Source organism: Aythya marila (assembly GCF_965140915.1).
Source record: "Aythya marila genome assembly, chromosome: 1".
NCBI classification, from domain to species: domain Eukaryota; kingdom Metazoa; phylum Chordata; class Aves; order Anseriformes; family Anatidae; genus Aythya; species Aythya marila.
In genome coordinates this window covers 63,058,152-63,120,495 of record NC_139042.1, presented here as the reverse complement: position 1 = coordinate 63,120,495, position 62,344 = coordinate 63,058,152, and the positions used below count along the sequence as shown (strand labels likewise).

Here is a 62,344-nt window from a genome sequence, read left to right as displayed (position 1 = left end):
CCACCTCAAATTAATCACACCTGGCACAGGGATAGACTTGTAAGTATAACCCAGCTCAGGAAAGAGGCAACCAGGTAATGAAGGGAGCAGGAGCAAGTCGGTGCCCTCGCTGCAGAGGGGTTTCAAGGAGAGACCAACCACACCGAGGGGCCCCAGGGAATTTACACATGGGAAGGGGAACACAGGATACAGCCTCTGCCAACTCTGCTCGTCGTGGGGCAGCTTCAAAACCACAGGTGGGCTGTTTGCACTGACATCAAGCATGCATCTGCATGTGGGTGAATTGCTTCCCTGCCTTTCAGCCTCCCAGTAAACTCACAGACATACGAGGTGTGCTGGGCTAGTTCAGTCCAGCTCAGTTTCATTATATCGATGAGATCGGATTTGTTCTTTTGCAAATAGACAGTGCTCAGGTGTCCCTGGCACCCTGCCCTTCCAGAATCAATTGCTGAGTGCTTACAGAGAGCCACTTAAGGAGAAGGATATCTAGTAAAGAGTGAAAAATGTAAGTCAGCTTTCTTTCCCTCTTGCCATGGATTTGCTTCTCTAACAGTCTGTATATATCCTCATAGAGAGGAGGACAGCATTTCTCCTCCACACAGTCCACGTCCCATCGTCACATTAAATAGAAGTGATGGCGTACTGGCTAGTTTCCTAACCTCAAAGCGTGTATGCTGATTTGTCTCACAATATCTCATCAATGTCCTGGAGAAACTGTGGAGTCCACTGAAGGAAATTATGACGGACTGCAGTCACAGAAGGCAGAAGCTAAGTTTTCTGCCACAACCCACCCAAGAGGCAATGCAGCAGCCAGCAATACCTCTCCAGGTACTGTGCTGCTTGCAGGGGGAGGCTTCTCCCAGCAGGAAACAAGGCTTTAGACTTCCTTATTATGAAAGGACATCTGATAGCCCCGATCAGCCTACCAGACAATCTATCATTTATTTATTGGGCTCTAATGGAATTGTATAGCTGCCTGCCCCTCCTGGACGCGTCCTGCTTTGTAAGTCACTCTGTAAGTGACTGACAGGCACCCATAGGATTGTGTTGGACAGATACATTGATTTTACAGGGAGGAGACGTTTCTTAAGTTGAATTCTGTGCCCTCCTCCCCATATCCAGAAAGACAGAACTGGAAGAGACGCAGAGATGCATCAGGACGTGTCAGGATGCATCTCTGCATCAGCAGTCAGGATGATCAAAGGTACCAGGTGGCCTTTGCAACAGGAACCACTAAAGATTTGAAAGATTTGAAGAAGAGCTGAGTGGGGTGGCATGAGGGGGGTCTGAAAAAACATCAGTGTCTCAGCCAGTCATCCATGGCTGTCTCTTCTAGTCAAAGACTAGAAAACGGGGTAGCAAACGAGCCTGGCAGGCAGCAGGTTTAAAAGAAAGACAAATCCCCGTGCACGTAACATGCGGGTAGTCTGTAGGCTGCCTTGCCAGAGACCTGTCGTGCTAAAAGTTCACCTGGGCTCAGAAAGCATGCAGAGCTGTTGAAAAGAGTCAGCTCCACTGGCACAGATGGTGGTCTTGACCCTCTGTCCCCTCACTCTCAAAGGGATTAAGGCCATGACAGCCCCTCAAGCAGTTGATGTGACTGAGATGAAAACCCCCAAACTGGCAATTTCAGCACAATGTGTGACTTGAAGGCAGCTGCCATGTCCAGAAACAAGGTCAGGTGCCCTTCCAGAAGCATCCCACAGCCAGCAGCAGGCTCTCAGCAAGGTGGGCAAAGCTGGAGAGGGGCAAACAGCGGTGATGTGAGAAGACACTGGCCAAGCACAGGTACCTCAAAGCATCTGGAAAAGCAAAGGACAGAGTAAAGGAAGCAGATAGAAAAGAAGAGAGAAAGCACGAGTAACCGTAGGCTTAAAAAAAAGAAAAAAAAAAAAAAAAGTGTCCATATTAAGATCTTTCTGTGCTTTAGTGATTGAAGCAAAGAGAAATTTTGATTGAATTCTATGAATTTCTGTGTATATATGGTTACATGCAGAACAAGCCTTAATGTCTTTTCTAAATTGAAAGGAACTCCTCAGACGATTCTCTGGCTTCCTAATTGGAAAGTATCTTGTTGCCTGTTGTAGATATTTGTCATTACATCCTCTCTTACCGTGCTTGTTTCCCTCTGGTTCTGTCGTGCATCATCCCGCTAATTCTTTTTGCAGATAAGCACTATTACATGTTATTACCAAGCTGTATTTCCAGTGTGAAGTCAAACTTTGCTGGAAATAATCTCACAGCGGTGGATTGCAAAGAGATGTACAAAGGGCAGGAGGAGAAATATGAATTGTTAAACTCAAATGGAAAAAAAAAAAAAAGGCACAATCTGCATATATGCAAGTGATTTTGAGCAGCAGAACAAAGCCCCTTGTGCTGTTGAAATCAGTAACCTAGATGATTTTTCCTACTCACTTTCCTTGATACAGAAATAGCATCCAGTACAGGTTGTGAGAAGTTATCACCCTATCTTTAACATCTGATTCACTACCACGATACAGCCTGAGATCTTCATCACAGACTTGTACCTGCAGGATAGTTTTGTTCATCCTGGGTATGTCCTGGAATATAAAGCACAACTACCCGTGTAAACAGAAAAAGGCTGTAAAAATGTTAGGACTGTTTGCTCAGTCTCACTCACTGAGCAAATAAATAAGCTCTTACGATTTCACTGAGAGCACTGAGACCATCATTCTGAACCTGATAGATAAATTTATGATTCGTTTTTGCAGCCAGTTGAAAATCTGTCCATGGAGAAAAGTAATAATACAAGATAAGATCTGTTTCTGGACACGTTTAGGGCTGGGAAAAGCCTGTCTAGAATTATCAGACACGGTCAAGTCCTAAATATGTTTTTGGCAAGTCTTGTGAATGCCCTCTGCCTCCAAGTCTCCATCTGTAAACACCTCACCAGGGTCTGGCCTTCCTGTAGGGAATATTTTGGGGTCCTGTGTGAGTGGATCTCTGTTGCAGTGTGAGTATGGAGGAGGGCTGTTGCTCACAGTGAGATGTTACATGACCCTGTGATGAACCAGGTCTTGTCTTCTGTTATAATTTCCCCCCCCATAGCAGCAGTGCTCTGAGGACTATCGTTATTCAGGCATCTCTCAGTGATTAATGGGGAGGTGAGAACCTTCTCGAATACTGCCCAAATCATCTGGCAGTGCACGGACTCCTAAATACCAAACCACACAACACCAGCCTCTGAAGGGACTTGCTGAACCTACTGCATACTTCTTACGAATAACATAAAAACACATAAAATAGCATCAAAAACTCTACTTATTCAAAGGGTGTCTTGATTTGTTGCTCCTTTGATATGAGAAACTGACTGAAACGTGACTGGCAGCTGAGATGCGGGACGTGCCACAGGCTTGCCCTGGCTCCCTTTGTTCAAGACCCTTTGCAGGAAGAGCCCTACCCAGCAGGGAGAACATTTTTATCGAGATCTGCACCACGAGCCTCACACGGGGTCCTTCAAGTCATTGGGGTAACCCGAAGGCTCAGTCAGATCTGTTGTTTTCTTTCTGTCTTCGCTCGATGGTCCATGCATACAATTCGACTTTCTGGTGGCGCTGTGTGAGTCAGACAAAAACCATCTTTGCCATTGATCACGCTACGTCTGCTGATCTTAACTCATATTTCTAGGAAGGAACAAGTCTATTAACAGAGGAGAGAACTAAGAAACAAAATTGGGATATGTTTCAAGAGCCAGGCCGGGTATTCACAAGCATCTCCACAGCTTCCGCAGATAGCAGTAATCAATTCTGAACATCGGGACTTCATAATGGTCCCTCGGGACCTGAAGCTTCATTATTGATTACTGCTGCTGATCCCAGGTAGTCGCATCGATACCAAGACACAGTGCTGCTCACATTCTGAAGCACAGCAATATCCCGAGATGTTCTCGTCTCACAGGAGGACAACAGCTAAACATAAAAGTGCCATAAATGCTCCTAGCCCGTTTTGATGAAGCACTCAGCTTTAGAATGATTTTTTCTGCCTGTCTTCCCTTGAAATGTTGATTCAGCCAGTGTTTGTATTCATGGTATCCCCATTAAAATTGCTTATTGTCTCAGAAAGCACCATTTTCTGTCTTGTAGACCAGCAGCCCAAAGCAGAATGGTTTCCTCTGCAGCCATGTACCTCTTAATGCTAAATAAAAGATCATACCAGAAGACAGTGTAGCTCAGACCAATGGTTTAATAGGTCCACAATGAGGCACACAGATCATTTGATGAAAAAAACTGCTTGTGCTCAGCTCTTGTCCTCAGATATTTCTCCCCTCCTCTTTTCTTGAGGATCCCTCCTTAGCACTTACAGTCATGCTATCAGGAAAATCCTCTTCATCTTTTCCCAGTTACCAGCATTTACTGGAACAAGAGGAATATTTCTGCCTCTGTTTTTCTGACTGTGCTGTTTTTGCCATTTCCTCACTGATTTAGGCACCGTTTTAAAATGCCTTAGCCTCTCAGCAGGCACTTTGCAGGAGATGTGCAGAGGGAGACCTATGGTGCCTTCCAGAGCCATGCCACTGTGTGCTGCTAAGCCCAGAGGACCCCTGGGGGCCATTTCCCCTTCACTTCATCCTCTTGGGTCAGCCCCACAGGGATGCTGCAGGGAGTGCTTGTGCCTTGGTGCTGCTGTGGGTATGGGTGAAGAGCAGCAAAACAGTCCCTCCAGCATCCCTCCAGCAGCAAGGGGCAGTGAGAGCTGTCTTCAGAAACAACCTGGCCTGAGTTTGGGGTCCCTTGTAGCACATCATGCTTTTCAATAGCTCAGAAGGCTTTGTTTGACACAGTCAAGTATCTCTTTATGCAGTGACTGACTGGAGCCACGCCAATTAAAAGAGCGCCAGTCTGCTGTAACAAGGCCAGGGGGACAGCCGAGCAGCCCCAGAGGGACAGGCAGCAGAGAAGGATGTCTGTACGCTAAAGCGAGCTCATTAGCCACCGAACAGACACTCTGGTTATACTGGAAGGTTATTCCACGTCTTTCCACCTGGCTTCATTTCCCTGTTTTAGCCCGAAAAAATGAAAAGAAAAAGAAAAAGAAAAAGAAAAAGAAAAAGAAAAAGAAAAAGAAAAAGGAAAAGAAAAAGAAAAAGAAAAAGAAAAAGGAAAAGGAAAAGAAAAAGAAAAAGGAAAAGAAAAAGAAAAAAAAAAGAGAGAAGAAGAAAAAAAAAGCTAGCCTTTTTAATATAAAGGAAGATATACGTACATACAATTGTGTAAATATATAAATAATACATGGATATATCTATATATACACACCTATATGTTTCATTCTCTCTGTATAAATTATAATAATATATATTGGCACCAGTATTATAATAATAACATTGGCACCAGTAGGGGAAGTAAGGCCTCTGGGGTTTTATGCTGTTAACAAATACAGTATTACAAAGAATGGCAGCAAAAGAGGAATCAGCCACTGATTTATTTATTATTATCACTTTTGGTCACAATGAGCCAAAGAAATCCCTGATAAACTTGCTGGGGACCAGCCTCCTTCCCAGGGGCCCAAAGAAAGGTGAATACACCACCTTGGTTTAAAAACACAAAAAGGAAGGAGCTAGGGAAATACATTAATGCCACTTCAGTGCAGAAGAAGGGGCTACAAAAAGGATTACACAATCAGTTTATTAGGATTACACAATCAATTTATTATATCAGTTTATCAGTTTAAACTGGGAGAGTATTCATGATCCAAGGAATCTCCTCCTCAAAATACACTGTGCATTTAGCGAGGAACAGGTACCTCATTACCTTCACAACATCACTGGCAATGTGCTACTCGTGTTAGTGATAGATTTACCAAATAGCAAAAAATAATACAGATTTCATTGTGGCAATGTACAAGGTACTAAGCCATGAGGCAAATACTTGAATGGCTAAAATTCAGTGGGAAGAAGGGCTCTGAGAAGCAGCAGCGGTATGGGGAACTTGCTGAACAGTGAGTGCACATGAATTTTCAATTTGATAGGGCTGTAAAAAATATGTCCTAAGTCATTTTGAGTGGCTTGTGCTAAGACATCACATTACCAGGCACTGTTCCTCTCTTTGGGCCCGAAACAAATTTAAGTCAGTGGGGGCACTTTCATTGATTTTAGTGGTTTTGTGGTTGCTGATGCCACATCTTGAACAGCATTCAATTTTGGGTGCCTGATTGCCCTCAAGATGCTGACAAGCTGAGAGGAGTTCAAAGGAAAATGGCAATAACAGAGGAGACTTGGTTTCGGAAGCAAGATTGATGAGTTATTAAATTATTAATAGCATCGCTGAGCAATATCTCTACAGTCTTTGAAGCAGGGAATGATGAAGGAAGAAGACAGAAGTGAGGGGAAGCGACGTTCCCAGTAGGAGATTTGTTTCAGACAAACAGTCCACAATGTCCGCATGAAGCTGAAGTGGGAAGAGGTGCACATGGGGCCAGGAGGTCCCCTCCGACATGGAGACCAAGGCTCCGGGACACGGCGAGCAGATTCTGGCTGGAGGGAGAAGCCTGTGGGCAGCTGAGGCTGGCATTACTGCAGGGTGAAATGTAAGGAAGAGAAAATATGGTTAAAGTGGGGTGGGGATAGGGCTGGAGAGCAGGATTTGGGAGGGTGGGAGAGTGGGACATATGGGAGAGGGCAAAGGGTTTCTGTTCTGGACCTGCTGCATACACATGCACCTGGGGTTGAGACAAACTTTATGTCTTTAGGTTTTAAAGCTATTTGATAGAAAAATCCTGAAGTGAGGCACCAAACTGGATTGTTTTGCAGTAGCCCATCAGAATATAAACTGATTTTCCTATAGCTCCAGAACTTTTTTTGTGCCTGCTCCTCAGACCTAACCACACAAGAAGGTAAAAAGCAGAAGCATTAAAAACAAACAAACAACAACAAAAATCCAGCCTCCTGTGGATGTAGGAAGATGTGCCCAGCTTTGAACCCTGCACCTCACAGTGGTGGCCAGAGAGAGACTGGGGTGGGAAGGGACCGGGCCATGGGGATCTATGATATAGATATGTGAAAGGAGAAAGATTACCAGCTGTTCGTGTCTAGTAACGAACCACTAGTAATGAAAAATCCCTGTTAATAATAAGCATCACTCAGTGCTACCCAAAATGTGTGAGACAGGGAGCCCACATGCTTTTAAACTTGTTTTTTTTTAACAGAGGTGTCCACACGAAGAAGTAGGCTGTGACCTCCCGGGCGGCCTGCAAGGCCACTTGACTGCTTCACACCTCACAAATAATAATAATAATAATAATAAAAATGTGAAGAGAGAGAGAAAAATAATAAACTAAATGGTTTATTTCAACAAGTGCAAGCAGAAAAAATAAACGTTTGTGTCTCTTTTCGCCGCCGAGGACTCCGTGCGCTGCGCGGTGCTGCCACCCGCCGTGCGGCCGAGGCCCTGCAGCCGGCTCGGAGCAGGCCGCGACTGGGTCCTGTGGGGCACCCGGCGCTGGCTTCGTGTGGAGAAAAAATAAATAAAATAAATAAAATAAAATAAATTCAGTGTTCCCTTCGCGAAAACATCCTCCTGCTGCCAGCCCGGCAGCAGCCCCTCAGAGGGGGGGCCACACAGAGTGAATTGGGATGCAGCGAGACGCTGCAGTGGCCTGAGGGGAGCAAAGTGCCACAGGCTGTGATTGTGCAGATAGAGAAATCCTTTTGGCAAAAATCGATGAGGCCAGGACTGCTGGATATGTTTCATGAGATGCTTCATGTTTCCAAGGACCTCATTACCCTCCATCATTCACAGAACACCACGAGCAGTTAGTTATATGTTGCCTCCACAACACCAGGCATCGGCACTCGTTCACTGTCAGTCTGAAAGGAACATCACTGGGGTTTGCTGGATTTATTTTTGCAAGGTTTCACAGCCGTAATTTCCTTCAGTTTTGCAGGAGGTCGAGTGGGAGTGGAGGGAGCTGGCTGGGCTAATGATGGGTCAGGTCAGCAGCCCTTGGACAAACAGGAGCAGACCAGAAAAGCAGAGGCCAGCCAAGATCCTTCTGAAATACCACAGTGAGCAGTGGGTTAGCCCTGAAGAGAGGCTGCTTTGCCTCTCTCTTTTCCTTTTTTTTTCCACAGCTTTGGTCATGCTGCTATTGTAAGACCAGCATTGCACTTGCCCCTAAACCGACTTGCTCTTATCGCTCGCCCTAAAGCTAGAAACAGTAGGAACATCACAGCTCCAAGATATTTTCGCTGGTTTCTTCCCCTGAATTCCTCAGACTGCAACTTTGATGTCTTTAGTCTCAAATGCAGAACGACTGTTCTCCCCAAATCTTAAAAATGCCAACAAGTTTTCTCTTGTCAAGCTGCAAAACACAAGAGAGCAGCAAATAGAAGGGATAGTTAGTGAAACACACAATGCAGTGGAAAAGAGAGAAGAAAAAGAGAGAAGAAAGACTCTGAAATAAAATTCAGCCCTGGAGATAAAAAACATCCCTCCACACGCAGAGGAAGGGAGCCCAGCGGATGCCTTCCTCCAGGCCCTGCTGCACTACGACAGATTTCCCTTTTGGCATGCTGTTATCAGGACTGAGTGATGTTAATGTTTTACTAACATTGACACTTAGCTCCCGTTTGGTGCCATGCAGACCTACAGCAGTGCAAGCAGGCATGGCTTGCTGTGAGCTCTGCATACGGCAGGCTCAGCCACTACTGTACAAGGTGTGCCATCATCCATTTCTGCTGAGGAGAACATCCCAGAGGGATAGCATCTCAGGCTGGATCTAACATTTAAGGCATGAAAGAGAGGTTCAAGCTTATTAGTCGAGCTTAATGACTGTACAAACCCTCTCTGTACATACAGATTCAGCTATCACTGATCACAGCAGCACTGTTCTCCTGAGCATGTTCTCCATTACTCTTTTGGAAAGTCTGGGCCTCCCCGAGACCAGATTCTGCTTTGCTCACACTGAGGTCAAGCAGGAGAAGAGAAATGCACTCAGCATCCCCAGCACCACCTGGGCTGGGCAGAAGAGCCTGAAGCAACCCCCAAAACCAGTGCAAGCACTGCTGCCCACCCAGGAGGGGGAATTGGGGCCGTGGTCTCACCCCCAGTCCTGTGCCACACTCTTGTGCGACCTTCCCCCTGCCGCTTGGCCGTCCTTCAGCCCAGCAGCCAGCCCAAGGTCAGAGATGCAGACATTAAATACCAGCTGGGGAAAGCAAACACCAGTCCCCGTGCAAGCAGCCCCGAGTACATTAAACACCTCGCTGCTCTCCGGATGGAGCGCGCATGCCCACCCCCTGGCCATGGCTCTGCAACCAAAGGACAAAAGGCTGTAGGATTTTGGCAGAGCAAACAGAGCAGAGCTGGCAGCAAGATGAGGGCATCTGGGCAGTGCACTGGACGCTGATGGGTAGCTCTGCGTGTTTGGTCCTCCCAAATTAGTGGCTGTGAGCCCTTCAGAGAGCCTTTGGAATAACCCTTTCGACAGGCAGTGCTCATTCCCATTCACATGCACAAAATTTCCATGAAAATGCCACAGCTGCACATTGGCTGTGCCCATGGCTCGGCTGTGCCACACAGGTGGCACGTCACGAGATCTCTGCCTTCACCTCTGTGTGCACTGATGTTTCCTGACCCTGATCTCCAGTAAATTGCTTACCCCGGGTTGCTTTTACCTCCACCCACAGGCATCAGTGCCCTATGCTCACAGCCTTCCTTCTCCAGTTTTATATCCACTAAGCATGGCAGGAGATGAGAAGAGGGAGGTTCCTGTGGCCTCCTTTGCAATTCGGTGATTTTTGCAATTAATTAAGGTAAAACCCAGCAGTCATATCTCAGAAAAAAAAAAAAAAAAAAAAAAAAAAAACCTTGGAGGAAAATCTGTTGCTAGAAATCTTTTCACTCCAAACTTTTCCTCCAGCCTTGCAGAGGAGACACCCAAGTTCTAAGTCTGCAGAGTGCTGGGAAGTCCCCAGGTTCCCCTGGCACATTTCTAAACCCACTCAAGCGAGAAGGTGTGACCCTGGCTGAGCCTCCCCTTGTCACCATCTCTGCCCGGCCACTCTCCATCCCGTGGGGACACCGCACTGGGAGCTCTGCTGCCATCACGTTGATGGTGTCCTTGGCTCTGCCTTTGCCCACCAGGCTGGTCGCCTCACAAGCTCGTCTCACTTAGTCGGGCCCTGTCACCCCCTTGCCTTCCTCGTGCTTGCAAATGGTGTCCTGGAGGATGTCTGGACTTTATATTTATTTTCTAGCCACTTCACTTCTTACTTTAATTGTGCTTAGAGATCAGGCGAGATTGCACCAGCAAGGCTTTCCATTAAGAAACTCCCAGCGATTTCTTCAATAAAATGCAAGTTTCTCCACTCTTATCTGCTGCTGCATCCCTCTCCAAATATTGGCATCCTTCATTTTCACTAACAACTATCTGATATTTCCACTGATGATTTCAAATACTGAAGAGAGAAGCCCTCTCTCTGTGACCACCCACTGCCATCTGGCTTTCACCCTTTGTTTTCCTTCTGTTTATTAATGTAAACGTGCTTTGTAATTTCTTGCTTTTAATGTGAGTATGTATTTAATTTATGCACAAGTTAAAATGAGGTGTCTAGTTCATTACAAAATAAGAATATAATTCAATGACTCTGATTTTACTTACGCTGTTGTATTAATGTGGTTAATGCATTTATGTAATTTGCATTTTGGGTGCTTCCAGTCAGAGCAGATTTCCACCTATAATAATTTTCCCACTTATCCTTACCTATTCTGTAGATGCTGCTGTTAAAACTTTGCACATTTTCATTTTCAATTTTCAATGAACTTTTCTAACTCCAGCTTTGAAATAAGGAGCTTTAACCCAAGTCACCCACTTAGGTCACTGTGTGTCCGACCATGCGGCTCACGGTTCCCTGTGGCATCCCAAGGCTCTGCCTCCCTGAATACCGTTGAGTGTTGCACTGCTGAAGCATCACCTTTCTGCAAGCAGCGTCAAAATTTACTTTTCCTTCTTTTTCTTCCTAAAATTAACTCCACATCTAGTGACTCCCCTCCGTAGGATTCACCAGGATGGCTACTGCTCCACACAGAAAGGCTGAGGTCATGCTGAAGACCCACTGTTTTCCTGCCTGCTTTACCTCCAGGTCCTTCACGTCTTTGTTATCCTTTCCAAAACTGCTTCGTAGGAGCCTTGACAATCCTTTTAACCTCTGCATAAGTGCTTGATTTCCTTTTTTTTTTCAGGCCACTGCCCAATCTCCTTGTCTTATTTTAACATTTGTCCTAAATATCGGTCAGCTCGTGGTGTGATGACTAAATGCACCTTTTTGCTCATCGTCCTCCCATTTCTATGGGAAATACAAGCTGGACAAATGTCTGGGGCACTACTCCAGGCAGGCCAATACTCTGATTTAAAAGGGAGGAAGTCCTGCCCCTGCTGAATTAAAGGGCAATCAGAATTGGAGTCAGCATCATCAGAGATCGCATAGAAAGTGTTATCTTCAATTCCCCAGCTCTGAAATGTGGCAAATACTATGGGAAACAGTCAGTTTTGGCCCAAGTCACCCCACTGCAACCCCGTATCTCTGAGCAGAGTGTTATGGGTTGTAGTGGGAGAGTTGCATACAGTATTTGCAGGTCAATTAAAAAAAAAAAAAAAAGGGAAAAAAAAGTAGTAAAACCAGAGAGAAATAATTTCTCCTTCGCTTTATCTGCTTAGATAACCGTTATCACACCGAGTAAATCTCGAGCCCTAAAGGCACTCTGCAAAATGCGTAATTCTGCCGATCTACGGAGGTGGCCAAGAGAAAGTAGAAGGGCATTTGATAGGAGCCAACTTTCCTGCGGCAGCCTGGCCACCCAGTCGTTATCAGCACTGCTTATAAAGAACTGTATCTGCTGCGGGTTAATAGCCGTGGGCAGGGGCTTTCACTGGTCTAGGAAGTAATCTCATTGACCTTCAGCAGAGCAGAAGGTATAAAAACCGAAGTAGTTCCCTTGGGCAACTGTTTGGGCACCCCTTGTGTTTCTCAGCTTCGGAGGAGGACGTGTTTGGGGGAAATTCGGTGACAAAATGGCAACTTTAAACGAAAAGAAGACCTGCAGCGAACGGATGGAGAATTTCCGTCGTTTTGTCTGGAATCCCGAAACGAAGCTGTTCATGGGAAGGACCTTGATTAACTGGGGTACGTTCCCACGCACAGGGGTCTCCTCTTCCTTCGGTACCCTTAGAAACCTTGCAGGGGGAGGGAGCGTTGTCCTGATAAATGGGATATAATGTGCTGATGGATAAATTTTTTTCCTAATCGTTGCAAACATCAGTTCTCATATATGCTTGGGCTGGCTGGTGCTAACGCCATGGCAGCAGCTTCTTCTCCAAGCCTAGCTGGGGAACTGTGAGAAAATGTTTTTTGTCCAGTTCTCTGGAAATGCATTTTGTTATTCTGAATTTCCCTTCTAAATTGTTGTCTGTTTAGCAAATCTCCTCTGCTATCATAGTGGGCTAATGCATATTTCAGCTGAGTCTCCCTCTCCACAGCCAAACTTGTGTCCGCAACAACGATGTGTTTTATGAGCTATGTTTTGAGAAGTGCAGCTCTGAACACTTCAAAGAGGGTCCCTGCTCTTCCCACAGACCCTAAGGGTAGCTGCAAGCTCCCAGAAGGTTTTTATTTTTTTATTTTTTTTTTTTCTGGTGGGAAACTTGTGAGTGCAGCTTATGGGCCATTCTTGAGAACAAAAATCAGACCAAAATGTGAACCTTTCCTATTTGTGTCTACATTACACACACAGATACGGAAACAGAGCATTATCCTAAGTCTTATGCTGTAACGAAATGGCAAGACGCTGCGTTTTGCTGAAGGTGGTTTCGGATGACAGAGACGATACAGGTCTCAAATCAGCACACCTGAAATACTGCACTCCCTGATCCAAAGAGCACAAGCAGCAGCTTGTCTTTGTTGATGAAATACGTCGGCTTTTTCGCTTAGTCTGTGCATTATAAGGGGCTGAATGCTCTACAGGGAGAATTTCACCTCCTTTTTCCCCCAGTGTGGATCAGCCTCTACTACCTGGCCTTCTACGTGGTGATGACCGGGCTGTTCGCGCTGTCCATATACTCCTTAATGAGAACGGTGAACCCGTACGAGCCGGATTATCAAGACCAGCTGAAGTCCCCAGGTACAGCCGCTGCCCAAACCATCCCTGCAAAACTTAGCCTCATCCTGAAAACACTTTACCAACTTAAAGCCCCAAGCACTGGGAGGGTCTGGGGGTGTCCTGAGAGATAGGGAGGCCAGGCACGAAGGCTGTTGTCAATTTAAGCAAACTAACAGGTGCCCGGCACCTCTGCTGCTTTGCCTTCCCTTATGAAGGTGTAACGTTACGCCCGGACGTGTATGGGGACAGAGGACTACAGATCTACTACAACACATCGGAAAACAAAACCTGGGAGCGACTGGTGACGACCCTTCAAACCTTTCTGACAGGTATAAGAAGTGGTGAGGTTTCCTGCCTCACGTTGAAGAAACGTGCTGTCACGTCTCCCTTATCACACCCCAGTGCCTGTATCTCCCTCACCACATCCCTTCTCCCTGTAGAAGCTGCAGCCTGATTTTGGGCTGTGTAACTTCTTCAGGGAGGAATGTTTCTTTCTTCTTTCACGAATCTAGCCTATAGCCCTGCTGCTCAGCATCTGAACATCAACTGCACAGGTGACAAGTACTTCATCCAGGACACCTTTGATGGGCCAAATAACACAAAGCTGTCCTGCAAATTTACATCAGATATGCTTCAGAACTGCTCTGGCATCGCAGATCCTACTTTTGGATTTCCAGAAGGCAAACCCTGCTTTATTATAAAAATGAACAGGGTAAGTACAGCCTCGGACTGCAGAGAAGAAACAATTGAGAGTCACCAGGTCTCATGATTCTCCGCTGGGGAGCTGCTCTATAGCCTGCTGCCCCAGTGGTTCTCTCCTGCAATACACAGATCCTGTGGCTTCAGTTAAAATGTGAAGATGGAGCCATAAATAAAGTGATTTCAGAGATGTGCTTCTTGCACACCTTATTTCTCCAACCTGCAAGGAAAATCTTTTTCCCCAAGGAAAGTTTTTGCTTGCTGCATGCCAGCCAGGGCAGGAGAAATACATGTTTGCAGTGCTCAAGGGACTTTACTTCCTTTTGCTCATGCTGCCACAGGGCACGACCCTACTATTTTGACAGGATCAAATGAACTCGAGAGTTTCTGCTCAAGCCAAGGCTTCCTAGCAAGAGAGATAATGACAGGCACAGCTTCTTTGTAATTTTCACCCAACTACCTGCTTTAAGGGACACCCGACTGCCTGGGTTTTGGAAAGAGCAACCCTTGCATGCAGGGGATGAGCTGGACTTGCCAGGAGGTGCAGCACTACACAACCTGGGTGTGTTAAAGCACTGATCAGCCCGGGATGCACTGTCCTGACTCTTAAATATCAACCCAACAAGTTTTTTCCATGCTGGGTACCTCAAATGAGCCGATCAGTTTGTCAGTGCCTTGTGCAGAAACACATTAAGCAGCACCTGAAGCTCAGTTAACCATTTGTTCACTTTTCCCTCTCAAAACAAATTCCAAGATGACCAAATGTGTGCTTTCTGTTTCAGATTATCAAGTTTTACCCCGGTAACGGCACTGCACCGAGAGTGGACTGCACATACGTGGTAAGTGCGTAAGGCCTGGGCTCAAAGGTTTCGAGCACTGCAGGTCTGAGGGCAAGCTGTGACAGAAAGGTCACCCTGCACCTCTGGAAATCGGGTCATTCTGGCAAAGCGCAGCAGGAATGTTCTTAGTGCTGGGCAATTTCTGGCACCAGCAGGCATCCTAAGAACATAAAAAAAAAAGAAAAAAAAATGTTTTCTTTTAAACCACCTAAAATTGTTTTTCCATGCTGCAGGAAAAACACAGAAACGTTTGCTATTTGGTTTCCTCTCCCAGTAGTGAAGCTTATGAATCAGAGCAACTCCTGCAGGCTTTCTGCAAATTTCAGCAGATCCTAATTCATTGAGTTCCCAACTGCTACAAAAGACCACTTGGCTGTTTCTCTTGGCAATAGTAACAGCAGGAGATTTCCACTTTTATTTGAAAAATAAAATTGGCACTAAACAGACTGCTGAACTCGCGCTTTAATACACACTCTGCAGCGTTTAACAGCAATAAAACATTTGCACAGGGCTGGCCAACAAATCCCCTCTCTTGCTTTCACAGGGCGATGAGTCTCGCCCGCTGGAGGTGGACTACTACCCAGTGAACGGCACCTTCAACCTGCACTACTTCCCTTACTACGGAAAAAAGGCACAGGTGGGTGCTCATTTACGTCAGCTTGGGTTTTCTTCATCTGTGAATACGATGAAATGCCCGTCTGATCGTTTCTGTGATCTTACGTGAACTGGAGAGAAGGTTAATTTCAAGAGTTTATTTTGAAACCATAAAATTAAAGTACCCATTGTTTTGTTTTGTTTTGTTTTTTCTCCTAGCCTACTTACAGCAATCCTCTGGTAGCTGTGAAATTTCTCAACCTTACAAGGAACGTAGAACTCAAAATAGTGTGCAAAATCATTGGAGCTGGGATTACCTTTGACAATGTTCATGATCCCTACGAAGGAAAAGTGGAATTTAAATTGAAAATAGAAGACTAAGCAGCAGCAGCAGAGACACTTCTGAAAGACATCTGTAAAGAGTGACTTACCTGTTACTGCATTCACTCGTATTTATTTTCTATGATTTCCAGATAAATTGACTCAAATTGCAGTGAAAATGGACATTTTCTACTGAAAGGCAACCCGTGTAACTAAAAATCAAGATACCACTCTCCGTGTGCGAAGGAGATAGGGATCACCCTGCATGTACATAGCTTGCTTGTGCCTCCGTGCAAATACTTGTGCAAAACAAGTTTCCTCTAAACCCAGCAGGTGTGTCCTCAAAGAAAATAAGCACAGGATCAAAATACCATTTTCATTTACTTTTCAAACCGTAATAAATAATTGATGTAAATACTAAATATTGTAGAAATAATTAGGATAGCTAGAAAAAAAGTTTGAAATAGCACAATGTAATACAGTTCTCAATCTGTCTTGTACAAGGTGTTTAAATTATAAAGGGGTAAGTAGCAAAATTATCTGTATCCCCATACATTTTTATTTTTTTGTACTAGTCAGCTAAGCCAGATTTTTTTTTAGTTGACAAATCAATGGCTGCAAAAGAAGTGAACTTGAAACCGGCCTCCAGGCTACAGCTTCTATTGTACCTACCACTTGTCATTTTTGTCCAACAATAAAAACGCTCGGTAAGACTGTAACACCCGGTTACGTCCAGGAGAACTGTGTTCATTTAGCTGTTAGGGGCTGTTGGTTTTGTTTGCTTCCCCTCTCCAACCCTCCCAGTAGAATAGCTTTATAGGGCTTGCTGGGTTACCTGGAATAATCTGGAAAAATGAAAATGTTAAAATTAAATCTTTAAATGAATCTAAAACTTTAGAGGTCTAGCCCTAACAAACAATACAAAGACACAGGGCTGCTGTGTCTGTAGAGTATATTTATCTTAGATGAAGCCCAGGTTGCTTCAGCCGAAGAACAAACATTACACAGAAAAGAAATCCGACAGAAGAAATCCTTCATTGCCTGGGCATGTTAGAAAGATGGGAAAGGAAAAACCTCACCATTACAACAGTGACATTCTGACACCCAGCTTGCAGAAAGAATCCGGTTGAAGGGGAGTATTTGAACTTCAAAACCAGAAGGGTATTTGAGCCTATTCTTAAAAAAAAAAAAAAAAAAAAAAAAAAGCATTCTGCATTTCAGAAACAATAAGAAAATGCATCCTCATATAGGATTTTTTTCCCCTGTCCTTCTATATTTCAATTTTTACTGGGTCTTTGCCTCTCTTTCAAGAAACTGAATGAAAACCAATTTTGTATCCTTGCTGGAACACAGGTCTCCTCCTCCTGCACATCTTTCCAAAATAATACAGAGAACCATGAAGCAATAAAATATTTTTGATAACCAAAATAGTAATTCGTGCTCAAAAGTAATTCGAGGTTGTCTGCAAGCAGAATGTTTAAATATTATTGTAAATATATCACAGAGAACTGTCCCCCTGCTGTCTCTAACACGGGCAGGTTCTCTGCTTGACCGTATTTGATTCAGCTTCTACAACCTGCACGCTGGAATCAGGCGATGCAGTATTAGAAGCTCACATTTTAGTGCACTACAGCACAGCACACGAAGAGGCTGAACGGATTTCCCACCTACCAGTATCTGTACAGCCACAGCTTCAAAATTACAACCTACAACCTTACAGAAAGGCCTTTGATGGGACAAACGTAAGGAGAAGACAAGCCTGTCCCCGTGTTGAACTGAAGGTGATGCATTCTGCAGTCAGAAACTCTGTACGCAGGTCCTCCAGGTCCGGTTCTTTAAGAACAATGATTTTCACCCTGAAGTTGGATTTAACTTACAGTCGTCTGAGAGGATTCTTTCTTTACTGGAATTACAGGAAATAACAACGCAGAGCAAGGTTTGTTGCTAGTGTAGTTGAAGTGGACATCTGTGAATTGATCTGGGTATAATTAATATGAGCTTGCCTAGAACCCAAATCTAAGCATACTTAAACAGCAGAACCGAGAGCATGCAGGTATTTTGTAATACTGCAATAGCACAGCCCAACAGAACGCGCAAGCATTTCATGTAGCAAGCAATGTAGCCATCAAAGCAGCAAAGAAAAACTTGTACAGTTGTGCTTTGGAGACATCCAAGCGACAGAATTGATGAGACCAAAATGAGGACAGGAAGGAAAAAGGGCCGGACGTCCTGCCCCAGGCACAGGAGGGTGACCGGCAAAACCAGAAGCATGTTGAGGAACAGGGAGGAGCTGAAACTCTGCTTTCTGCCGGTGGGGTAAGCACCAGCAGGGAGCGGGGAAAGATGCAGACAGGCAGACAGACTGTCCACCTGGTTCTGGGTGCTCTGGGGAAGGAGCTCCCTGATCACCTTAAGGACTAGAGAGAACTCAGCACCAGCTGTACAGTAGCAGCTGCTGCACAGCCACAGCTAACACAGCATCCAGTTGTAATAGGCTGAAAGCTTTATGGAAGTAGCAGTTGTGATTAATTATAAGCAAGAACTAGCCATTAGCACAATGTGTATTGCTATTGAATGAATTCAGTCATTTTGAAGTTTAAAACTAGCCCCATTTATCAGTCTTTTAAGTGTTCCCACTGCAAGTCTCTAATTCCTTGAAATACATACATGTGCACACAGAAGTACATATATAGATATAATATACCTGCATCCAGCTACAGCATTAGAGATACTTGATGATCGATACTTGTAACCAATACAAACGTGGAAAAAAAACCTGTCAGGCTACACGACTCTTTGATTAGACACTGAAGCAGTGGATTTCAGAACTAAATACATATTTTAAAAATATATATAAATTCCTGAGTTTAACTGGATGTTGATCAACAAGAGACCCTGGGAGCAAAGGCAGTTAGTTTGTGCTTGTGGCACAGAGAGAGGGGCAGGCAGTGGTGACAGAGAGGATGGCTGTCAGTGATGGGCTGCCAGTTGCAGCTGTGCAACAGAGATGGGATCCGTTGGGGGAAAAGACATAGGGAAGATAGCACCATTGGCATAAACACCAGTCTCTGTTCTTTATTCTCTACCACACAGAAAGGTTTGGGTTGGAAGGGACCTTAAAACCCATCCAGTTCCACCCCCCTGCCATGGGCAGGGACACCTCCCACCAGCCCAGGCTGCCCAAAGCCCCATCCAGCCTGGCCTTGAGCACCTCCAGGGATGGGGCACGCCTGACAAGGGATTTCTGGGCATTGTCTTTATCACAGCAAATATGTAATCAACAATCTTGATTTTCTCTGGCTAATGTTTTACTCATTGGTGTTGGCACACTTTCTCCAACCTGTAGCAAGAGGCAGGCATGGCCAGGTGAGCACCACAGTAATGCCAGGTGAGCTACTGGTAAAAAAAAAAAAAAAAAAAAAAAAAAAAAAGCTGTTAGAAGTAGGAAAAGCCTGCGCATATCTATTGCCCTCCTCCAGCTTCACCTGCATTTCTGCTTGGAAGCCTCATCGTAAGGCAGGTGGTCTTCACTTCCACCTGCTCAGCTAACTACCTTTCTTATCATAGGAGCTTGGTAACTTCTGATGGTTTCTGAAGATCAGCCAAGCTTCCATTCATCTTTTGCTGAGTCTTCGGTATGCAGGCAAGCCAGATGAGCCATTTGTAGGACTGCTCACAAGACTGCTATGTGTGATTTTGTGATTTTCTAACTTCTTTTTTTTTTTTTTAACACTCTTTTTTTTTCCTAACACTCTCAATATGGTAACTCAGGCTGGAAGGGACTAGAGCACTCCCGATGTGCAATCCCTACTCAGCTGTAAGGTCAGAGTCTAGCTTGCTTCATGCTTCTATCCTGTCCCACCTTTGAAAACCCTAAGGGTGGGAGTCAGCACTCTCTCCAGGCAACTTTACTTACTCACCCAACATCCCTGTACAGTACTGCCTTCCTCTTTTCATGTAAATCTTGAATCATACCTCAGAGACTTAGAATATAAGGAAAAACTGGAATAATCCTCTTGGACTATCAAAAGGTGCTTGACAACTATCGTTGGGCTCTGCAGATAAAAATCGCCATTCACTGCCAAAAAGAATTTGAAGCAGCTGACCCACCTGCTACAAGAACATGGCTTCTAGCATCAGCACTGCAAGGAATGACACATCTTTAGTTAGAAGCAAAACATTCAATTAGCCTTCCCCTAAAAAGAATTTTCCAGGTCTGGAAAATTAAGTAATTTTCTTGGTTCGCTTATATTACTATAGGGTTTGATACAATTACAAAGTGTTCACTGCGTTATCAACTGATCCAACATCCTTTACCAACATCCTTTTTACCACAGAACATGTGTCAGGGCATAATCCCTCAGAGAGAAAAAACATAACATTCCTCATATTTAGCCCATGGTTTAAGCACATGGAGGAGCCCCTACCACAGACCCTAACTTGTTACTCTAATTTGTCTTTGCAGCAGCTCCCTTTGCGGAAGCATTTAAGCCTGACTCTGGCAGTGGCCTGAGAGAGCAACATTTCAGTAACCTGTGCTTTGAAGTGAGAGCAGAGAGTGATGTACCAAAAAGATATATGGAAAATATATGAAGACTTGCTTTGAGAACACGGGACTATACAACAGAAAGCGAGGACAGAGGAATACGGGATGAAGAGTTAAGACAGCAAGCGTGGGGTTTTAAATAGAACAGCTGGATTAGAGTATGGCCTGACATTCTGAGGAGCAACGGGATTGAAGTAAGGAGACATGAAAGAAGAGAGTACACAGTGTATGATAGTGCTCTTTGCATCGTAAGATATCAAGACCTACAAGGACAAATTGCTAAACTACAGCAAAAAGGCAGGAAGCCCTATGTAGCGCAGAAGCAGTATCCTGAGACAGTTAATTCTAGGTCTTGTGGCGAGAGGAAGTGAAATGTTCTAAAATTACCCTAAAATTAGAAAAACCACAGAGCTTGTTAAAAATGCCCATGCGCGTTTTATTAATAAAAACTAACAGTGCCAAGGTTAAACAAGTCAAACAATTATAGTCTCTTTATATTCCATAAAATATTACAGAAAAGTTTATTTGTGTTTCAATAAAAAGACTACTGTCTTAGAATAGGCAGCTGACAGTATTTGTGCAGTTAATTGTTTGTGAATAGATTTAAAAAGACTACCACCTGCCCTGAAATTCCTTTTATAAAAATGAACTATTAAAAATGATTGACAAATTTTGAGTTAAAAAACTTAAAACATTCTCTATATTTAATTTCAACTTTATAATAGATTACAGGAAGATGCTTATGAAACAAATACAAACATTTGTTTCAGTACATGTCTTTATATGATAGACTTATAAGTATGTAAACAACTATATAATAAAAAGTTTCCAAAGTCTGCCTGTAAGAAATCAGGCAAATTTTACCATAAGCAATAAATCATTCCAAACCTTCAAGACATTTTATATAGCTGCACCAACTGGCAGTAAACATTTGCCAAAAACTCTGTAATTCATGTCCCAACATACAGTGACAAGTATATAAACTTGATGGAATCATAATGTTAGATATAATTTAAGGGAAAATAAGTTCACAACAACATTTCTGGAATTTAACATGTAAAAAAGTAGGACGTATCTTTCTTGTTTGGTTCTTTGGACACTGCATGGTTAACAAAAAAAAACACTACTACATTAGCTCACTATCCCTCAAAAAGTGGTATAATCAAAATACACTCCAAATAAATTGCCATTCAGTGTATTCATTTTCCACAGAAGGATAGCATTTTATTTCTCAATGATGTGTCTACAATTTCTTTAGCAAACTTAGCAAGAACATTTGGGGCAAAATCCATTTTCCTTCAAGTAAAAAAAAAATAAAAACAAAAATAAACCAAAACCCCCTAAAACGAGTAAATAAAGGCTCTGCATTAACACACTGGTATCAAAAACACACATCCACACCACATTTAAAAATATCCTACATAAAACAATCCTTGTTTGCTTATCAGAGGTGCAATTTCTAAACTCAGAACTGCTTACCAACATTTTTCTTGAGGGACGGGGCAAAGTAATTTGAGACTTCTCTCCCTAGAACAATTTATTCCTGAAGCTTGCTGAATTTTAACAAAAAATAGTCTACAAGCAAAGGGCATCAGTCGTCATCATCGTTTTCATTAAAATCATCGTCGTCGTCATCGTCATCCCCTACGTAAGAAACTGGTGTTTCAACTCTGGAGCCACTGTACTGAGATCCATTGGAACTCGTAGCCAACATCCCATCTCCACCATTGGAAAAGTCACTGGAAAAAGAAAAAAAACAGTTGGCATTGCTTAACAATTTTTTCCAGTTTGCTGTGCTTTTAACCATTATCACATATCTGCTCCATTCCTGTAACAGATCTGCCACCTCTACTTTGTAAATTGTCTTTAACATAGGTCTTAGTTGCTTCTCAAAAGCTCTAACAGTAATTTAGTAACATTTGATTCTAACAGTTTAAGTAATTTTGAAATGTTTCTTACTATGTTTGTTATATTAAACTCCATGGAACAATGAAATCCTTTCACAAGTGCTTTACAAGCATGTTTTTCAGATTTCATTCAAGGCATATTTACTTTTAAGAGTAAGCAGCTATCTAAGGCCCAAAACATTTTTATGTAGCGCCAGACAGTTGCATCACAAGTGAATCGTGTCATCCAGAAGCACTAATCTTGATTTGGAAAGTAAAGAATTCATAGTTTCTCCTGGTTAATTCCTTGTTGTTATATGGCCAACTACCATGCTGTATTATTAAACTGTGTATTTTTATCCTCACTGTGCTTTTCTAGTTTTAAGAAAAACTCTTTAGCATCTTCAATTTTTATCCCCTGTAAGAGTACTATAAGTTTGCCTCTTAGAATAGTAAGTACATTTAGAACATTCACCTTCTTACTTAAATACATTATTTTCCCCCCATAATACACACACATTGTAGATATGGTCTGATATTTCTTGGTCCTAGAGAAATTAACTGTATTCAGAAGAATTTTATTTCTAATAGTCAGTACATTTCTGCCTCCATCATTAGTTGCTATTTTGCTACTCTTTTTATTACCAAGTTTCACATTCTTAGTTAAGATCAGTGAAAAATCCTTTTACTGAAAATCACTGAAATGGCATTTCTAACTTGACAGATACTCATAATTTTTTCAAAAACACATTTTAGTGATTTTTAATCCAGTTAACACGTATAATCAGCCATGCAGTCTTCTTGTGTTGAACTAACTCAAAGGTTTGGACATCTATCTTTACACAAATTCAAAGTAGTTTCAGTAAAATTATATTCCTGTTCTTTAATCTTGAATAAATTAATCCTGTGCTTTGTTTTGAATTATTTGATCTGAAATTGGTGGCAAACTAGCTAACCGTAATTAACCAAGCACATCCCACCTCCTCTCTTTCCACTACTGGCAGAATAACAAGCACCCCAGTTTTTGAAGTACTTCTCTGAAGAAGACAGTACCTTCTCTCTTCTGCTTTTCTAAACATATTTTGTCACAATTCTCACTGAGCTTCATTTCCCTAACATAGAACAGGAGTGTTGGGCTATGTTCCCCTCACGCTCTTTTGGGCAGCTGTATAAGCTGCCCTCCCCATTGCTGGTAGTCCTGTGCATCCCTTAGCTTAACTGTTTCCATTTTTTCCCAACTTTCCAGAACACAAAGAAAAAAATAAGATCATACACAAAATGTTGCATTTTTTCCCAAATATGTTTAAATGGCTAATACAATTACACTTTCAAAGTACGCTAGATACTGTATCTTTATAGAAGGGCCTTCTTCCAACTTTGAGGGAAGACAAACAGGTGAGAAAAAGCTGCCAGAAGATCACACCTTCAGAGAAACAGAATAAACCCTTATACTGATGGGATATTTTTAGATAAAGATTTAAGAGTTTTGCCTTTTAATACAAATGCCTTAAGGAATATCCCCCAAACTAGGCCTTCCTTAAGAAGTTCAATACAGCAATTTCCCAAATAATTGATGAGGCAGAGACATTGACAATGGCTCTGACACTTAAGTCAGTGTTATAGAAAAAGCCTACATAATCTAGAATTTACTCTTTTCTTCTCATGGCACATGCTCACACAAAGTTAAACAAAGCCACGGGCTTATTGTTCTACCAGCATCTGATGCTGTTTAAAGTCCAAAGACCAGGATTCCATTTTACACTAGACACCAATGACCAAGGGAGAATCTTGACCAGATAATGTCTTTAGACAAGTATCTGTTTTCTTGTCACAAATCAGAACTAAACAAAAAACACCTTCAAGATTAACAGCAGCCCGATCGATTTGTTTTCCAATACCTTGAGGAAGATTTCTTTAATGACACTGGGAAGAAGCACCTCTAGTCAAGTTAAAGCCGTGTCTGAGAATAAACTCAAACACATATCCACACCACATTTAATCAAAATACAACCAATTTCACAAAGCATTTCATCTGAAATTAATTTTATTTCATGCTTACTGGTTTTCAAAACGAATTGATAATTCCAACTCACCTGGCTGAAAATCTTGTGCCATTTGATGCAGAACCTGATGAAGATGTGACATATACACTGCTGATTGATCCCTGAGCCATTTCTGTAAAAACAAACAAGTATTATTGCAACAATATTTCAACTCTTCCTATTCAGTGAAAATGCTTAATCTTTTTAGAGCCCAGAAAATAAGTCTTACAACCAAGCAACATATTAATGCTCTACACCCAAAATTTCGTAATTAAAATAAGTGACTGCAAAATTTCAAAATAAATTATACATTTTATGTTGAAGTGAGCAACACAAAAGTCTTCAGTGTCCTTATATAGTAAAAATAATAAAACATCGTAAAATGAAGCCATGACCACGTTTTCATTTAATACCTTTTCCCTTTTCAGACAAATCAACTATAAGTAATATCTTCATAAAAAAAATTACACACTGAAAAGATCTACTGGCATGGGACAATGCAGAATGCAGTTCTCTGAACAGCAACAGCCTCTTCTCTAAGAATCTCTATGTTATTTGTTCCCTAACATACACTAAAAAGCACACATTTGAAAACTTATAAATCTACACTACAAACCAGTAGAGATTATTTAAGATCAGTTAATTTCATGGTTTTTCCTTGATTTCCACGTTAAGAAGGAAAACAAATGAACTCTTGGAGTAACTAACCTGTCACATATGGTTCCAAAGCTTTGGGAACCAAACTCCTTGCAATTTTTAGGTCCTCTGCTGAACAGCTTCCAGATTCTAGCCCACAGGCCATCCCCATTCGTTTTAGTACTTCTATATCATCATGAATTTCGAAAGTATTGTCAAAATTAAATAGATACTCAAACCTGAAGGGGAAAAACATCTCGGTTAACTTCATCTTTCCAATCACTTAAACTTAACTAAAATTAAACCTAAAAATGCATGTGTAATTTTAACAGATACAGGTATTAAAAGTTTTAGTTAAATACTTAAACTATTTTGCACATTTGATCAATAGTTCTCTAATCCCATTCCTCTCTTTTTGCTGGCAAAAGCCATCTACAGTGTCATCTTTTTTTCTGTTTTAACCTTTTCTTGTAAGCTAATAGTGCAAGCAGAAATGACTGCTACTTTCCGCTTTTACTTAGGAGATGAAAAGCCTAGGTTTTTGAACCAAAACCAGAGAACAGCAGTTTTAAAAGCAAAATCCATTTTCAAGTCTGCTGGCTGTATTTCATCATGTTAATGGCAAGTTTACACTACTCGGTAAAGTATTACCTAAAAATTCAGCAGAGCTGACTTACTACACACTTTCAAAATCTTTAGACAGTTCATGCATCTTAAGTTACTATATCTGAACACAATTATTCCATTTAATAAAAAGCTTTACGCAGCTCTGTTTCTATTCAACGTTATGCATAACTCAAAATTGCAAAGTTCTCAATCTACAAAAGGTACAAGTATGTTTATTTATACTTCAGTTTTAACAATTGCAAATGAACTCTTTAACATAGATGTAAAACTCAAAGATGTACCAAAATCTAGAAAGAAAAACTTCTTTTACTCACTTGTCATTTGAAATACTGCAGTCAATCACTGTTTTCTTGCTGGTGTTCACAATGATGAATGGCAAATGGATGACAGAATTGGAAGGTGGCGGCCGATTTGCCTGTTGTTCTGCCTGACGATTTCGCTGAACGAGGTTCTTGAAGGCAATTTGCTACAAAAAGCAACAGTGATATGGGAATGAATTAAACCTTCAACATTTGGTTAACCTACAAATCCCTCAATGAATACCAGCAACGGTTGAAACATGTAAATGCAGAAATGAACAGAGAAAGTTCATCACATTCCTGAATTTTAAGATGTAACAAGAAACAAAAACTAGAGTATTAAAAATGCAAAATGATAAAAATTAATTGAGGAAAAAAACATATCTAAGAACTACAACAGGACAGATCCTTGAGCAGATTATTGACAGAGAGAAGAGATGGCAGTGACTGGAAAAAGCAGGACTCATACAGCATCTTACTTCCACTCTGCTTAGTATTTCCTGCTAGCTACCGTACTCTACAATAATAGTTGTATGATTAATACTGTATTTTTGCTGAAATGGTATGCTAAAAAAAGGCTAAAGTTTGGGATGTGAACATCTGACATTAGGTTTCTGAATCGTTTAACTAAGATCAGTGACTTTACTCATTTCTTATCAAAAATTTTTCAGAATGTAAAGTTCATGTTTTAAAGATTTGCAAACTTAAGAACTAAAATCACTCAACTATTAAAACTCAAGTTATATTAAAATCTTACAGAAAGTCACCAAATGAAGCACTTTTATGGTTGTGGAATCAAATGACATGAACAGGAATTAAAAACAAAATCCAAAGCAAACAGAGGCTGATAGATATCGGAGTTGTAGAGATTGCTGTTCCACAGCTGTCTTTTCTTTCTGCAAGCTCTTCCTGAGATTCTCACCCTTACTGTATATGTGATGGAATTACTGAAGGATACTCTGGTAAGCCACCAGCACAGTGACTTAGGGGATAAACTGCTGCTTCCTACAATCTACTAGGTGAAATCTAGAAAGGAGTTCAGTTACAATTCAGCAAGTGTTCCAGAACAACTAAGCCACCTATACGACAGGGGCAGCAAAGTTCAAGAAAGGCAAGACACAGGCTTCTTAGATGTCTCCCATCCCTCACTGGGATAAAACAGGAATACACGTGTAAGTTACCTTGCCCTAGAGACAAGAGTACCTTGACTGTACCTGTAGAATGAGTTCTTGTAGTTGAGACTGTTTTTGCTTTATTCTTTCAAGTCTTCTCTGTTTCTCCACCTTAAGACAGAAAGAGGATGGTTAGTTTGTTGGTTTAAAACAGCATTTTCTTCTCTTAAATTGCTTAAATATCAGAGAACTGAAGGCATTAAGTATGTCAGTCATTAAGTTTCTGCTGATGATTCAGAGATGCACCAAATCTCACATCAGTACTACTGATGGAAACTGTAATAAAGCAGAATTAACACATCGAGGAATAAAGTAGAATATATCAGTGAGTGTAAAAATTCCTTTGCAAACACAAGTTACGCCTCAAAGAGTTATCCAGATTCTCTGAAGGAGGCAAAGAGCACGTGGACCAGGTGGATCCACTTGATAACCTCTACTGTTATTGGACGTACTGGAGAAGAGATATTAAAAAAATGAAGCTGTTATAGAATCAAAGGTTATGTCCCCACAGAATTAAACACATACTAGATAATAGAGAAGACGGGACAATACAGTACCAAATAAACAGCTTTCCCAGTGGAGGAAGTCACGAACAGATTCTCATGAAAACTTCTTTTACAGACTATTACTCAAATTATAAAGGATCAGAATAAGGGGATGAACAGCAAGGTGACAGAATTTGCTGACAATGTTGGGCTATCTAGTATAGTAAAAAGAAGAGCGCTCATCACAAAGTACATAGGAAATGCCTTTGTAGCACTGCGTGATTAAACCATCAAAATTAATGCTGGTAAATATAATGTGGTTGTAGTGGGTTTACGTGGCAAGGTTTTGGTAGCAGGGAGCCATAGGGGTGGTTTCTGTGAGAAAGATCTAGAAGCTACCCCATGTTTGGGAAGGGCCCCATTGTTTTCCAGATCTGAGCCAATAAGTGATGTTGTTTTGCGCCTCTGTGAGAGCATATTTAAGACAGGGAAAAAAACCGCTGCGCCAGACAGCAGCCGGGAGTGAGAGAACAGCCTTGCAGGTGCCAAGGTCAGTGTAGAGGGAGGGGGAGAGGTGCTCCAGGCACCAGAGCAGAAGTCCCCTGCGGCCTGTGGTGAGGACCATGGTGAAGCAGGATGTCCCCCTGCAGCCCATGGAGTACCACGGTGGAGCAGGGTTCCACGCTGCAGCCCGTGGAGGAGACCACGGTGGAGCAGGTGGCCCTGCACCGACGGAGGCTGCCGCCTGTGGAAGACCCCTGCCGGAGCAGATTCCGGGCCGGACCTGTAGCCCGTGGAGAGGAGCCCACGCAGGAGCAGGTGACCTGGCAGGAGCTGCTGCCCGTAGGGGAGCCAGGTTGGAGCAGTTTTCTCCTGAGGGATGGACCCCGTGGTACGGACCCATATCTGGAGCAGTTCTGGAAGAGCTGCTGCCTGTGGGAAGCCCACGCCGGATCAGTTCATCAAGGACTGCATCCCGTGGGTGGGACCCCACAGCACAGGGGACGAGAGTGACCAAGAAGGAGCGGCAGAGAAGTGCTGTAGACTGACCATAACCCCCATTCCCCCGTTCCCCTGCGCCGCTCGGGGGGAGGAGGTGGAAGAGGGTGGATGGGGGGGAAGGTGCTTTTGTTTTTTTTTCTTCCTTTGTTTTCTCACTTCTCTCGCTTGTTAGTTGTAGGCAATAAATCTTACTATCTCCTTATGCCGAGTCTGTTTTGCCCGTTACAATAATTATTGCGTGATTTTCTCATCCTTATCTCAACCCTTGAGCCCTTTTCACATATTTTCTCCCCATTCCTCTTTGAGGAGGGGGAGTGAGAGAGTGGCTGTGGTGGAGCTCGGCTGCCCACTCAAGCGGAACCACGACAGTGGTATATGTGAGAAACCATAATCCTATTCATGCAAATTTTAGAAAAAGTGACGAGCTCTGAATTACGAATTGCCACTCAGTAAAGTTATCTTCAACTACAATATCTACAAAAATATCAGCTCAGTACATAGCCAGAAATTTTAATTACTTGACAAGGAAGAGAGAACATAACACAAGCTATCACTACATCAGCGTACAAACCCTGAAGTTTTGTATCGTGGTTTCTGTAGGTCTTGGGTTCCTATTTCAAAAAGGCCACATAAAAGAACGACCATGATAACTGATAGTATAGAATAGATTCCATACCATGAAATAATGAATAAGTTAAGACTTTTTAGGAAGGAGAACGAAATAAGGTGGGAGGGTGAGGAAGATAACTATAAACCAGGAGTAGCATGGAGAAAATGAATGACTGGGTCACCATCACTTCCAATCAAAAAAAACAACAAATACACACCAGAGGATATCAACTAAATAGAGTATGCTTTAAAAAACAAACAAAAAGGTATTTCATAAGAAACTCCTAACGGAGCTGAAAATCTCACTGCCATAAAAGATTCAATGTTAAAGGCAAACTTTGTACAGAATTGAAGACTATTAAATAGAAGGATATATACACACCTGTCTCGGGTTCTCCCTGAGCCACCAGTTACAGAAGAAAGCATCATTAATTGCTTTCTCTAATCGTATACTCCTTCCTAGCTTACTGCTATTGTCCAGCAACACACTAGGACAGACAGACCGCTTATCCGAAGACAAATTTTTGTTCCTATGCCCTTAAAATATGCACTTAAGAACAAAATGACTGGAGTTAAACAATTCACATGAAGAATGCAGTTGTAATTTTTTCATCAAAAGTGGGCACAAGTGTACACCGTTGAAAAAACTGCAAAGGCATGATGTTAATGAAAAAAAGACTAAGTCCAATGTTTTTAATTAATCTAATCTAAGCATTAGAAATAACTGCCTCCTTCCCAAAAAATAAAGAGGCTTACCACAAATGACCTGAGATATTTTCCTATCACATACGTGTAAACTACACTACTCTCTATATTAATTCAAGATACAGACATTATTAACTGACCCCCACAACCCTTTTTGCATTATCAGGATGTATTTTACCATTTCTGATACTCTTTTTTACACAGAAAATACAAGTTTAAGAAGACAATACTACATGCGTAATGGGGAATCCCCCAAGCTCACTTGTTCCCTTATGAACTATTTTAATTTTTAAACAGTTTAAGGGTGAGGCTAAGCATTTTCAACTGGAATAGTCAAAAAAAGTTTATTATGCTTGACAATTTCACAATATTAGCCTCCCTAAGCTTGTTAAAGAAAAACAACAAAACTTATAAAAACTTTCCAGATACTGTCATTAACAATTTAAATGTCGACAGACCTTGCAGAAAAACTGGAGCTAGAACATTCATGAAGTAATAATGGGGGAAGGGAAGAATCTTGCAAATTCCTTGAGCAAGCTCAACGCATTATAATTTTTGCCATTTCCAAAAATACATTACACTTGTGGCTCAATTATTCCATGGTTAACAGAACCCCTTTCTCCTCTTGTGACTTGCAATTAACAAGTTCTCACTTGGATATCAGAAATTAGCATTCTACGTATCTTAAATGCACGAAATTTCACTGAACATTTTAAGTTGCTTCTTCTGTCAGTACTAATATTATCCCACCCTTCTTTAGAACATTATCAGTCATGGCATTAAATTCAGTAGAACAAGCCATGCATCTTTTTTTTGTTGCTCCAACACTACCGGCAATGCCACACTTTATGAGACAGATTCAAAAACATCAGCTTGAAAATCCTCCCAGACAACTGATTTCCTATTCAGCACACAGAACAGACATCTTCAAACCACTTCACCCTAGTTTTTAAATGCCCTGATTGTCACTCTCTCACCCTAATAATTTTAATTTAAGATAAGTATCTTACTTAAATCAAACTCAGATTGATTAGGTCTGTTATATTTTCTTCACCTAGACAGCAATTACATTGGCAACTGAAAAAACAGTTATAACTATCAAACAAAAATGTTCACAGAATTAGGCCTTTTAGATAGGTTCCAAAATATTTTTCTCAACTTGTCTGCTTCTGTGCTGCCTTTAAGTTCTACTGAGGGGAACTTCACACTAAGAACAAATACAAAAACCTCATTCTCTTCTGACAAAGTAAACTGACCTCTGTAAACCTCAGTAAGTTTATTATCCTGCAAGCGCAGGACTCAGGATACTTATAAATGAAAAGGAAAAATTCTGCCAGAACTTAGGAATACCTCTGAGTATTAAACATTTTGCTTCTCTCCCAAGGCTCGTACAAAAAAATTTTGACATGTTTATGTAAAACAACTATCAGAAACAAAAATGACCTACAGCAACAAAGAAGGAATGCTGAGTGCATATACTGACTGATAAGTAACACTGCAGATTTATTATTTGTGTGGCATCGGGAGAAAACAATTTGCCTCAGCTTTGACCACCACTACTGCAGTGGAGATGTACATTTTGATTAACTTCCAATCGGAACCACTTCACATGTATTTTAAGTGTTGTGTGGCAGAGTTGCTCCTGACATAGAACTGCTTCAAAAAACTATTCAAGCAGTCTGGTTAGATGTGTGTTCTGTAAATACAAGTGTGGGGGGGAAAAAAGTATCAAAAGAGATCCAACTATTCTATCTTGCTATCTCAGAAGATCACATGCAAGATAAAAACATATTCAAGTAAACTTTTATGCAAACACAAAGCCATTGTGAATTTCCTATATAAATACCTCTAAATTCTGACATTCCTGAGCCGAGTTAGTAGGTAGACCGATCCATTTGATTTCCTTCTTCTCCTTAGAGATAATGTTCATGGCCATAAGGACATTTAAGGCATCATAGACACGTCGTCTAATATTCTTCTGGTCATAAGCCTGCTGTAGACATAGTGCATTAATCAAAAACATACCTGTGACAAAAATATTTGAAAATAAAATGTATTACAGTAAATGGGTAAACTTGGGTAGTATCTGAACTGTTTCATTTAGCAGGAGGAAAAGAAATGCAAATCTAAAGAAATTTATCTTCCCCCATTCAGTTCACATATACTCGTCCCCCCCATTTACTTACTGATTCATTTGGTGAAATGTGATTATCAGTGGTACTGAACTCTGCAACCAACTCGTCTGCCACCTCATTATATGAAGTCGTTCCTTTTCTTTGTACCTTCTCACAAACCTTCATAGAGAAATGACGTAAACCTTTGCCATTCTTCTCTCCTTTTTTGTTCCGCTTCCTAAATATACACATAATATGTAATTTGAGAAGATTTGAACTTTGGAATACTTAACATTGCTTTTTCAAATACAGGCACGCTACAGTAAAAAGCAAGTCTTCCCTTTCGTTACACTCCTCACCCCTTTCCAACATTTTTTTTTTCCTGATATTCTTCTCCCCTCTCCCCTGATAAAACTTACAGTAACAATTCTACCATCTTTATGCTGAGACACAATACAGATTTATCTTTTTGGCAACTCTGCTAGCTCCAGTAGCAGATACGTTAACGACAGGGACGTTACTTAAAGAAGTCAGTAAGGAAAACCTTACAATCTTCAAGACGGGGGAAAGGCTAAAATGAGAAGTGAATTAGAACAGGTAATTTATTTTTCTCTTTTTTTTTTTTTTTTTAGATAGCCCATCTAGTTTTGCAACAAAAGCCTATGTTGGTTGAATATTGTTCCAAGTCTGATACTGACTGAACAGATACACTTGTTGAACTCACTTCACCGGTTGAGCACCTCTCCTATGAAGAGACGCTCAGAGAGTTGGGATTGTTCAGCCTGGAGAAGAGAAGGCTCCAGGGAGACCTTAGAGCAGCCTTCCAGTATCTAACGGGGGCTACAGGAAAGCTGGGGAGGGACACTTTGTCAGGGAGTGTAGTGAGAGGACCAGGAGGCTTTAAACTAAAAGAGGGTAGGTCTAGATTAACCATTAAGAAGAAAATCTTTACCATGAGGGTGGTGAGGCCCTGGCACAGGTTGCCCAGAGAAGCTGTGGCTGCCCCATCCCTAGAGGTGCTCAAGGCCAGGTTGGATGGGGCTGTGGGCAACCTGGGCTGGTGGGAGGTGTCCCTGCCTATGGCGGGGGGTTGGAACCAAATGGACTTTAGGGTCCCTTCCAACCCAACCCACTCTATGATTCTATGAAGCTGTTACAAAAGCTTCAAAGTTACTATAGATAAAGTGTAATGATTTTTTCTGCATGTCTTTCACATAAAAAGTTCTGTGTAACTTTTAGAGAAATCTAAGTATCAACAGAATTAGTTTCAAAAATAGAACCTCTCATTTTCTCAAATGCATCATAATTCCAAAGTAGAAAATCTATGTGTAACAGGACACTGACGATAATTTGTCTTAAAACAACTACAGTTAATGAGAGACCCTTAAAATCAAACTTGCACAACAAAAGACATAACAACACCACATTAATTGTATGTACAATTTATCTGCAGTAAAGACTTCATTCTGATTTAGAACAATTCTTCAGGATATACTTTTTCCATCTGAAGTATACTGTCTTGTCTTAGAAATAACCCAGCAAAATAGAAATGCCAAATTAAAATGTGAATCAAATCAGGTGAATTCTTGTGTCCTTTTAGGAGCTGAATTCTCTAAATCCAAGTAACATGAGAAAATCTGTCAGTGTTTACAGAAAATATCCTACTCATTTGTATGACAAATGAGCAGATATTCATTCCTGTATGACTATGCCTATTTTTTTTTTTAACATAGCATACTTTAATGTTGAAGTGCTCTTAGTTGAAAGGTAAGTAGACTGTCCTTCTCAGACAGCTCACCTGAAGAGCGCATACACTATCACAGCAAACATTTAGAACAAAAGTTTCAAGCTATTTATTAATCCTTTGCAACTTTCATTTATAGCTCACCCAGCAGACCACGGCGAAGAATCTGCAGTCTGGTTCTGTGATACAAAATGTGTATTAGGTGTATGTGGGCTTCCTACCAGGATAGTATTTGGCGCTGAAGGTCTCTGAGGTGTACTGATAACCTACAGCAAAGATAAAATCATTTGGAAAGTAAGCATAAGTATTCCAAGGTATTCAGATGCTGCAATATTCAAGTGATGTATTATCCAAGCATGAATAATACTTTGTTTCTACCCACTTCTGTTAGATGTTTTCAACTTATACACATTAGCATAAAAATTTTCAGACTACATGTTACACAGTTAGAGCACTCCCTAAGTAATAATCATTTATGTTTCATCCTTCCTAAGCAAGCTTTTCATGCTAACTTTCTCACTTACTGCAGATTTTGGTTTTAGACAAGAGCATTCCATTTTCCTTTAGCTACAGCCTGCCTCACCAGCAAAATCTAAAGTTTACTCCCCAAGCTAGTTTCAAAAAATTTAGCCTTTGCAAGAATAAAGTAGAAAAACTTCAAAGTTGAAACAAAACCATCCAGTTAAAATGTTTCCAATCCTTACAGAAAGCCAACCTCTCTCCCCTACTATTCATAACCAAAACTGCTCATTGTTGAAAACAGAATGAGGGTGGGGGATACAGAACAGGCACTGGGTGTATGTGAACCAGTTCACTTTCTCCCTGGGGGAAAAAATAAATAAATAAAAACACCATCAATTTTGCTACTGGCAGTTCTCTGCCAACTACAGACCAAAAACTTTAGCTGTTTTAACCTCCTGTTTTAGGCCATTTCTGACAATGTTTTTAAGAGGAGTTGGAATGAACATCCCCAGGCATATTTGAGATATCTGATCCCACTGCTTTGTCTTTTGCCCTTAGATGACCACAATTCCTGTAGCCACCCCCCAGCAATTCTGCCCACAACCTTTTCACTTTCACTGATCTCATGAAAAAAGAAGCATCTGGTTCACCAACATCTCAGAATGCCTTGAGGACAGCCAGTGTGCTGCTCAGGTAACACAGACAACAGAGAAGAGAGGAAAGCTCTCAGCCAGTTTTTATTCTTGAGGATACAGTTAGAGAGAACTGGTAGAAACGACAACATTTTTCTTGCAGAGGCTAAAATTAGAGGGTCCCACCCTACTCCCTTGCTTCCCATTTCCACAAACAAGCCCACCATCACCTTGGTGCCTAACACATAACACAGTGCATAAAGATGGGAAGCCAAACCCATACAGAGGGAGGGAGGGGAGCTATAAAACTCGGAGAAAAACAAACCATTTGGCAACAGCAAACACTGGAAATCTACTGTGCTCAGTAGTGTCGTTAAACATTCAGCAGTACAAAGAAGTAAATGGATGGAGATAAACCCACACTCCTTTCTAGAATGGAGAAGTGAAGTCTGTTTAGTAAATTCAAAACCCGCTCAGCATTCCCAATCTAACTCACAGAAGTCTGCAAACTAGCCAGAATCATACGCTTTCAGGTTATACATTTAAAAAGTTCAACTTTTACGCAGAGTATTTAAGCTTATATGTTATGCAAATGATACATATCTCAGAGAGAAACTTAGAAATACAAGATCTTTCCTTAAAAAATTCTAATAATTTCTCTCATGTGTTGAAAAGTCTTCATATAGCAAACAACCACACGTTAAAACTCTATACTGTTTTTCTGTAGAATGGAAATAAACCTTACAGATAAAAAGGAACTTCAACATGGCAGGGATGTTTGTTTTTTAATAGCCATTTTAAATCTAATTACTCTTGCAGTTATAAACAGGTGATTTTCATGTTTTTCTGAAAGATGCATCCCTACAACCTCTTAAAGAGGAGGACTGCCACATAGGATTTTGGATTAAAAATGTACAAATTCTAAGCCTATCATCTACCAGTAACTGCATTACATTGTTTCCAAACACATCCAATTTCTTTCAGTATTTGAAGGACACAAATGGCGGAGATACTCCAGAACTTCAGAGATAACTGGTGAGCCTCTCTACTTTGTAAGCAAGTGAAGGAAAACTCCTTAACAAAGCAGCTGCCTATACCAAACATCTTATCAAATCTGAAGCAGCAAGTATTGATATTACAGAACACCCTACAGCCTAGAGTTTCAGATTCTGCTAAAGAACTACTTGGTGCTATTGGCTCCTTAAAAGGAACATTGATGTCCCTAACTTTCACACATGAGCTCATAAACAGGAAAGACTGAATGAAAAAAATACTGAGTTAGGCAGTACTGAGTCACTAGGAACATCCTAAAACAAAAGCTTATGGGTGCAATTATAAAAGACAGTTTTTTAAGGAAAATAGGGAGAGGAGAGGCAAAGAATGCAGAAGTGAAAAAAGAAATGTCTGCTGTTCTCTAAAGTTTCCTGATTTACAGGGAGAACGAGATTGCAATCCAGCTCCTTAAGAACCACTAAGATCAAGACCATGGAAAAGAACAGCGAACAGCAAGAGTCTACACAAACCACTTCACTGTACTCAACACTGTCCCCATGTACGTTTTCCTGCTAAGAAGAAATCAGACTGCCTGAACAAAGAACACAGGCTCAGAAAATTAAGTACTTCAGCATTAGAAAACTGGTTTTGCCAGTCAAGGGTTAGAAAGTTGAACAGGGTCACAAGCCAACTCAGTAACTCTGATCCTCAAGAACATTTGGCTCATTGACAGAAAATTCTTGCTGTCCTTCTAAATCATAAAGCCAGAAGAAATTTATCCGGGGTTTCTCTCTTTTTATAAATACATAAAATAAAAAACTCCACCTCTTCTTTCATGACATATAACCAAGCATTTAATTTTGTATTGGTAATAATAGCCCATAAAAATATGCTGTGATATGGGACCTTATTTCATCAAGATTTATTTTTGTCTTACTCTGAATATTTGAGCAAAGCGATAAAGAACTTATTACTGAGAATGTGAATTTCACATAGCTATCATACTACCAAAGACTATGATATTAAGACTGGTTCTTTCAGAATCAAAATTTTTAATAATCTTACCATGCAAAATTAGTCGTCATAATACAGATGAGCATTTGTCAATTTAAATATGTGATTTGTATGTGTAAATATACACACACAGATATCAAAACAGATTTGCATGCATTTATTTACTCATCGTTCAAAGTTTAAGAAGGCGTCAGATAATTTGTCATTTAATTATTAAACCATGGCCCTGGTACTTTGAGAAAAGTTTTTTGTTGTTGTTGTTGTTTTTTTAAAGTTACCTTTCACTTTCAACATTAAAATCTACTATGTACACAGCCTAGCAATGAAACCTGGAAGAGATAACCCACATGTCATTACAACCTATGATCTATACAAAAACCATTCTTCCTCTTACTGCTGGTTAGTGAAATTAATGCCTAGCAACTCTATTTCCTTGTTTGGAGTATTTATTTACAAACTGTCTCCTACTAAAGAGGCAGCATCAGTTAAACTCATTTTAATGCACTCTAGCTTTCAAGTAATTGCTGGAGGGAGTTGGTTCACCACCACCACTGGTAGTTCAGCACAAATGATCTGCAATTATACTGATACTTCGCTACTCAAGTATCTTCAGTCTGTCTCAGATGGGCCTCCTCACATTTTGTGAAGCTCAAGGAGTTGAACATGGTTCACGTTGCACTGCTGCAATTCAATTAAGAACACTGGTGGATGTAGAGGTTTGGTTTGGTTGTCGTGTCAACCTCCCCACCCCCAGGCTCTCTTCGAATTGACAGCCGTACCAGAGCAGCTATCTGAGCATGGTCACAGTTTCAAAGTATAGTCAATAAGCAATTATACAGATAGAGCAATTATACAGATAGACTGCTTATTACAGAGAGAGTGGACTTTCCACAACATCTGTGCAGTTAAACTGGAACAGTTATAGGCAACCACAGTTATAAAACATTCCCTAGAGCTCAGAGTTGGTCAAGGGAGATGGAAAACCGCTCTTGTATTACCAAATGTAAGAAATTAAATTCTAGATGTTTATACCTTGCAGTAGCTTTCCAGAAGATGAACTGAGACCAACTCTCAGTTGATCTTAATTTTGATCAATATAGAAATGACTTCTCATAACCTATGTATTATCTACTGCATTATTAGGTTCTCTGAGTCCTCTAATTTCACATACCTCACACTCAGAGCAGAAGCAAGCACTGAAGCAGAAGGATATCTAAAATCATCATTAGCATTAAAAAATGTAGTACCGCTTTCAATTTTGTTCCATCTGACTTCAATCTCAGTAAAAACGTGCTAATGGAATTAAATTTACATGTCTCTATGACAGAATCTGGAAGAGCCACTGATTAGAAGTGGCAACATTAATGAATGATAAGGCCACCTGAATATTCAGGTATGTTGATTTGACAGTCATCTTTGCATTTCTTTCTGCACATTTGTTCTAATGTATTAAGTCCATTAAAATTAGAAACATTTAGACAATCTGCACATGACAAGTGATGCCAAATATCAATCTACAACTCAGATTTACAGTATGTGTAATCAATAAGAAAAAACAATGCAAAGTCTCCTTACCACTTGTTGTGTAATGTTGACATTAGACTGTCCAAATGTTTTTGGCAGGAGCTGCTTTCCGAGTGTATTTACTGTAGAGGGATGTACAGCCAATAGAGAAACAACTCCTAAAAACAAATACAAGTACAAATCTTCAGGTCAGCCACATTGTATTATTTTAGCAACTGCAGTTTCAGAGATACTACCAATGCATATTAACAGAAACTAGCTCTGAGCTCCACAGAGAGACAACATAAACGTAGCATTTATGCATCTGAAGAAAAAAAAAAAATCTTAAAAGATTCTTAGTATGTTGTCTTAAACTTCCTCCTGTGTGACCTTACAGCTCAGCAATCTAGTCTGAGCATGTTTAAACTCCTCATACTCCAATTTTTCTCCCAAAGAGAGCTAACTGGTATCTGATAGAAGGATTACCCTCCTTGTCTACACCCTTTCTTTTGCAGCTATTGAAACCTTTTCCCACACTGCCCCAAAACCAAGCCCAATTCCCCAGCATACAACATAGCCTTTTGAGGCATGCTGGTCTGTAAGAGGTTATATTTGGTTAGCACAGGCTTTTCCAAGAGAGTATTCCCAACCAACTTTCAGGTACCCTCTTCCAACTGCAGGGAATTAAAGAACTGAAGCACACAAGAAACCAGTACTTGAGCAAAACACATGCAACACAGTAGACCAACCCTGCAGGGAAAGCTGCTCTCTTCCTGTTCACAAGCCATCCATAGTCCCTGTTGATGGTTAAGCCTTAAGCCACAGAAAACAACAGTTGAACTACAAAAATTCTACGCCAGGTGTCTGTAGTGACTTAATGCGCCATACCAGTCTTTACATAAATAAGCAACAAGGACTGAAAAAGAATCATGGGGCAAATAAGGTGAGAAGTTTGACAGCTCTTTCCCTGTCAGAAGGGCATGGCACAACTCCCATTCCTCTTTTTTCCTTTTATCCAATGCAGAGACAATAATTATTGCAATAGCTGCATCAGGAGGAACCCTGACCAGTCCTTGATGCCCTCCATCCCTCTTACGCATGCAGGTAGTCAACAGAAAGTTGGAGACAATCCCTCCTCTCCAGAAGGCCTGCGTTTCCAAGCTGCCATTACTATACCATGACAAACTGACAGCTTCACTCAAGAGTTATTTTCAGCCCCACAAAAACATAGGATGCTGTAGCCCATCATTCTTTCCAACTTATGAATGCTCCTTCAGAGTCACACAAGGAAGGCTGCTACGCCTTCTTGTTCCTTCAAGTACAGCCATCAGTATCATTGTTTTTCATTTCAGCCTTCCTCTTTGCAGGATGCAGTAAAAAGCAGTATAAACTATTTGGACTAGTACTGCTTGTGCATCTTTGCTCAGCTACTCATCAGTGTGCCTTTTTTTTTTTTTTTTTTTAAGGCTTCTAATTGCTTGAAAAACAGGAAAGCAAACCGAAGATTCCCCTTCCCATGTAAGAGCTGCAACTGGTTCCCCAAGTTAAGCCCCCTTATCTATTTGATCTCTCATGTTACAGAGCCTTTTCCTTGCCTTTGATGGTTCTTGTTGCCTGTACACTTTCTAGGTCTCCCACCCTTTGGAGATTTTTGAATGGGACAGACACATTATTCACGACAAATGAATGATATATGTTATACAATAACATTTTTATTTTTTCTATTTTACTCCCTATTCCTTCCCAAATAATTCTGAAAATTTGATTTGTTTGTTCCCCAGCAGACACTGATTTCATGTTTTCATAATATAGCCTACAAGGACTTAATAACTCTCCTGAGTGTCAAGAGCTCACTAGGGGTCCTCATCATGGTTTAGTTTTCATCAATTATTAATCCATAAGAGGACCGTCCCATTCTCTGACACCTTAGTTTCTTTAACAGGCCATTTAAGGACCTTGATAATGTCTTTTTGCTGTTGCTTTCAAGAAATCCAAGGACATCACACTGATTAGATATCCCTTATCCATACATTTGTTGATTCTTTCAAAGCTTGACTTTGAGAAGACATAACTTCCTAACTTCCCTTTTCCCCTCCTTCTAGAGGGAGACATGTTAACTCCTGCCCAGTATCACATTTACCCACGCCTACTAATTCTCTTCGTTGTTATGCTCTCAACTGATCTCCCAAACAGAACCCAAACTTCCTCATCTGCATTTCAAGCCCGCCAAGAATCAGTGCCAGGTACGTCCCTTTCTATTCTGGTAGGATATTACTCGCACATAAAAGGATTATTCCAAGCCACAGTGCCAGAAGTACTTTTGCTAGGTCCTTATACTTCAGTGAGACAACTTCACAAAGAGCAGTCTTGCCATGAGATGCTCCCTAAGCATCTTCATCATCTGTCAATTTTACAGACACACAGACTTCACTCTTCTGATGTGTTCAAAACCAAAGCAATTCTTCATGCTATCATGTTGTTTCTGCTTATGCAGTCAGCAGAGACAAATGCACCTGTAACAGTCCAGTACAACTCCATGCTACAGCAGAGGTGAGGAATCAAGTGGTTAGCTCTGCAGAAATGGACCCAAGGGGGTCCTCATGGACAGGACCTCTGTGCTAAGGCTTAACAGCACACTGGGCTGCATTTAGAAGAGATCACCAGGGTCAAAAGAAGCGATTGTTCTCTTCTGTGCCTGCACTCTAAGCTGTATCTGGATTACTCTGTTCAACTTTGGGGCCACAGCGCAAGAGGATTCACAAAGAGGAAAGAGTCCAGCAAAAAGCTGCCAACACTGTTAGGGTACTGGAGCTTATGACGTGCAAGGAGAAGCTGAGAGAGCTTGGTGTGTTCAGCCCGTAGGACACATTAAGGCAGGACAAGAGGTCTGCCTGTGGCATCTGATCACTGCCTTCAAACAGCAAATGGGGAGCTGCAGAGATGACAGCAGAAGGAAGAGAGGCAAGTCTCAAGTTGCTGCACACAGCAAATTCCAGTTAAATACTGGGGGGGAAAAAAAAAAAAACACAATGAAAATGGCAATGCACAGGAACAGGTTGCCTAGGAAGTTCCCTGGAGATACATAAAAATTTCAAGTACTCAAGGCTCTGTGCTTTGAAGTTGCCCCTGTTTTGATCCAAGGCTAGATTGGATGGCCTCCAGCCTCCTTACATTATTCAAATAATTCTAGGAATACAAAAAGTTATCTTGCAACTACATCATCTGCATGAAAGGAACGGTATACGTTATGCTTCTTTAAAGTTTTTAATTACATTAACATTTTCTGTGGCACTGTGCCAGCATTAATCCATGCCCCTGAACCAACCAAGGTAGGGCTGTCTGTACGCACAAGCTGATTGGCAAGGAAATGCAAACGTAACTGGAAGAACAGCAACACACCTCTGTTCCAAGCAAAGTCAAAGTCCACCCATAAAAGACAGCATATTAAACAGGAAAGCAAAACTGCTCAATTAAAGGAAAAAAATATTTTTTAAAAATGATTTTTTTCAATTTGTCTCTGCTTCATGCATCCTACTTCCTCATTTACCTGACTTGCAAAAGTTGTTCTAGCATCCAACTGCATTTTTTCCCAAAGGCTCATAATGCTCTGATTTCAGTGTGTGTGGAGTGAAAATTGTTTTTAAGTATACAAGCAGAAATAACGTTATTAACTTAGCTTTGCAAGTGACTGACAGCTCAGTTTCTCAAAGGAATTTTACTAATCATTTGTTAATTACTGTTACTCTTATAGCAATCACTGCCATCCAGATAATCTTGTACTTTATTGCCAAGATACAGTGTACACTGCAGCATGTAAAAATTAAAACCGCAAGTTTGCAAACAGTTTCCTGGCACTAACTCTTCTTCCTTTTCAAAAGGAATGTATTAATGCAGCTAGTTCCTCACATTTTTTTCTGAATTTTTTTTTTCCTTGCATTTTCTTCTAAAGATATTAAGACTTCAAAAAACATGGTAAAAGGCCAGCTAAAGCACAGAAAAAAAATATATACATACACCGAAGGACAAAACTACTAACTGAATGCTCAGCCTCCCAAGCATTGCCAGTTCAAAAGAAAACTCCTAGCAGCTTACCAATCAATAAACCACAATGCAAGCAGAACTTCTTTACTGTAAAGCTCCAGAATGTCTCCAAACAGAAGATAGAGAGAGATGGGATCAAGGAGCAATGTCATATAAAACTTGAACAGCAAAAGCAGCAGCACACTATTTTTAAGAAAAAAATATTTACCTGGAAGTCTTTGTAGACAGTTAAGTGTCTTCTGCATACAGAAAATGTGTTAAATAGTCTGCTTTGGTTACTGATTTCAATCAGGGTTGAACTCTTGAATTCTTTCATATGCCCTTACCAGCATATGAGAACAAACCCAAGAATTTCACCACAAATAAAGAATCTCCTGCAGAATTTTAGCAGAGTGGTGATACCTATAATTATAAACTCTTGAAAGAATTTGAGATGTCACAGAAAAAGAGACAGTACATCTGAGATAAAACAGTGCCCTATGCAGACAAGGCAATAGATCCCCCTGAGCACTGACTGCTCCAGTTCATGTAACAGTAGTGACTCTGAATGTGGTGTTTTGTGTCAAAGTGTTTGGGCTGAAGCACCCCTCACCTCAACAGAAATCCCACTCATTCTAGGCACCGTACCATTTGCTGATGCAATCAGTCTTTACGTCTTCTTTACTTGAGAAAGAGCGCGCAACAGGACTGATGCAACAACAGAAATCAACTGAAAAAACACGCCAGTTTCCTGATAATGTGGTCTCTAACAAAGTCTTGTCAGTAGAAGCAATATTGTATGTGGCAGAACCGGATTAAAAAAGGTAATTCTGAAAGCACTTTCTGCTATCACAGCCCAAAAAAAAAGAAGGTATGGAGTAAGAAGAGAGTGGTTTGTCTGCATTCAAAGTAATTCCTACCATTTCCTGCAACAGCCTCAAACTCTGTTCAGCAGACCAGTTTGTAAGTAAATACTCTACATGATTGAAGGTTAGGAGTTGAGCAAAGAGTTATTTTAAGAAAGGTCCAAAGCAAATTAACCTTGCAGATGACATTTTGCAGTACAACTGCTTTTAACTGCTCTTACAAACTCCACAAACTCTTGTTTTAACTCTCTTTAATAAAACTGATGGTTTTAACAGAGCAGTTGAATCTAGCTTAAGGACATCTGTGCAACTTGAAGGCAACAGTATTATTAAACCAGTCTCAATACAAGTCACACACGACTTAGGCTTTTGAAAAGACAACACTACTATCAATAACCTGATAAAACTCACAATTAAGAGAATAGGAGTTGAAGAGAGCAAAAAAGACCAGTGAGACTTTCCATGAGCCTGATGATTTCAGTAAGCGCCACTGACGCTAGATTCCATTGTGACTGCCACTTCTGAGAAGACCGAGTGTCATCTGGAACGTTCCTTATGTTTGGAATCAAAAATAAATAGGAATAGAATTCGTACATAGCCAGAGTACCACTACTGCTTAAGATCCAAATGATTGATCAGGGATTACATGAAAGCTATGAGAATTATTTGGAAAAATGGTGTAGAAACAGTTTGGGCATCTTCTGTTTGCAGATTTTATTTATTTATTTATTGGTTAGAAAAGAGACATGAGGAGAAATAAATGGAGTTCTACATCAACATCCCTAACAAAATTCTTTACTGTCACCATGTGGTAAAGCAAATACCAAGCTAATTCCAGCTTCAAACCTGTCCACCAAACCATCAGCTTAGAACAAACAAAAAAAAAAAACAACTTAAAAAGTCAACTAGTAATGAACTGCACAGTCCGCTCAGAATATGCGCAAAGAGTGCACTTAGAAGTTCTGGGAAAGACGACAGAGGTTACAACTAGACCCTGGGAGCCGATTCCTCATCCTCCACTCCTTGGAAGCTGCAGTTTGTAACTTCTCTCTCACAAACACCATAGACACATTATGACTAATTACCTATTTTTTTGAAAATTAGCATTGAACCACTTCTGAGCCTTTCAACCTCCCGTAAGCTTTGACAACACACACAGATGACTGTCTCCAGTTGTGTGCCAAGCCAAGTAATAGTATTTTTGCTTATTGAGCAAATTGCACCATCATGTTGAGACAACATGCTTACACGGCAGCCTTGGATACTTTTACAAAGACATCCATCTCCCCCGATGTAATACCACAGTATTCCTGAGTGCTTAAGTAATTTCTTACATCGACTTAGACTTTTAGCTAATTCTTGCCATCCTTAGATATGACTAATAATACTTCTCATACTACAAACCAGTCTTTCTTTCCAAGTCTGTTCAGATATAGTCTACTCTTAGACTTTATGAGTCTTTCTAGACTTTTTGAAACATCTTTCCTATTGGCAGCAACAGTTTTATTTCCCGACTTTGACTTTAGACGGTAACAATCGTTTGGAATCGTCTGGGCTGCTGTAATGCCCCGGCTTTTCATAACCAGTGTTCAGACATATGTTTGCTGAAGGGTGAATCACAGGCTCTGAAATAGCTGTCTGCTTTCATTCCAGAGGAACGACTCCAAACATTGTCAAAAACCAGGGAGCGTTTGATCTCTCTATACAGACACAATAATATAACACTGTGAAAGCTTCTAGTCATTTAAATATAAAAGCACAAGACAATGTTCAAGGCAGTGTTGAAATAGAGTTTAAATACACCTCAAAAATTTACATATTTGACAACTTCAATTTTTTTCAATTACCAAATCTGAAATGAAAACAAAACTCAAGTTCTTTATGCCTATATAATGTGAAACCTGATTTTAAGGCATAGGAGACAAAAGGAAGACATCTTTACAAGCATCTTCTGGTTGCATACCAATAATGCCACCTACTGGCATGACATATGATCCAGGTTTTCTTTTTGATTAATTCTGAAGTTAACCTATGAGCTTAATTTCAATTCAACACTAAATACCGTTGGCTCTCTTTCCCTTCCACTCAACCAGGTACTTTTTTTCACCAAATATCCTCGCAAGTACGGGGCAGGATTAGAACTGAACAGTGTCCTATTTAAATACCAACACTAATCTGACTGTAACAACAAGGACCAGAATGCAGTACTTTTCTTCAAAATGCAACCTCATGGAAAAACGTTTTTTCTAAGTCTATGAAGTTTATCACCAAATAATTTTTTAGAATACACAGACTTGTGAGGAAGTTTTACTGGTTCAGTTCCTATTAAAAGTTTTTTCCATTCCTCCACCACATACTGAATGAATTCTGATTATAATTATCAGTTGAAGTCAACATACGGGGTGAATTTGAGCATTTCACGTTTAAACAATTAGCTGGGTTCATATTCCAAAACAAACCCAGGAATTAATAAAAACTAGATTTAAAAAAAAATGGTAACAGTAATAATCCCAGAATGGAAATAAACTAAAATAACGAGGAAAGCATCCAAATGAGATTATCCTTGCCTTCTATCTTGCCTGCAAGAAGCAAGCAATTACAATCCAGTCACTTTGGAAACTTACTCCATGATTAAACTGCTCTTTTAATTCTGTCTTGGATAAAGGAATTTCTCCTTTTTATTATTGCCAGGAGGAGGGATAGAGCTATAAATCACACTATTTCTTCACTTGGTGTTTTAAATTTTCATAAACATTGTTTCTGATTACAAATTAATCTCAATAAACCCTCGAATTATGAACAGCTTATGCAAATCCCACTCCCAAGCACAGGGTAACAAGCGATGGAACAGGCCCTGTGTAGTGTTCTTAGCAACTGAGGCCTCAGGGAGAAAAATGCAATTGGGTACTTTGGTATGAGCCAAGGAAACTTGCATCTGGTTCCAGTGGGATTTATCATTCCTCCGCAATGTCACAAGCTGACAGCACAACAGCACAGGGCAAGCAGCAGATATAAAACCACGTAGCTTTATCAGCTTATCAATGAAAGGACATCTGGATACACCGCTACCTTTTGCTGTGGGTCAACTCATTAGCAGACTCTAGCAAAGCTGCATTTTTAAAGCACCTGGCATTGTTCAGGATTTCCCCAAACTAACATGTTTACATCATCTCTTCTTCCCTTCCCAGACACTCTCTGCATGTTACATTGCTACTTCTCTCCTGAAGAGGGTTATAGCAAAAACCACCTTCCTGGTTACCGAGTACACCAAAACCTTGTGCCAAACCAAACACTCTACCCCAAACCCCTGCAATTGTGCCACTTTAACCCTACCAGGCTGCAAGCTCAGCAGACCTGGCACGTAACAGAAAAGCTGCACTAAGATGCAATTTCATACTTCACGACCTCCTCTCAAAAAAAAACAGGACTTCCAGGAGAACATAGATCTTTCCATCAGGACCTCCCTGGAGCCAGATGTACTGGAAACCTGCATTATCAATACTTCTTCACTGACAGACTGACAAATACTTGAATACTGAAGAAATTTATTACAAATACATTTGTATCAAGAAGAAAAACTAAATGGTACATTTTCTGAAACTTTCATGAGATCTGGGAATCAATATGGCCTCCTATCAAGTTGATGTAATTGATGTCTCACTCCACTGATACTTTTCCAAGATTCAACTTTGAGAATCTGCCTTCTAGAATAAATTCTCAGTGGAGAAGGAACAGAAGTGGAGAGAGAACCTTCAAGTGAGCAGAGCTAATGGCATCATCCTAATACAAAAGAAAAACTTGCACCTTGCTTGAGACACTTGACAGCATGCTGTTTTTTGGGGGGGGCTAAATGAGGTGCTGCACTCCATTAATGGAAATACATTCCATTAATATAAGTGAATTTACACCCAGCTACTTCTGAATACACAAGCTTCCAGCTCATTTCCACTGATACCTCTTACTGCGCACTAAAGATGCATTTAAAGCAAGAAAGACATCTTTGAAGCATTTTCTAGAATGGTGTTTTATCTCCATGACAATTTACTCAATCACATGCTCTATGCAAAACAGATGTTGTGAAGTAATTTTTAAACTATTTTCTCCTCATAAATGAAGTCAGATCGTGCTTTAAAAATAAAAGTTGTTAGTTAAACCAGCACTGATGAATTAGAAGTAGTTCTGTGAGTTGTGAAAAGAAACGATACGGGTTTGTAGGAACAGGACAGAGAAGACTAGACCTAAATTCCCCTGAACTAGACTACGGGTTAATCCGAGAGGATGGGGTAATCCAACAATGCATGAAGTCAATGGACTTGTCAACACTAAAGTTTATGAGAACATCAGACAAGAAGAAGCAAAACGAGTCAGACCTAATAAATTTCTCCCTACTTAGTACAACTTACCAAAGCATGCCATCTGTCACACGGGAATAAACCAGACTTAGCAGCATTTGGAAGGAACAAAGGAAAATGGCCATCCCACCAAAACCTACCCTGAGATGAATGTGACCACAAACATGATGTTACACAGAAAAAACTGGCACCTCCATGAAAGTATGACCAACACTTACTTCACTTGCAGTCATATATACAATTTTGGACACTTGTGTTCAGGAAGGTTGATAAAAAGCACTAAAACAGGCTCAAAGACTGACCACATGGACAAAGAGCCCATCTGATGCGAAATCTAGAAAACAATGGCTAGATGGCTTGTCAAACTAAAGACTTAGGACACACAATTGTTCTTAATAAAGAGTAGGCAAACGCACTGGAGAAAACTATTAAGCTGAAAAAATAACACTGCCACCAGCAAGATGCATAAACTGGCAAAAATATACTTAACTGGAAATCAGAAAATAATTTCAGAGTCTCACTATGGAAACAACCTTCCCATAAGAATACCGGGAAGAAAAATCTGATTTTGATATGTAGCATAATCAATTTAGAAAAGATTCTATTTAGCTGTCTAGAACTGCAGGCACTGGAACTCAACATGCTTCTGTTTTTTTCCTCCCAGTTATACTAATTGTAACACACAGCACACACAGCTCTCCAAACATTTAGATACTCTTAGTTTTTTGAGTGTACATGTCAAATTGAAGTGTTGTAGCCTACATTTTATAAAATTGCTTAATTACATTACACTATCATACAAGCACAGCCACTATCAGCAAGTCCAAAACAGTTCTGTTCCAAATACTATTTCAGATAGGTACTAATGGATGCCCTATCATAAAACCTGTCACAGCCCATTTTAAACTGTTACACCCCTGCATTTTTCTCCACTGCTAGTACGTACTGCCCCAAAGGCTGTTTTAGGCCATCGTGGCCTTTATACTTATAGCTATGCTACCGAGAAGACCTCATATGGGATGACTGTAAAACCACAACTGAACTTTGTGCTCGGTTTATAGACAATTATAAACCATAACAAAACCTACAGTTTGTTTGCTGAGTACACAAGATATAACTTGAGAAAAGCTTTACAAAGCTATGCTAAGAAAGTATTTTAAAGCCAGTAATAAGCATAACAACTAAAAATCAAGAAACAGGCTTACTAAAATTGTGTTCTTACCTTTTCCAGGACTTAGGTTTTGGTCTATAAACACCTTAAGCTCTCCATTGGCTTCAATTAGTCCAGCCTATTAAAGAAAGTAACTTTTATTACATTTACAAACACTGATAGCCTTTTATTGTTAAAGATGGAAGCAATCACACAAGAAGACTCTGCTGCCACTATTCAGTTCCTCAGAAATCTGCCACTAATTGCACTGTTTGTGGCACAGTATTTCTCAACTTTAAAAAAAAATCTGTTGATTTTTTTAAATACTTATTCTTAAAAAGCAAGCAAAAAAGCAGTTTACACCTACCTTGCTATTTTGTGCCCTAACAGCATACATGCACTGCCTTAAGAGACAGCTGAACACCCCTATTTAGAACCACTGCCGTCTGTGATTACACCTTTTGCTATGTAGGAAATAATACCCTGTTAATAATGTTACAGCAAAGACAACAGAGGTGGTAAAGAGCACCTTAAGACATTTTAACTAGGAAAATGGCATTAAAAAGTAACACTTTGACCTTTTCATTTTTTTTCTTTTTTTAAAGATCAAACTACAGAGCTCTTAAACAACGGATTACATACAAGTGTATCAAGTAATCATCATCCCTTGAGAACGCTCATAGTGGAAATTTAAAAGATAATACTGGATAGAAAAAACAAAGCCACAACTCCTTGTTATCTCCAGACAAAACAGCCCTGAAAGAATAATGAACACGGGACAAACAGACTGTATCCATTTAGAAAGAACAGCAAGGAAGTCAACACTTGTACTTACCAGAGTTTAGCAAGTGGTGTTCAGAGGGTGAAAAGTCCCTAGCTGTATTTTCTACATGGCCTGTACTTGCAGGCTACTGCGCATCTTTAAGATACAGTTAAGTGGTCTGCTGTCAGCCAGCAGCAAAGGTTTCCCCGTAAAAGCCTACCTACCTGAAGAGTCCTGTTTGTAATTTGCCAGAAGTTCAGCAACCCAAGCGAGCCACTAGAGGATGCTGTGGTGCTGTTACTATCCAGGTGTATGGCAGCAATGAATCCTTAAGATATAACTTTACAAAATGGGAAACTTTCTACAGTCTTCTCTCCTCAATGAAAGGAAGAAAGAGAAGGAAGACAGAGGGCTGGGGACAGGCTGGGAAGTAAGAGGAGAAATTTTGTGAAGGGAAACAAAGAGCAGTGGCCTATAATAGCATGGCAGAGATGAGAACCTGGTGACACAGAGGAAACTTAAATGAGGAGGTAATGAAAGTGATAGGTAAAATGAAGAGCCTGTAGCATTTGTCCTCCTTTCTCATAACCTTCCCTCTCCCAAAATAATGAAATAGCCTGGTTTTAATGAAACGGCAACAACTTTCTGTTATACAAACAGCAGAGATTCAAAGGCAGCTCTGCTGCACTATTCCCAGGCACCAGAGCTGACATCCAGCAAGCTCCGTCAAAGAAAGATGGTACTAATCCATATCACCTGCAAAGATGTCACTAGAAACGCATTCTGTAGGACCAATATAGGCAACAGGACCTTCTAGAACACTGGAACTCAATGCATTGAAGACAAAGCCAAATTTTAGGGTGTTACATTATACTCCCAATTCCACCTCTGTTTCACAACCAGCGTGTTAAACCACACAGGAAGTGCAGCCTTCTTGTCATCGCATTTTTTAAGTGCAATCCTTCAGTTTCTGTTCAACAGCAGAAAGAAGAGGTTTGTTGTCCGAGGACTCCTGCCATTTCTCTTGTCCATAAGAATCAAAAACATACCAATGACAATGGAAAGACAACAAAAATATAAGACAATATAAAAACTCATTACATTGAGTTTGTCATTAGCAGAACACCCAGAAAATGGCTGGTTTAATCTGTAATGTCTTTCATCATAGAAGGAGATGAATTTAAAGCTTTTGAATTATTAAATCCATTCATCACTTTAATATGCGAAAGCAAACTTGCACTGAGCTTCATGTCAGTTATAGTGATGGTCCAAAAGTTTGAGCAGTGAGCTTGTTCAGCAAATTCAAGTACTAAAAGCAAGTCACTGCTGAAATAGGTATTTCAATAATTAGCAAATTAGGTAATTGGGTAATCAATTATTCTTCGGTCCCCCGTTTTTTCCTAAACTAGAACGATCTCCAATATAACCATTTCTATTAATTCATTTTATCCTTAACCAACCAACACATTGTAGTATCAAATCATCCAATAAGGTTCATGTTTTCTTCTACATAATTAAGATATGCCATGAAAACTCCCCAAACCCACGTTCAACTCTAGAAACGCAATCTAGCATTACACAGGGTCAGGTTGGTGCCACATACCCTGAGGATCATGCTTCTGTGTGACTGCAATTATGCAAGTCACTGACAAACTGGGAAACACTGGGGAAAAACACTGCATTTCAATCAACAATAGAATGCAATTTGGGAAAAAACAGAACAGCAATCACTGGAGAACCACCAGCAAATTGAAGAAGACTACAACAGTTACAGTTCCTCCACCTTGCACACCAGAGTCTTGCTGAAGGTTCAGTTCTGGCAGCTACATGGCTGGAAATGTTCGACTCCTAAGTGTGTGCCTAGGAAAGGCTCCAAGAGACCTGCTTGGAAAGAACACTGTCAAATCCCATAATGAATAGCACCCCCAGCTGCTATTATCCATGATGAAAGTTGATTTCATTTCTAGTGAAATCCTGCTACTCTAGGCTCAGTATGCATTTCATGATTCTGGTTATATCATTTGATTCTAAATTAGCAAAATTTATCACTATTTAAGTCTCTTCAAAGTCACTAGCTTTTGGAGATACAGAATTGAAAAGCAAAACTTCCCTCCCATACTAAGACGCAGTATCTTTGGTCTAAAATAGAACTACTAGGCAAAAATCTCTCAGTGCATAATTCACAGAAATTCCCACTATTTTTCAAGGTAGGTTATTTGGGAAGATAATCCAGGATTACTCCTCCATAATATATCTAGCACAGACCAGTGCTCTGAAGGAAGCGAGAAAATACAACTCAAGAGGGGAATGTGACCACAGCTCCCCTTAGGTACATCACAGTCACTGATTTACAACCAGCAAAAGAAGTATTTGAGTATTTGTTTGTTTTCTCCAATAAAAAAGTAACCTTCTGCCAAGTAGGGTTTAATCCTTTGCTGATGGGAAAATACACTTAGTTTTCAGGCCTTATCAAGGTACTTGTATCAAGGTATTTTGATTTTGTTTTCCACCTGATAACATTAAAGGAAGTTATGCATCTTGAAGTTGAGAATCATGAGAAGAAAATGGAAACAAAAAATATGTTAACGTCAGGGCTGTTTGAAATGCTATCATGATCTTAATATTTGATTCTGAAGGCTTTCTTAGTCGTCTGTAACTTCACAATTTGATGTTGCTTTCCTCTTCAAAGAGACGTTGGCTGTGTATCCTTCTGTAAGCTACACAAAGAAACCTTTACTATCTGAAACAGGTAACAGGTACATTACTCTTTCTGCTTTTCACATTTCAAGAAAACGAACAATAACATAATAAAAATAGCTTCTGGTGCTCCACATAGCATTTAGCTGTAATGATTTCAGTTCCAAGCAAAAACTTTCATCTCCTCCTTTGTGGAGAACACAGGTAGAAGGTTAAAGACCACTGGGTAAATCAGTAAAGCTGCTAATTTTAACCGTGGATGCTAAGTTTGAGTAGAGACCTCAGCTACCACCTAGGATCTAGCATATCACATTGTTCAGAACCTCTAAGGAAAAGGAAACAACTGAAGAGCTAAACATATCACTAAGTTAGGTTTGGCCACCAGCAGGCGAATGGAATGGGAATTCTATTTTTGTTTTGTTTCTAAGTAAAAACTGAAAAACTGGAAGTCAGTCAATTGGGAAGTAATCTTTTTGCTGGGACTAAAGTAAACCTGTAACAAAATTTGCTAGAAATGTAGAGACTTTTGAGAGTTCAATATCTTACTAGCTAGCTAATATTTGCGATCTCTGAAGTTATGCACTAGAAACTTAACACCCTTACAACAAAAACAACATTTCTTCCCCAGCTTTCCAGACTTGCAACTCTTTTTCTTTACAAAAAACTGGCATAAAGTTATTCACTACACCTTTAAACTATAAAGAGAAGAGTCTCAAGCAGAACACGGACAGAAGGACAGGGAACCTATAAAAGCATGACCGGGTATAGAAGTTTGACTAAAATGAGACTGAACAAGTACATGTCCTATGTCTGTCAGGCTTAACCTGAGAGGAAGGTCACCCCCACCACACTGAGATAAGCAAATACAGGGAACAGAAAGCTGCTTTTGTGCCACAGAAATACCTTTTCTGTCTTGCTCCTAAGTAAGTGAGCCCAATTTGAAGCATTCTTTGTGTTTTTAAGTATGCTCTGTGAGAAAGAACTGAAACAAGAGGGGGAAAAAAGTTCAGATAGATGGAAACAAGCATTTGCCAAAAGGTATTTCTCAGAAAGCTTTAAGTTGCTAACTGCAGATTAAGACCGCTAAAATGATGCACAGGACTGGGCGTGACAACAAAACATTAGAATTAGGTCAAAATACACAACATTGGTTAAAGAATAGGAGTCAGAATAGGACAGAGAAACAAGCCGAAAACATTGGCACTGGAGGGGGAAGACATAGAAAATGAGCTAGAAAATCAAATGGAAATGACAGATGAGGTGCAGAGGTTAGAGAAACTGGGAGTCTCTGAAGAAGTACAGGAAACACAACTCATGAGAACCTAAGAGTTTTAACAGAACCAGGAGTTTGGATCCCATGCAGAGAAAGGAACAACATGGGAACTGGGAAGGTATTTGCACCTTCCTATTGCAAACTAAGCTATGACTGAAAGGGTAAATAAGCTGGCACTCAGCGCTGCAGTAAAGACAAAACTAGGGAATGGAAATATTGGAAAGGAAAAGTATTCCCATTAGAGCACGTTTCCTCCCAGAGCATGTCAAACTCACAAGGAGGATGCCTCTGCTGTCTGCAGGCATTTGCAAAGTCAGCTAGTAAAACCACACACCTCTGGTGCAAACTGCACCTAGATGACCACCACAGAATGACAGGCCCTGGGATCTGACTGTTTACATGACAGGCCCCATGCCACACCATTTTACTATGTGTCGCTTTAATGACAACGTAGGGGGGGAGGTCGCCTTATGTTATTATCAGGAAGCAACACACACACAGAGTGAAAAATTAGCACGGCTATGAGATGGAGAAAACTAATGATCAGCAATAATGCTGCTTAAACAACTTCACTTCTTCTCTCCCCCCTACCCACATGCAGATGTTACTCAAAACAAGATGATCATACGCTGTTTTTCCCATCAGACTCTCATCTCATTCAGGGACTGGAGCAAGTATGCTGTGGGAATGAATCATCATATAACTTCAGGAGCCTATTTTTATGGGACATTTTTCACAGAAATTAAAAGGCAATCAAGAAATACAGTAGAGCACTGCAGGAAAGGAAAGAGGGTTCTTAAATTTAAAACATTTGAATTTCATTCGCAAATGAAGTGAGAACTATGCCTCACTGTACAAAGTAGCACAAAAGAGCTTTCAAAGTCAGGCTATGGGAGTCTGATCCGGCAAAATTCTCAGATGTGTTACTTCACTGCCTCTGAGCAGCCTTCATCAGCGACAGTTATCATACCACATCCTCAGCTCACAGCAGCACCACGAAGATAAATGTGCTTGTCAACCACTTGGCAATGACCTGTACCATTGAAACAAGCTTCCCAAAGAGTAAACTGAATTATTAGCACCTTAACCTATGCAAGGTGTAGCCAAAATGCTATACATTAAAAAACCTGGATCACACAGAAAACCATGAAGATTAATAAAAATTAAACAGGTGAGCAGCTTGGTTAAGCAGTGTCAGTCTCTGCTCTGAATACATGCCCCACTGGTACTACACACACGCTGAACCCTGACTACAGACAGAATGACACCTGAGGGAGTCTCTGTTGTGGAATATGTCAGGACTATTAGCTTTTTTTTTTTGGCTGATTTTCTAAACAGAGTAACACCCCTAGCAAAGATTAAACGAAGAATTCATTTTGAAGAGAATCAAATAGTGGCTCAATCTAAGTAGTCACACAGATCAAATATACCAAAGGAGTTGAAATTATTATGCTGGATTGTTTCTTAGGGTAATGAATTGCCCAAGTGATACAATCCTTGCATGTGTTAAAGCTGGAGCCCCCAAACTAACTGCAAAGCTATAAGAAGTAATACTGAATACAGGATTCCTAAGGTGAGTGTGACCAAAGCCATGGTTTGCCATTTCTACTGCAAAATGATCAAAGAAAATCCCAAGTTGCATCCTCTTGTCCACAGTACCACACACGAAGAGGTAGCAGCAGCTGCCACTTCCACAGCTAGCTCCCAGTGCTGTTCTAGATTTGACCTCAATAGACTTGTTTTCCCAACCAAATCAAAATCTTTTGGAGTAGTTTGTTCAATAGCATCTGAACACAGAACTCAACAAGTCACGTTAAGCAAGACTTGTTCCAAAGCCATTTGCCTCACCAAGTTCCCTATCAGTGTATTAAAAGGCTACAGCAGCCCACATCATTTCCTCCTATGTCTGCGTAACCATTACTGCGATGCAGGGAGGCTTAGCAACTGTAGTGTAACTAGACAAGTAGCTGGCAGGCTTTTGGGGGACACAGACCACTGTCAACCTTTAAGATCAAGTTGTTCAGTCACTGAGAAAAACTTTGAGAATGTTTAGCAGAGATTGGCCCATTTTTCCCTCCCGCTTTCAATTACCCACAATAAATCTCCATTAAGTGATATCCAAGCAAGCAAATACAAACACTAGTCCCTTGTGTAACTTCACTTTTAAAAGCTGGCATTTTTGCTCAGCTTGGGAAGATATCAGCACACACTGTATTTATTCAGTAATGCTACAAATAAATAAATATAGAAAGCCACTACAATTAACTACACATACAATTAATAAAGATGCTGAACACTTAAAAGCTATAGTAAAATAGCTTATTTCTGCAAATAATGTAGCAAGGTGATAGGTAACTTCAGAGTTGCTATTTGCTGTTTAATAAATACAAACTAACAAGGAAAGCAAAAGACACTCTTATTGTGTAGTTACAACCCAGAAAGGAGAGTTTAAAGATCATTTTCCTTCTGTGTTCTTCAGCAAGGGTTATTTTAAAACATTCTAACAGCATTTGAAATCCTAGACTGAGATGCCTTTTTTTTAATAAGACCTGATTTCATATTACTTCATCTTCAGTTTACCAACCTCTGAACATGTCAGGACTGACTAAAGTCAGTCCTGACATAATAAATAGAAATAAATAGAAATAAATAGAAATAAATAGAAATAAATAGAAATAAATAGAAATAAATGAAGATACCGAGAAGTCACTGAACTACAACGGTACAAAAAAAAAAAAAAAAGGTGCACAAACCACTTGAGATCCACTAAAGGTCTGATTTATCTAAGCTGTCTCACTGCTATTCCCAGTACATAACCAAAAATAAACATAAAAGGAGAAACACATGCTGGTATTTTAAAAGGAAGCCTGCAAAATGTTTTGAAAGGTTTTCAATACTTCCTAGATATTCAGAGTGCATCATGTAAAAAAGATTCTCAATCTATTCCCTAACTCCATTAGGATCTTTTTTTAAATCTATCCCAAATGTAACCTTCTCTTACCATGAAGACTTGCTCAAATGTGTGATGGACACGCTCCACATGAAAGCAACCAAAAGCTCAACTTTTGCGGTGTTCCTGCAAATTTACTGGTAGGGAAGCAAAGACCTACAGATCTTTCCCTAGATTTAGCACACCTATTGACCTAATCAGGTAAGGCTTTAAGAAACTACAGTTTGCTGTTTTCTGGTTGTTTTTGGTTTTTGATTTTTGTTTTATATATCTGTTGCTTAAATAATATTTAAATAATACCATGAAATAAATCCGTTAAGATAAAATTACATACCCAAATGTATTCTGAATACTCAATTAAAATAAGCCATCAACTGTAATCCCTGTATCTCTAGAGTTCTGAAACAGTGATGTTAGACCAGGTGCTGAACTTTGTGCCAGGAGAACTTCCTCCACTGTGTCTTTGGGACTTACACATGTGCACAGGGTTTCCTTTGCAAAGTTTGATATCTGGGCTGTTTCTGGTATTCAAAGACATCAATAAAGGCACCATTAAACACTGAAGACAGACAGTATGCTTTATGCAAACTAGAGATTAAGAGAAAAAGCCCTTAGAAAGGGATTCAAGAAAATGATGGCAGTAAAATAAAACAAAAGAAAAGAAAATCCCATTTTAGAACCAGTTACCCCAAACCATTGCTACCTATGAAACAGTACCATGTGTGAGCTTTCCAGATGAACAGCTCTCAAGAAAGATATTTCAACCCGTGAGAAGTTCTGGAGACTACCACTGGTGTTTCACTTCAAAACGATTGTGCAGTTGAAAACTAATTTATTGTTTCATGTTCTTCATTAATGTTTTTTTAATTCTTTTTCATGACTGGGAACAGTCCATGCAATAAAGGTGAATAACAGAAACATCCTAAGCACCTGCCACTATGTACAGAGTATTTATTTATGTAATTAATGCATTTCAATACATGCAATTTTCAACTTCAGAAGGAACCCTACTCACTCCTTTTGTCTAGTCCTGTTTTTTCTCCCACCTGGCTGCAATACCATGCATTGGACAGCAGCTTTCTAACAGTTTCAGTGCCTGAAAGTGACCCCTGCTTCTTCTCTTCCATTGTGTAACGAGTCTTAAGGAAAAGAACCACAAGCTTCTCTGTATGGCTGCTTGCGGGGCCTCAACACAGTTCACTTGCAGCAGAAGTGGACAGAAAGAGAACCAGAAACAGAGTCATACCACAAGCTGGATCTTCAGCTACAGTATAGAAGCTGTTAATTGAGTAGTGGTGGTGTATCAGCTAACCAACTGATACTAAAAAGTATGTATCATCTGAATTTTCAGGTGATTCTAATATATGACTGAGCACAAAAATGGTCAGCAATTAGTTCTCAATTATGCTGGGCCCCAGCAAGCTAATCCGTGAATCCTGTGAGCAGCACAACTCAGCTGAGCACCTTGGCACGTTCTTTTGGCTCCTCCAACTCGTGCCTGCAAGGTGCCACATCTGTAAAAGTAGTGGAAGAGTTTAAAGGAGACTCGACAAAGACTCTGAGAATGACACTGATTATCCAGAAAGAGGATGTGGCTAAGCTGGAGTTTCTGGAGATGCTCTGCACACAATGACAACCTCTGTCTCGGACCAAGAAACTTCCCATACGCTGTTGTCCACTGCTCTCAAAGATGTACATGGTCAAATGTACACATCAAGCTGTGCCCAGCTCTACTGACCTCAGCTGAACACCAGCTGTCATCCTGCCTCTGACAAGCAGAGGAACAATCCTGCTCCCATGGTGCACACGTTCTTCAGATACTGCAACCACTGTTCCCTCATCCATGCATGTTTTTTTTTCCCCACTGTTTCTTTAAATTGGATAAAAAAGTCAAGTCTTTCTAGTAACTAAGCTCTTCTGAGCTGAATATGGTACTCCAAGCCTGGTTCTGTTTGAACCCATTCTCAGCTGCACACAATGCTCACACACCCACAACCAGAAATGGCTACACTCATTGCTGTTACCAGACCCCACTGGAAAATGAGTTTGCTCCTTTTTCCTTCTACATTGATTGCTTTCTACATCTCCTACCCTTTATGTAACAGTCCTCCAAAATATAAGATTTGGCATACCCACAAGTACTTCAACCTTCACAAGCTGGTATTTATCTATTTATGTTACTGTCAATGTATCCAGCTATAAGATTAGTCTCAATTATGCTCTTAAACTCAACCTACATGCTCCTAATTAAGGTGCTTTCCCTGCCCCCCCATGGATTCCTGACCCTGGCAGAGGAAATCAAATAATTTTGCCAGAAATCAATGCTTCGTTGCTTATTTTCCTTTTATTGTACACTCTGAAGAGCATTAGAGGGATACGTTTTAAAGTAATATTTAACAGAATTTAGACTTTGGTCAAATATCTCGTAAACATTATCTTGCCAGCTTACCTGATCAGTACTTTTGTAATTACTTAATCCTTTTTAAAACCATTTTCTTGGGTTTGCCAGTATTCTCCAGTCGAGCTCCCCTTTTGTTCAATTCTCCAAAGAAGCTGCCTGCCATCTTTTAATAGGTACGTAACCTTTCAAACAGCTGTCTCAAGCGGTAGCTCTTATAAAGAGGCTTCAGCAGAAAAGCTGGAAGTGAGCAACCGAAGGAAAAGAAACGCTTCTTTTCCTGTAGCAGGTGGGAGGAGGGGTTAAGTAGAGGCGCGTTATCTAGTGGAGCCCTGGCTCCACACCTTCCTCTTTGGCGGGGCCGCCTGTTTCACTAGGCGCCAGAGCAGGCACTGGACCCAGCAGCACAGAGCGAGTGTGGCACACACCCCGAGCCCGCGCCCACTGGCTGCAGCGCACCGAGGTGTGCTCAGCCACGTAAAGGCCACCTGAAGACCAGACTTAGGGTATGAAGAGCACAACCCGTCCTTACCACAGTTTAGCCATTTCAGCCCTGAGGACAAAAAAAGGAAGGAAGGGGTGGGGGCATTCATCAACTGTGCCATCTTCTTCGCCACGGCATCTTACAGTCAGCGACTGCACTCGATAGGTGACACAGCAGAAGCACAGGCCGCTCATCACAGCAGTATTTCCAGGTCAAAATGTGTAAGTTTGCAGTGGAGCAGGCCTTACAGGCTTAGTATCCAGATATTTAGTGGTACTTTCTCTATCGCGATTAATTCCACTGTTTCACGAGGGAAAGAACTGGGACTTGGGACAAAAAAAAAAAAAATTATTCTTCTTTTCCCTTCTGAAAAGAAAACTATATATACATACCAATTAGCACCTTTATTTTCTAGCATTAAATGAAACCTAAGGCAGCCCATCATCAGACTGGGAATTTAAAATTTCCCGGCTTTCATTACACATTTTAGACTTCGTGTAATGGTGGGCATGCGATAATCCACAACAAGGTAAGCAGTTCACCTTTCTTCCCTGAGGCAGGATTATATATATGTGCAGAGGTTTTTAAGAACAGGTTAGACAATCCTTCAGGATTTCATACTCTCTACCTACCCTGTTCCAGTGCTCAAGAACACTTTAAATTTTACCTACAGTCTGACCTAATTATCACTTTTCCATATGCAGCTCATGTTCTACTCTTAGAAGACACTGATAACAGCTGTTTGTTCCTATCTATAGTATCTTCTTCCATTTCTGAAGTTTATTACCATGTACACTATTTGTCCCTTAACCATTCTGCTTTGTAGAATAAGCTAGAACTTTCAAAACTGAGGCTTTTCCTTAAATGTCTTACTCTCATTATGCTCCCATAGACTTTCTAGGACCTTCATCTGGATATCCAGGTGCCAGTACATCTTCACGTAGCTGATCTCTCCTCCAAATGGCAGTATTAAACAAATGTGCTCTATTATCCCCATTACTTTGAACTGCTGCAATTTCATCTCCTGTTCCACCACTCCTCTTTCGTTTTCTTCCCGCTCATGTGGCCTTTCATTCCCTGAACCCTGCTATCTGTACCACACTTGGCCACCCTTATCTTTTACAAGCAAGCTTTGAGTGACTATGTATTTCTGGTTGCGTTTCTGCAAACTAAGATATTTTTCACTTGCCTCTAAACAACGAAAATTCTCTACAAGATTAATTTCTTAAAACAATCACTATTGCATGGTAATTCTCACTCTGTGAAAGCTACAACACTTCACATTAGATCATACCCTGCTGTTTAAGAATGTCAGCTTGTTTACTTTTGCTTTTGTTTTTAAACTAAGTGGATATATATTCTACTTTGCATATGGAATAGTATCTTGTCTCTTTTTCAATAGGGAAATGTGAAAGCCCAGCTGCCTTAGGTAGTAACAATGAACTGCACCTTAAATGCAGAACCTGTTTAAACAGTTTTAAAAAGAAAAAACACTGGAATGGGTAAAGACCAAGTTCAGGAGGTAGGCCACAGAACCAGAGCCACTGATCTTGAAGTGAATGGTAATGAAAGTCAATGATGAAAGTCCCCAAAGCCTGTTCTTACTGGCACTAATTGGCATTTTTGGTAGATGGAGATGAAATGGTGAACACACATGGAGACTTCCCTGCCCTGGATATATGATGTCCCAACGAGCAATAGAAAGGCAATGCTAGCCAGCAGCAACACTTGTGTTGTGACTTTTGTCAACAAGTAACAATAGAACAGTTATCAACAACAACCCCAACACCCAAACAGAATATTCTGGGGGCATTTTGAACCCCAAGTCATTTTAGTGTTCAACATGAATATACCTAATGCCAACGACCCAAGTGCTTTTATGGGGACAGCGAATCCTTAAGATTACTCTGAGACAACAGCTGCAGATCTGAAGCTATGCTGCTACATCTAGAGGGAAACATAGCCCTGGCTTGATGTGCAATGCACAGAGAGTAAGTTTCATATATTCACTGATGTCAACTATTATAAAGGATGACCTGTTTTGCTTCTGTTAATAAAAACAAAAGCAAAAACATGCTATTTGCTATGCTGCTCCATGTGACGTGCTATAAATATACTTACATCTTTTGCCATGTTACCAAAGACTAGAAACCAATCCTCTTAAAATCTTGATGGCTGCAGGACACGGAGACAATGATGCTATTTTCTAGAAAGCAAGAAAAGCCAACATCAGCTCTAAAAAAACAGGAGGAGGGAAAAGTTTGTTCCCCGTTTAAATCAGCGCCTACCCCCAGACACGTTCTGCTTTGGGAAGAAAGAAGCGTTTTTGAGGAGGGGAAAGTTTTGTGCCAGCACCGGCCGGCCCCCCAAGCCCCCCGGGCCGATCTGACACGTGGGGCGCGCCGCCTCTGGGAGTCGCCCTGGCGGGGCGCCCTTCCCCCGGCCGAGCCCAGCGGGGGCAGCGCTCCCTCGGCCGCCTCCTCCCCACCCCCGTTGGCGGCAGCAAGCAGGCCTCGGAGGGGGGAGTCGAGGACGAGGACGTCTCCCCCGGGGGGGCCTTCAGCACCTCCCCCCTTCCTCCTTTTCTTCCTCCTCCTCCTCGCAGCGGGCGGCAGAGGCTGGCAGCGCCTCGGGCAGCCCCCCCCTCGCTCCCTCCTTCCCTCCTCCCCCTCCGCGCCCCCCGCCCAGGGCCTCACCACCCGTGCTTAGCCCTGCGCCTCCCTCCTCCTCCTCCTCCTCCTTATGGCAGCCAGGGGCCGCCCGCATCGCTTGGGGGGCACCGAGAGCGAGGACGAGAGACGGGGGGGGGGGGGCACGACAGCCTAGGAGGGCACCCCCCCGGCTCTCCCCATCCTCCCTTCACCCACCTGAGCGGCCGAAGGCGGAGAGCGCCGGCTCCATCCCCCAGCCAGGGAGCCGGAGCGGCACGGGCAGCACCACCACGACCACTAGCAGCACCAGGAGGAGCAGGAGCAGCAGTGCCAGCAGCAGCAGCAGAAGCAGCAGCACCCCAGCACCCGCCGCGCTGCAGCGGACGCTCCCCACTGCACATGTGCGGCGGCGGCGGCGCGCGCGGGCCCCGGCGGGAGGGGAGGGGAGGGAGGGGAGGGAGGGGGCAGGGGCGGAGGGAGCCGGCACCAACGCTCCCTGACGAGACCCGGGGGGGGGGGGGGTTGGCGGCACCGCACCAACGGTCGCAACCGCCCCAACGGCCGCCGCGGGGACCCCACCGCGGGTCTCCCCCTCGCTCCCTTCCCCTCAGGGCTTTTTGGGGTGAGGGGGGGAGTTGAGGGGGTCCCGGTGAGGGCTGCGAGGGCCCCGTCACGGCCCTGCCCCCCCCCGCCTCACGCAGCCG

At 41.1% G+C, this 62,344-nt stretch overlaps 2 protein-coding genes across 3 annotated transcripts; one reads left to right on the top strand and one right to left on the bottom strand.

Annotated features, from left to right (window-relative positions):
* Positions 1-12,027: 12,027 nt before the first annotated feature.
* Positions 12,028-15,669, top strand: ATP4B (ATPase H+/K+ transporting subunit beta; the record flags this gene model as incomplete). The annotated part of the gene is made up of 7 exons (XM_082754122.1): positions 12,028-12,139; positions 13,005-13,133; positions 13,328-13,441; positions 13,625-13,824; positions 14,594-14,650; positions 15,195-15,287; positions 15,464-15,669. 7 exons carry the CDS (start codon positions 12,028-12,030, stop codon positions 15,623-15,625), a joined length of 867 nt encoding a protein of 288 aa, XP_082610248.1. The 3' UTR covers positions 15,626-15,669.
* Positions 15,670-20,529: 4,860 nt separating this feature from the next.
* Positions 20,530-62,074, bottom strand: TFDP1 (transcription factor Dp-1). Of its 2 annotated transcripts, none has more exons than XM_082784662.1 (12): positions 61,857-62,074; positions 61,111-61,195; positions 48,497-48,563; positions 38,109-38,215; positions 33,577-33,698; positions 31,761-31,926; positions 31,421-31,567; positions 26,816-26,884; positions 25,617-25,768; positions 24,748-24,914; positions 24,091-24,172; positions 20,530-21,850 (listed from the first exon to the last, which is right to left on the bottom strand). In XM_082784662.1, exons 2-12 carry the CDS (start codon positions 61,120-61,122, stop codon positions 21,703-21,705), a joined length of 1,239 nt encoding a protein of 412 aa, XP_082640788.1. In that variant the 5' UTR covers positions 61,123-61,195; positions 61,857-62,074; the 3' UTR covers positions 20,530-21,702. The 2 variants fall into 2 exon arrangements, with proteins under 2 accessions (XP_082640788.1, XP_082640789.1); XM_082784663.1 differs by having other exon boundaries at positions 31,421-31,564.
* Between the last annotated feature and the right edge of the window lie 270 nt (positions 62,075-62,344).

Coding starts and splice junctions, on each gene's coding strand:
- TFDP1 (XM_082784662.1), bottom strand. Junction 24,173..24,747: donor TTTGGAACCATATGTGACAG/GTTAGTTACTCC, acceptor TTGTTTTTACAG/AAATGGCTCAGGGATCAATC. Junction 21,851..24,090: donor GGCACAAGATTTTCAGCCAG/GTGAGTTGGAAT, acceptor TTCTTTTTCCAG/TGACTTTTCCAATGGTGGAG.